The sequence below is a fragment of the Parasteatoda tepidariorum genome, chromosome X1 (assembly GCF_043381705.1).
Source record: "Parasteatoda tepidariorum isolate YZ-2023 chromosome X1, CAS_Ptep_4.0, whole genome shotgun sequence".
NCBI lineage: Eukaryota > Metazoa > Arthropoda > Arachnida > Araneae > Theridiidae > Parasteatoda > Parasteatoda tepidariorum.
This window is the reverse complement of record NC_092214.1, coordinates 79,207,736-79,279,824: the sequence shown is the minus strand read 5'-3', so window position 1 is coordinate 79,279,824 and position 72,089 is coordinate 79,207,736. Positions and strand designations below refer to the sequence as shown.

The 72,089-nt window shown below is 30.1% G+C and overlaps 3 protein-coding genes across 4 annotated transcripts; 2 read left to right on the top strand and 1 right to left on the bottom strand.

Annotated features, from left to right (window-relative positions):
• Positions 1-22,307: 22,307 nt before the first annotated feature.
• On the top strand, positions 22,308-31,012 carry LOC107455578 (uro-adherence factor A). The gene is made up of 4 exons (XM_043050584.2): positions 22,308-22,352; positions 24,464-24,683; positions 28,320-29,475; positions 30,641-31,012. The coding sequence occupies exons 1-3, from the start codon at positions 22,308-22,310 to the stop codon at positions 29,447-29,449; spliced, it is 1,395 nt and encodes a 464-aa protein (XP_042906518.2). The 3' UTR covers positions 29,450-29,475; positions 30,641-31,012.
• Positions 31,013-38,660: 7,648 nt separating this feature from the next.
• LOC107455588 (collagen alpha-2(IV) chain) lies at positions 38,661-48,561 on the bottom strand. The gene is made up of 3 exons (XM_016073216.3): positions 48,506-48,561; positions 44,566-44,653; positions 38,661-41,398 (listed from the first exon to the last, which is right to left on the bottom strand). The coding sequence occupies exons 2-3, from the start codon at positions 44,648-44,650 to the stop codon at positions 38,751-38,753; spliced, it is 2,733 nt and encodes a 910-aa protein (XP_015928702.1). The 5' UTR covers positions 44,651-44,653; positions 48,506-48,561; the 3' UTR covers positions 38,661-38,750.
• Positions 48,562-61,711: 13,150 nt separating this feature from the next.
• Positions 61,712-68,932, top strand: LOC107455545 (uncharacterized). Of its 2 annotated transcripts, XM_071187729.1 has the most exons (4): positions 61,712-61,848; positions 65,182-65,250; positions 67,449-68,150; positions 68,187-68,932. In XM_071187729.1, the coding sequence occupies exons 2-4, from the start codon at positions 65,187-65,189 to the stop codon at positions 68,726-68,728; spliced, it is 1,308 nt and encodes a 435-aa protein (XP_071043830.1). In that variant the 5' UTR covers positions 61,712-61,848; positions 65,182-65,186; the 3' UTR covers positions 68,729-68,932. The 2 variants fall into 2 exon arrangements, with proteins under 2 accessions (XP_071043830.1, XP_042906514.1); XM_043050580.2 differs by having other exon boundaries at positions 67,449-68,932.
• Positions 68,933-72,089: the final 3,157 nt, after the last annotated feature.

Sequence of the window (72,089 nt, the reverse complement as noted above, 5' to 3'; positions counted from 1 at the left end):
TTTTATTTCGTTCCTCAATCGTTATTACATTTAACTTAAAATTGTTGAATAAAATAAAGACCCCCAAAGTCATATTTTGACTGTATTTATTGTCTTTTATATTCAGTTTAGCGAATCCTGCTTCCTTTTAGCAACGGATTATCTTTTTAAATCACGTTAACCCTTTGACGCAGATGGGGTACCGGTGTCCCTTTTATAGATTTTTTCTGTCGCTTTAATTAGAAGCAGATATCTATTTTGGTATTTTTTAATTATAAAAAAAGTCTAGTAGTTACTAAAAACTCTTTTAGATTATCGGTATTATTTATACTGAAGTATAAAATCCAAAAAAGTAGAAAAGTAAAAGTAGATTTTTTTATTTTTTTTATTCGTGAAGCAAGAATTTTTCAATAATTGATTTCGCAAATTAAAGACATTTCAATATATCTTAACTCATATCATATCAACTCTTAGATTTAAATAACTGCAAATAAGTGCAAATTTTAAAAATTATTGTTTGGAAGTGAGCCGTGTTTGGAAGATTTTACTTTCAACATTCAGATTTTACTTTAATTCAGAAGGAGACACCGGTCCTTCAGGTTATATTTCCTAACCATAATTATTGAAACATACTGAATATAATATTTCTCACTTATTTTATCCTAATTAATACAAAATAATGATAAAAGTATGAAAGATATGTTTCTTAAAAATTCTGCGCCAAAGAATTAAATCACATATTAGGTAAATGTAATTAGAAATGCACAGATAAATTAGAATTACAAAAACAATTTAAAGGGAAACACCTCAGTAATTGTCGAAAATATGAATAATGCATAAAATTATATATACTATGGGTACTTTTAAAATAAATAATTGAATGAGAAAAAAATGCATTTATTGACAAAAAATTATTTTCCTTTTGATGTCATCATCAAAATAAAAATCATCTTAATATCATTCACTCTCGAACATTTTCCTTCTTTTTTTCTTCAAACATTCTACTATGTGACAATTTTTTTTAAAAATTTATTTTGAAGTGAAGATTTTTTTACTAAATTACATATATAGTATTAAAAGATATTTCTGTGACAACTTACCACAGGGAAAATTCATATAGATGGAACAGCATTGTAAATATTTTTATTTTTTATTTCAACATATAATTTCAAATATATTAATTTCTAATTTAAAGTAAAGGGATATGCATAACTCCCTCATCCCTCTGTCCCATTTTATGTAATTTATTAAAGAAAAATTTAAAAACTGAACTGAACTATGTCAACTTGTCCCGTTCATATCGGTATTGTATAAAAAATAAATAAAGAAAGAAAAATTCAAAAAATACCCACTCTTGAGGAAAAGATGTTAATCGTGAAAATTTCAAACATTAACACTAATGATGATAAAAGCTATGTATTTTCTTACTGATCCATCTACCTTTTAATATTTTATAGCCTGTGTTTAACAGCCAACTAAATTCTGAGTTTACAACAATGAATGTTCAATTCCGTAGCTTTGTAATTTTGTATGCAACCCAGAAGACAAAGCTTCTGGATAAAACATTGGGGCAAATTAGCCTTTATGAAAGACTCTTTGATAGAACTTAGTCACCGCGGCTCTAATTCATCTACTTAATAAAATCAGGAGAGTAGTGGGTGTAAGATATAAAAGATAAGCATTAGAGAAACAATTTAATAACGGCTACTTTTTTGCTGCGGTCACGTAGCTACTTTTTTTTTTTAATTTTAGTGGTTTGAAAGAATTAGTTTGGCTCATCTGTACTAAAATTTATTCATCACCTTATGATTGAGAGGTTATTCTCATTACCATTCTCTCACAGTTTAACAAGCATTTTTTTTTATAACCATTGTCCAAAATTAAAGCACACATCATAATAGTTAGGAAAGTTTAAAATAGATTTTAAATATGTTTGCCTTATATGCAGACTAAAATTATTTGCTTTAATATTTTCATAAAATATTTTATTTTATAACCGTCGTTGAACAGCCGACCCAATTTTAGGTTTACGACTACTGATGTTCAACTTTGTACCCTTGTAATGTTGAACCCATTCCAGAAGACAAGAGAACTCCTGGTTCAAGTATTGGGAGACATTTACTTTCGAGGAGGACATTTTGATGGAACTAATCAAATTTGCGTTACATTGAGAAGAAAACCACGAAAAGCTCCCACGATTATCCGAACGGCAAAAGAACTCTAACCCATGATCCGTCAGCCACTGAGGATATTTTAGTGGTCTGCGGTTAACCGGGTGCGGATTTCGTATCGACCAGCTATCTCTGGGATTCGAACCCGGTTCACCTTATTGGAAGGTGAACCGGGTTAGAAAATGACAGCTCTATTCTCTGAGCCCCCATGGCTCATAAACTATTTTGACTGCAAACTGCATGTCCAGTTAAGGAAGTGTCAACTAGTTTCAAGAAATTCCACTCCGGTATAGTTAATTCACCTCTAACGTGATGACGTTCATGGCTAAATCATCTTTTCCTAACTGTGGGTTGACCAAGAGAAAAAGGAGTTCATATTAGACGAAAATAACGAGGCTCTTATTCAAACTTTTTAAGTAAACACAAATTAATACTTTACTTTATTTTATATATATTTTATATTAAGACTAATTGCATTTGTGTCTGCTTTACCTAAATGGAATGAAATAAATAATCCCGATAATCAAATAGTGTATTGCACAGTAAACTATTACGAAAAAAAAAAAAAAAAAAAAACTGGACCATTTACTAAACAATTTTGTTTGATTGAGTATTTTTACCCTATTTTCAACCAGTGAGTTTATCTATGAAAACGAAAAACAAAAAGTAGAACAAAAGAGGGAAAAAAAACTTTAAGCTCCGTTCGAAAGTTTTAATAAATAAAGCTCTCTTTGTTGCATAAAACCATTCAATTTACTAAAATCTTATAATTTTCGAGAAGCTTTCTGTGATACCTAGTTTCTTTTCTTGCCTTTTTTCAAAAAAATAAAGAAAATCAAATTATATTTCTATTTCATATTTCTAAAATCATCAGGTTTAATACTTTTTTCATATTTTTGAAAATTACCATAAAAATGACCTTTTTACAAAATATTCAAGCTAAGATTTTAAGAAATTCGGGAGTCCCAAGTCCAGATCAAGTCCTTGGCCTTGGTTTTTACCTCCTTTTATTTGTTAAAAAATTTATTGAAAAAATTATCGTAAAGTTTATTCGGTTTAGTATTTTCAAAAAGAACTACGACTGCTGATTCAGTTCTATGAAAGATAATCCAGAATATTTGATTCTCATAGAAGGAGGCATCTGCAAAATGGGTTATTCTGCTCTCTGATTTGACCTCACTTTTTTTGCTCCTCCCACCCCTAACCCTTTTCCCGATTTTTCTTTAAACAGCTGGGAAGGGAGAAACACGTTCCATCCAAAGAGGTAAGTTCTCTAGCCAAAACTATTTATTAGTACCTAATATAGGGTTGAAAGAAAAACTTTTTTTTTAACTATTAGACCTAAATCTACAAACTTAAGAAAACAATTTTTTTCATTATGATTAAAAAAACAAAAAAACAATTGAAATAATGCAATTTTAGAAGTTTTAAAAATTACTTTAAAGGAGGTAAGATGAACTAGATAGAAATTTTTTTAAGCAGCAATGCATGAATATTTTGAATATTATATTTCTTAAAAGTACGTCAATATTACTCACTAAATGTCTAATTTTGTGTCAAATGTATAAATTTAAACTACCTAGATTTACAGATTAAAAAAGATTTTTTTTAATAAAAATTGAAAAAAATAATTAAAATATAATTCTTTTTTTAAGTTTTAAAAATTACTTTAAAGAAAATAAGGTAACCTAGAGAAAAATTGTTTCTAAATAACAATCTATGAATATTTTTAATATTATAATTTTTAAAAGTACATTAATATTATTCACTTTTTGTTGAATTTTATCACCATTTCTTTAGCCCCCTTTAGGCAAAGCATAAAAATTTCATAAAATTTTGCCTTATTTTCATTGAAATATGCTTAAATTACATTAAGGCACTGAAAAAAAATTTCCTGCATGAAAAGTAATATTTTATTTAAGAAATGAAATGGTGCGTATATGCACCATTGTCCAAATAAGTAGATAAATAAATCATGTAGTTGAACACTAGCTTTTTTTATGAATATTACTTTATTTTTATTTTGTTTACATTGAATTACAGATAGTTTCATGAAAATATGTAAAATGTAATATAATGCATGAGCAATTTCAACATTTTTGAATGAATAGAATTTTGTGCAAGTGTACCAAAAAAAAGTGCATACTAAGGGCAATACGCATACATTTCAAAATATTCATATAAGTTATTACGTAGCTATTTTAAATAAAATATGACTTTTATCCGATAATAGGGATTTGTATTTTTAAGAAAAATAATATTGAAAACATTAAAATGCATTTCTTACTCAAAATGACACATTTACTAGGTAAATACTCTATTTTTGTCGCACTAGAGCTGCACAACGGTTAAATTAATCCTTTTTTTTTAAAAAAAAAATATTGCATTTCTGAGTTCTGCATTTCTTCTCAGCTGCATATTTCTAAGCAAAAAATGCATTTTCTTCCGTTATTTAAAGAACTGATCATGGAATGTTAAAGTTTTTTTAAAAATTGTTTTTCAAAGTATTAGGAAAGTAGTATTTAATATTTGAACAACAATATGTTATTTAAAACATGAATAATGATATTTGCATCAATACATAAATTCATTTTTTAGAGACGCAAGAGTTCAATAGAGGGTTAAAATCGACAAAAACTGCGGCATATCAAAAACTTGCCTAACCTGCAAAAAACTGAGATTAACAGCCTTTAATCATAATTTGCTTATTATCGAACTTTTATACTACTATAATTTTTAATTTCTGATACTGTAGCTAAAGACTTACATTTGCTTCTTATTAGAATTAACTTTATCAGACTTGATTTTTTTTTAAAATACGTAACTTTATTAAATGATTAAATAATTATCAACGTTTAAATAATTTCTTATGCAATTAATAGGTAATGAATACAGTTTTATTACATAATTGCTACATTTTTGTTCAAAATTAATTAAATAATGCTCAAAATGTTTGTAATTTTCAAAGTTTCGTTCTAAAATGAGACGTTTCACATTGTCAGCATTATTTGAGTTGTCATTCATTACTCACAAATGAAGTAATTTTTTTAAGAATCACTCTGATTTTAGAAATGAGGAGAACGAAAGAATGAAAGAAACACTTTAGTTTCTAAGCTTATTAATATTTTAATAAATTAATGTTAAAACATATTTCATCTAATTTTTAGTTCCAATAAGTGTAGTTTTCTATAATTTTAATAAATTTGAATAATATTTAATTTTAGTATTGTCTTTTTCTATTTTGATTAAATTTAAAGTTGATCTCGTTTTTTTAATGGAAAAAAATCGCATAGCAACAAACGAAATTTAGAAAAATTTCCCCAAATATATAAATAGCGCAATTGCATTTATTAATTTGTTTCAAAATCGAATCGAACTCTTTAAGAGCGAAAAAAAGTTGCCAAAGATAATTCGCTTGTTACATAAATTATTCAAAATGAAAGCTTTAATGTACAAAAATTAACTGGGAAATTATTAAAAATGGCCTACATTTTACAATTTTTATTTTATACCGATTGGAATAACATTTCTAATTTTTTCCTAGTGATTGAACCTTGGCATTTTTCAGACGTACAACCCGCATAGCACGAAACACATTATCGTCAACACCAAGTGCTAAAATAATTTGCTATTACTGGGCAAACTTTGTATCTTCGCATGTTGATGATGGTGGTTTAATTATTTCTTCCTCATCGCTATCATTTCTTGTGCTTTACAAACACTTGATTAGGAATATATCATCCACAGAGGTGTGAGCGAAGTAGGTATAGAATCTATTCACCGTTGACATCGCAAACGTCTTTGTTAGTTATTGCAATAGAGCAATTAAGGTCTGAACATGAGGAACTTTAAGATTATTATTTGTTAGTGTTTATCTGAACGCAATTTTCATTCAAATTGAACTGAAGTAAATGGCAATTCCATAAAAAGTTGAATATTTTTCCTGACAGCTTATTTAAAATAATTTTCAAGGTATTTGAGAAGATATTCCTCGTCTAATTTGAGTCCGTATTCGAATAATGGGGTTTTATTTAGGTTTCTTAAGATTATACCAACCATTTATAAGAAATTTTCTCGATATATCGTTAAATCAAGGCTTGTTATGAAATGATTCGGCTGTTGTTAACTCGTGGAACTGTTTAATATTTATGTCGCATTCGGAATAATAGAGTTTTATTTAGGTTTCTTAACATCATACCAAACATTTATTAGAAATTTCCTCGTTATACTCGAGATCTCGCTAAATCAATGCTCGTTAGTAAGTAGTTAGACTGTTGTTAGTTCGTGGAAAGATTTATTGCCTGTAGCTCGTTACTATGTAGCTGATTTATATAGACGTTAAACTACATCCTAAGAGGGCACATTTTAATATTTTAAAAATAAAAAAATGCAAAATAAAATAACATAATTTTAAGTAATTTTAAATCTATTTTGAAAGCTGCTGTTTTAGAATACGAGTTAATTGAAAGTATCTTTAAAATTAAAGCTTAATTGAATCACTGTTTAAGTTGTATGGTTTGCTTAGTTAAGGCAGAACCAACGAGGCAAATTTTGAGCTTTTTACTTAACACTAGAAGGAATGAAACTTAGTATAGACCTATATTGCCCAAAAGCAGTCAAATTGACTGGATTGAGAAAGAATAACTAATGTGTAAAAATAATTTTCAAATTTTTTTTATTTACAGTTATAATAACAAATTATAGGTAAATATTAACTATAAAAAAATTATATGTTATACAAAAAGTCACAAAATTCTAGGAAATTATGTCATTATATACATCATTGTTTTCTAAAAGAAATTAAAAAGCAGTCAAAATGACTTCATTGGGCAATCTAGAGTTAAATGAACCTTGCACTTGACTAAAATCATATCTGAATGCAATCTTGGCCTTTGATCATATGGTAGTCGTTGATCATAATCTTTTGCAATTGTGACGTAAATTAACATTTTCCGTAATTACTATTATAGTTATCGAATTACTGTCTGTCTAATCCATTACAGTTATAGATTTATTTTTGTAATTCACACTTAATATTACTTTTTGTACATTATGGAGCATTTTCGATGATTACAAGCAATAATATGATTTGATGAACAAGCATAGCTGATATTAGTATCAATTTTGCCGAAAACTCATACTAATATCAGCTTTGATTGCATTGAGTTGTTTAAATTTGTTTGGTTTTTCGTTTGGTATTTTGTTTGGTTTAAATTGTATTTATTTAAAAGAAAAAAGTTTAAAACATGATAATATAAGCCCTTACTTCATTAAAAAAATTAATTTAGACATTTATTATTTTGTTAAACTTTTGTTAGTATACTGTAAAATATTTCAGAAAAAAATTTTTACTAGGCAAAAATGTTTTCTGAACTCTCAGAGAACTTCATTTAATATCATGTTTCCGATCAATTGATAAACATTTCCTTTATTTTGAAAAGTAGGTGCATGCACCGTAGTTGTCTCATATATTTCAAAACCTTTCGGGATTGTTTAACAGTCTAATCTGTTGCCTTATAATAACTTTCTTAAGTAAAATTAAAGTTTTCCAAAAATTATAAAATTTCAAGCAACTCGTTCTATAAGCAAGTCCTTAGCAAGGCTGCTTTTTTTTTAATTCTAGCTGTAGTACAAGAGCCAGATTTGGCTACACTGCACCAATCGTCACATAAAATCGGGTATTTTATGTGACAAAATCAAATGGTAGCTAAATATGATGCAAAAATATTAGGAGTATAAAAGAAAAAAAGAAATAAGTTCCTCATCAGAGTCTTGGTTCTCGCATCTTGACAAGGTAAACCCTATGTGGTGACGCGTGCTTTCGTAAGTAACTGAAATACATGACTTTAATACAAAAAAAGCAATTTATTTAAAATATGTTAAATATATATAATTTGTATCACAACATTTGCATGAGGACAAGATTTAAATAAATAACAAAAGTCATATTATTTGTTTAAATCATGTCTGTTAAAAATTATTTATTCAAATGTCTTTTCATTGATCAATTATATAGCCCTAAATATATAGGATGATATTCATGATAACATTTTTTTAACCCTTTAGTGAATTATTGAATTTACGTGGACTTTTGTTTTGTGACATTTTGTGAAATTTCAAATGAAATACTAGACGCGAAAGATCACAAAGAAAATATATTATTAAAGAAATACGCGCACTTTTCAATAAGGATTTTATCACATGTAAGATTATGGAACCCGTAAGAAATTTAAAAAATATATTTATTTTCTGACAATCCATGTACCAAAGAATAACAATTAGTCACTTTATACCCGTTTCCTTATTACGCGTAAGATACGTAAACTTGAAGTGTTTATTCACAAAAATACAAAGGCTTTTTTTTTCTAACTTGAAAGATCTTTTAAAAAGAGTTTATGGAAATTATCAAACGTAATTTTTGACGTAATTAAGATATATTTTGCTTTTGATAAAAAGAAAAACAAATGGTAAAATTTCAGAATACCGAAATTTGAGAAATTATGAAAAAGGGCAATATTTATTTTAAAACTGTTTGTTTTAAGGACTCATTTTCCTAATTGAAAAGATGTTGCATATTTGGTCAAGCTATATTACGACAAGCAAAATAAAATGATTGCACTAAATCATAGATTCTCAACCTTTTTAACGTTGCCACCCCCTTAAGGAGCAAAAAACATTTCAACGCCCCCCTTAGTGAAAATCCAGTTGTTTAGAGCATAGGGACGGAGGGAGGTGTGCTGAATTATAAGAAGCAAAATCTTTAAGCAATTTTTTTACGCTTTAAATTTGTTTAGTTTCTTTAAAAATATAATGCGCTCATTAACTCGATAATTTTCTCGTGGCAGGTAATCGCATTCTATTTGTTATGATAAAAATAAATACGTTTGATGAAAAAAATACAACAACGAAACCTATGCTTAAAAAAATATTCTCAATTAGATAATGAAAAAAACACCCAAAATGATTTTTAACACTAAAAAGTAGTATCAGCGAGACATTCAAATAACTATGTTAGTGGGATGATTGTACTTAATGGTTCGGAACCAATTTCTTAACGGTCGGCTCAATACTTTTAGTGAGATGAAGACGCTAACCCCCTCGTTGCACAATTTTGAGTCGATTTCTCCTTTTTGTGATAAGATCTGCAACAACATTGATTCCACGTTCGACAAGCTAGGGGGAAGGGAAGGCAATTTAAAAATGTTTAATGATAGTCTGCAGTCCAGTATAGAGACGACTGATGTTACCTTTAAGCAAATATTCTGCGAGACGATCATCATTTCAAAGTTTATTTAGTCGACCAATTCCTCTTAAATCTGAACCTCTGCTGTTTCAATATTCACAAAAGGGTTCAGAACCCATAAACCCATTGAGGCACTTCTAGGGAACAAAACATCTTTAAAATGGTCAGAAAAGTTCATGTGCAAAGAGTCATGGTGTTGACAATATTCTTGTGCATCATCAGAGTCAATTTCGCCTGCTTGACAGAACTCATTCCAACCAAAATTCCGCGTCCACGAAATTAGTTTTCTTAGAAAGGCAGAAATAACTGATTTTGTAGTGATCAAATTGAGCTCGTTGCCTCGAAGATGTAAATTATCACCCTTAAATTTGGCAGATAAATCTGCCGAAGTCTTTCTTAAATTCTAGCAATCTGTCTCTCAGAGTTACATCTCTGTTTTCGAGGAACTCAAGCATAGAGTCGAAAAGATTCCAATACCTATTGAGACAGAATCTTTTGGAAATCTTGGTGCATTGTAGCAAGTGATTGAATTCTTTATTATTTTTCTTACACATCTGTCTGAATAATCAATCGTAGAGAGCATTTGTTCACAGCAGATATGGCATATTGCAATGGTTGATGCAAACAGTTGCTGAGATTTTTCCCTACTAAATGCTGTCTAGACATCTGGTATTCTAAAAGGGCGATGTCGACCCACCATTACAGGAGCTTATCAGTAGTAATAAACATAATAGGAATGTTTTTCTCTTTAAAATAATCTTTGAAAGTATTAAAAATAGATTTACTTTTGATATCTACAATCAAGCTTCTTGCAAAAAGCATCTCTTGAATAATTTTTCCTACCTTTACAAACCGGACCTATGCCTACAGTAAAGCCTACATTACCTGGCAAGGTTGATTTATCAACTTGAAGGGAAAATTCGTTGGATATCAAAAGTTTGCGTAAAGAAATTTCAACGTCTTCAGCCAACTCAACATTTCGTCTCCGCACTGTATCGTTGCTTATGGGATATTTTTTTATTACAATGGATGCGACTGGATGGTGTAAAACTGTTTCTAAAGCTTCCTTGACAAACTGCAGTATCAACTCTGTTCCGATGGTATGAATTTTCTCAGATCTAGCAATCAATTTTGATATATTATAAGAAGCTATTAAACCATCGTCGCATTTTTGTGATGAGGTTGCTAGTAACCTTGAGACCGAAAGTGCCTTCAGAAGCGTGAAAGAAGATGTTCGTGAAAAATGTCAAATCTTTATTTTATTTGTCAGGATAAGTTTTTTACAAATGCTTCTGATAACGGTAAGATTTCATTACCTCATTAGATAAAACTTTATTACAAAATAAACACATGGGTAGTTGAGAGTTCAACAGTGATTGAACAAATCCCAACTTCAAGTACGTGGCACTGTATTGATGACACTTCTTTTTATTAACCGACATTGTTGGTGGCAGGGGAAAAAACTGTAAGGAAGCTAAGAAAAACCATTATAAGAAACACGGGTCAAATCAAAAATTCATACTGAAAGCGCAATGACATCAATTTTCAACAAATGGCTTGAATAAGTCAAAGGCAAAAGATACAGACTCATGAGCTGAGTTATGTTGGTTCGGATCGGAGAATAGGTGCCGTATAAGTTCCTTTTATTGCTGGTACAAATGGTGTATCGGATAATCTTTATTTATTATATTAATTAATTTTTTTTAATATTAATTTTAGATTAATTTTATTTATTAAATAAATCTTAATTTAATAATTTTATTTGTAAGTTTTAAATTTAAATTTGAATGACAAAACATGCTCATCGCCCCCTACCGCCCAAAACATACCCAACGCCCCCCTACTACCGAAAACAAGTTCACCGCCCCTCAGCATACTTCCAACGCCCCCGTTGAGAACCAATACACTAAATAATTACACATCCAAACCAATTTTTATTATCAGTGTCTTTTCGTTAAACTTAACCTCCTAACTCGAGCTTTAAATAATGGCAGAAATGCAATTTTTACTTACGTAGCCTAGAAAAAAGTTAACTTACAAGTGTGATAAAAAAATTTCTAAATAAATTTTAATTTTTTAAATTTGTTTTTTATTTTTTAATTATCTTTAATTATTGCATAAAAATTATCAATTTTAATTTTTGGCATTTTTGTTGCTTATTGTAGAGCATTTTTATAGTGCGTTTCTTCATATTTTGACCATGAAGCAAAACCCACTAGATTTAATTAAGAATATTTATATGCCATAAAACTGTCTAAAAGGATACTTGAATTAAATTTCTTATTTCTTTAAAATTTTTCTTTGTAATTAAGAACTCCGACCATCGAGGATAATTCCAATTCTAGACGATCGCTATAAAAAAAATATACAACAGAAAAAAAAAATTAAAATATTACTTTTTAAGGGATAAATATTGTCTTTTTAAGGGATGTTGTTGTACGAAATATCGGATGCAGGGCCTCAGAAGGTAAAGGGAGGTATCAACAACGTGTGTCCCATGAGCCACTAGTGCATTATCTCATTCAATTTAAAACGATAGTTCAACATGAAAATGAAAAAGGCCGTGTGAAGGCAGAACAAATTCATAACTTTCAATGAGATTATTCAATCAGTTTATAAAAAGATTGTTAAAATATATCGAAATTACAAAATATTAACGGACTAATTAAATCATAGAACACAAAATCGAAAACTTGTACATTTTTTAAGACTGGCACTAAACTAATACGGCCACGGAAGATGCCGAAAGTGTTGCTCATTAACCGTTACCCGATTGACACCCCGAGTTACGAAGGCGAATTACCCACGCCTATTTATAGGGTGGCCACATTCACACGACAGATCACAAACAGAGAGAGGAGACATCCATGCCGCGAGCAGACCATTGACTTCGCAGTCGAGCAAACCATGACAGCTCGGAAACCCAGTGATGTTTCGAATCCCAGTGATGGCTAGTTGATATGAAATCCGCATCCGGGTCACACCGACCACCGTACTAACGAAAAATATCCTCAGTGGTAGACAGGAGACCCATTGCCGTCAGGCTAACCGGGGGAGGTTTTAGTGGCTTTCCTCTCCAATTGGTCTTCCTCCAAGGCAAATATTTCCCAATACTTGATCCAGGAGCTCCCTTGTCTTCTGAATTGGGTTTAAAATTACGAGGCTACGGAGTGGAACATTGGTAGTCGTCAACCCAAAATTGGGTTTGCTGTTCAACGATGGTTATTAAATGAACCTTTATAAAGACTATTTTCAATAATCTTTATCTACCCTGGCCTGCCGAAAGCTAATTGTCTTAAAAAATCTGGCTGATTAAGCTATGAATGATATATTTTCTAATTATCCTAAAGGAATATGTGTTCAGTGCAATAAACTCAAAATGTTTAGGCCTAGTTGGAAAATATTTGGGATAGATAGGGGAGAGTGGGGTCAATTGTAACAGGGTACGATTGTAACAGAGCAAAAATTTCGAGTGTCGGGTTCTAGATTTGATTCCTAGGTGGCGCACAAGGTGTATTTAATAAATCTACATGTACACACCTGCTGACAACCATTTTTATGTACTTTTGAAAGAGTTACATCACAAAAGATATTTTCACGCTACATAAGTTCTTTTTTTGGTATTAGAATATTATATTGTAACAAAGTAATTTTATTTAAACAAATGAAAATTATTAACCGAATATGTAAGTGAACACCTTAATTAACATTTCGATAAAAAAAAATTAGTTTTGTTATTTAACTAGCATTGTTTTTAACAAATGAAGCTGAAATGGCGTCTTGGGGACAATTGTAACAATAAGTAAAGGGACGATTGTAACAGCTGAAAATAAATAATCTTATGTTTACAAACCATTACTTAACTCTTTAAGAACCACCAATAGTTTCCTATATCATTTATATTATGTTGCATGTGCATTATTTTATTTGTCACCTTTCACAGCATAAATTAAAATTTTTAACCCCTTAAAGTTAAAAGTTTAACCCTTTAGGTCTCTGCTCATTATTATTTTTACTCCTAAAATATCACTACTATTTTGATCAATAAAAAAATATATCACAACTATGATAATATGTATAATTGACTATGTTTTAGTTGAATTTATGAACTGTTACAATTGACCCCGTAAGTGGGGACAATTGTAACAACTGCACGACTGTCAAAAATTGTTAATAACTAATATAATAACATTTAAAATAAGGTATATATTTATTTTCTAGTAGAGGATAGTCTACTTTATTCGTCTGTCAATTAATACTAATAATATATTGGATTTTTTGTTAGTTAAAAATAGTTAAGTAAAAAATGTTACAATTGACCCCACTCTCCCCTACTAATACACTTTTTATTATTCGACGCTAATCGACTTTCTATATTATTATCAAGCATAACAAAATGATGATGGCTGTTTGCAAAGTGTCACGCGTTATCTATGTCGACAATTAGCCTATGGCATAGATAACACATGTAAACTTTTCGTTGAATTTTATGAGTTCATTTTGAGAAAATTTCTTTGCGCGATCTAAAATGTTTTTATTTCTTTTTCAGTCAAGATGTCTGAGAAAAAACGGAAAGATTCAAGCAAATGTGCGTGTTTCAAATGCAATATGAGCTTTGTTTCCATCAAAACTCTCTATTACCATATATCCTCAAAGCATGCTGAACGTTATTATGTGTGTCCACTCTGTCAACATACTTTCATCCACAGTTGGAGCGTTAATCGCCATATAACAAAAGTGCATAAGAAAACGAAAGAAGAAAGTTCTAAGTTAAAAATAAACATCACTTCCTCGTCAAAAGAAACTAAAAAAATGCAAATAAAATGGCAGTTTTCAGACTATAAAATACTAAAATGTTTGTACTGTGACAAAGATTTTTCAACTGTTGGTAATCTTCGTCGTCATACAGCTCGACATTTAGGCTTAATGCGTTTTTTATGTACTTTGTGTAATTACAGAACTTTTCATCGCTCTGAATGTGAACAGCATATTAAGAGAACTCATCCTAATAAGGATTTTAAAAAATATGTTACAAACATACCAGAAGACAATTTTTGTCATATTTAAAAAATAAAATGTATTTTATTGCTCATTGTTATGTTTTTTTTTGTTGGTAAATATGCATGCTGATTCTGAATTCATTAATATTATTAGATGGGGATGTAGAATTATAAGCATAATTCATCGTAAGAATTTGAGAATTGCATGGCAACCCATGTCTGGAAATGTTAGTACAACTATGGCAACAACTGGCTGTTCATTTTAATTTGAAACGGTACTTTTATTTTTCAGCTTAATTTTATATTCTGAAGTAATTATTATCCATAAGTGCTAATAATGCTATAAGTATTTCTATTATGACTAGTAAATAAAATCTATATTTCATTTTCTAGTATTTGCTGTCGAATTAGACGCAGGAATGCTGACTAGTCGCAATTTATTAATTTATGGGTCAACTTGGTGAGTTGACAAGATAATCTCCACATCGCCAAATTATTACGATAAAATAGTTATTTCTTGGACTATTTGAATCCAATTTTTGACAATAATTACTAGAAAAAAAATTAAGATAAATTAGATAAATAAAAGTACCTTTTTAAATGCGCATGAACAGGCTGTGAGAGGGAAGTGACTCTAGCGGCTTACAGTGACAATTTCAGTCATGGGTTGCTATGTAATTCTGTATTCTTACAATGTTCCCTATCTCCTATCTAAGGTAATCGTTGTTCAGAATCATCATGTGTTTGTTATTGGTTAAATATATTAACCATTGCGTTTATAATCCCTTCTCTTTAGTACTTTTTTTAACTCACTAACATCGAGTAGAAAAAGAACTTTTCAAATTCTACAGACCTTAATATACAATTCGAATAAGCTTAGCTTACAGTTGCAGTTTGATAAGGCCATCAATGAAGCTTACAGTTTGATAAGACAGTTTCAATTTTTATCAAAAATTTAAAACATAAAATTTGTCTTTGTTTTTTTCAAATTAATAAAAACATGCTTTTCTTTCTTCAAAATTAGTATTTGAAACTTGTATATTTAAATTGCATGTATTAATAACGAAAATAACTTTAAAGGTATAATTAAACTATTGTTAAGCTATTATTTTCACTGCACAGTTTCATTTTTTAAAAAAGTAATTTGAAATTTTTGTGTGGCAAATTTTTACCATATAATAAGCCAAATACTGTTTGAGCTCTACAAAATTAATATATATGCACAAATCACATAAAATATGTTTTCTTTAAGTTAGAAAAAAATCATGTTTGAACATTTCTTCTACTTTTATATGGACACTTTTCAATAAGTGGGAACAAAAACGTAAACTAAAGCTAATTTTGAATTCTACTGAAACCTGTGTTCTATTTACTAAATATTCACCACTTATACCATATACCTATTTACATTAAAAAAATTACACGCAAAATAATAGCTTTTTCTAAAAAAATTTTATCGAAATCAAATAATATGAAACAACAAATTTATGGAAAAACTATTGGCGTTTCAATCGTTTCGTGATTTGGACTGTTTGCTATTTTTTTGTTTAAGAAAATGGTATTTTTTTGCTAAAATATTTCATAAAAACAAAAGAAAATACTTAAAATTATTTTAAGGATAAATAAATTAGTTTAAAAAGTACTTACTTAATCTATTTTCTGGCGTTGCTTCGATAGTTACGTTAGGACATGCATCAAAACACTCGAATAATTTTCTGAAAATCAACTACACAGTAAAATACAGCATATGTAGTGCTCTTGTAAAGTACTCTGGTATAGTTCGTTCACCAGAAGTTGAGACTTGGCTCCACCTCCTGGGACGCAGAGTTCATTTCAGCGTGGGAGTTAGAAGAGAAACATCTCCGTTGTTGAAATTGCGACAACCCTTAATTTGCGCCAAACACAAAAAGTGAATTCTTTTTCAGTCATTACTTTGCTTTATCATCTGCTATTATATATTTTGTTACACTAGCTAATTAAATATAGTTTAAATTTAAAAACTGTTGTTCTCCCAGCGAAATGGCTCATAAAGAACAAACTATTCACTCAAAAGAAAGAAATATCATAAGAAATGGTGCAAAATATAATCAAATTTATGAAATATTTATTGTTAAAAAAATGCACATAAAGTTTGCGAAATAAATATTTTTGCCAAACGATCGCCAAATAGCAACATTGTTCAAGTTTGCTCACAACCTTCTCCCAAAAATAGCGAAATAGTATCGTCGCATACCACGTGATGAAGGCGGAGCCAAGTGCCAACTCCTGGTGAACGAGCTATACTTAACTTTTCCTAAAGTTTAAGGAAACGCTTTCTCATATGGTTAAATCCTCTGTTTTAACATCTTTCTCTTTTTTTTAAAAAATATCTAAGTGCTCTTTTTTTTGGATCGACAATTTATGCTTAACAAGAAATATAATCCTGGTGGCAAGCGTATAAGCTTGGCAAGCTTTTCAGTTGTAGTTTTGTTTCAAGATTTCGAATGTCTTTCTCAAGAGTTAGTTTATATTTTCTGGACTCTATAATGTGGCCAAGATAGGGCGACCGAGAAATTTTTGGAATTTAATGCCAATCCAAGTTTTTTCCACGGATGTAGTGGGGCCAGAACTCACCGGTACGACGTTCTGAGACTTTAAATCGTTTTCTTAAGAATGCTTGTCGAAAATGAAGTGAAAACAGAATATACATTAAGGATCGTAAAAAGTATTTAAGCGAGGAAAAACACTTAAAAACTTATTGAATTTTAACGAATCATTATTCGGGATTTAGAACAAACATTTCAGTTTTATTATTAGGAATTTTAAATGCGCTTTTAATAAACGCTGTTCAACTCTTTCTCTTCCTATATAGTGATTCATAGACTTTCGATTGCATTTGGAAATCCTCCCAGTTTATATTTTACTTTGAGACCCAAAATATGTTACTTAATTGTGTACAGGAATTCTAAAAGTACATGTTAAGGGTAGTCATTACCGAGCATCGTGAGCATCTGGTTTTGTGGAAATTTGTAAATTTATAATCCAGTTATAGATTTAATTGCTTTCTAGAGTTATCCTCAGTATTTGATAGAAAGCTAACAAGATTTAAACTTAAATTTATCTTTCGTCTGCTTCCATCGATTCCCGGTAAGATGCATTTTGGGAAAGAGTTTTTATCACTACAATACTGTCTTTTTCCAATTTGGCAAACGCTTTCTCTAGCTGTTGTTAGGAGATTGGAAAATCAAGAGAAAACACTGCATTATCAACGAGTTATGCCCTAGAAAATGTTTTCAATTTATTTAAGGCGTTATTCATTACTCATTGACAAAAAAGCGTTATTCATTATCTTAAAAATCTTTAAGTCGATTAAATCAGTAAGGCTTGAGTTTGAATCGGTATTGAACCTAAACCCAGATAGAAAAATAAGGTTTATTTTCAGCCGGAAAAAACCTTTCAATATAAACCTAAAAAGGTTTGTTTTGCGGTTTGCGTGTAAACCTTCCAACCTTAAAACGAGATATGTGACAATCTGCTCTATTCTACGCAGATTACCCTAATCCAAAACCTTGGAAAGCAATCTTCTATATAAGAACCTTAAATCGAGGTTGACATAGGGTTTTGAAGCGTGAAAAAATCCTTTAATAAAGCTAGTCTCAAGGTGAAAATAATGTTAAATCTAATTAATTAGATGGTTTCCCAAAGCCTTTTATGCTCAGCTAAAATCCACCTTGTCATGAAATTTTAATGGACAATGCAATTTGATCCTATTGCTAGTGTGACGTCAGCTTAAACGTCATTATGGACCTAAGTGACAATTCTTTTTAAAAGAGCAAAATAATTTTTAATCCTTTTAGGATTTTTGCTTTATTTGAAAAAAGGTTTTTAGTACAAACATTTTCGAGACAATAAAAAGAAAATTGCTTACTGGAAAAGCTTTTTGAATGATGTGTACTCTCTTCATTGGGATTAGCCATTTCAATTCTAGCAATGAGTGAAATGTGAACAAAAACGTTGAAGAGATAATGCCACCGAAGAACATGAATGAATGGCAGCAATTTTGTCCAAAAAAGACGAAACAAAATGGCACAGGTTTAATATGGGGTAAGACCCTTTTTTATTGCAATGCAAGTCTCACTAAAGAAGTTTATGAGGTTATTTAAAGGATATCTCAGTTTATTAATCTGAGAGAGGGTGTGGGTTTGCTGATGCTCGACCTTGAGCACCCCAGATATGATTCATTGTATTTAAGTCTAAAGAACTGGCTCCATCCTCCGGATATCTTTGGTTTTAAGGTAGTCATTGACAAACCTAGTCTTGGTGTTTTAAGAGTTGAATGTTGCGTGAGCACTTTTTGCAGATAATATGGGCTAATTTCGAAAACTTTATAAAGACAACAAAAAAGCATTCAGCTTATTTTTTAACCTTATATTTTACAAAAGTTTTTTTGAGAAATTTTTTTTTTTTTTTACAAAATAAAGTACATGGATTATTAACACTAGATTGCCCAAGATTGTCATTTACACTAGATTGTCATTTTGACTGCTTTTCAACTGTTTTTTCATTTGCAAAAAATGTACAAATAATAATTCATAAATTATTTCTTTTTCAAATGAAGTAAATTTTTTTATTGTTAATATTTATTAATCACTTGTTATGTAACTGTAAATAATATAAAAATATTAAAAATTAATTAAACAAATTTCTTTACACATTAGTTATTCTTTCACAATGCATTCATTTTGACTGCTTTTGGGCGATGTAGGTATATACTAAGTTCCAGTCTTTTAGTGTTAAAAATATGCAGATAGTTAAAGAGTTATTAAAAGTGGGCTAAATACTTTTAGATTTTTTTCTATAATTTTAAGAAAACAAAGCAAAAAAACCTTCAGAAAATTGTTCGATTACTTTCAGAAAAGAATTTTCCTCATTGTAACACACAACAGATCAATGTATCATCAACAATTCAATGCAAGAGCAAATAATGAAACTAAAAATAAAATGAGAGCAGAACTTTTAATATTTTACATTTTGTTTGTTCGATAAAAAAAAATTTTATTAAAAAAAGAAGCTAATTGTTTGGAAAGAAAATTGTACGGTGCTTAAAATACAGGATGTTTCAAAAATTTTCTTAAAAAAAGATTGTTGGGAAATGCACTGTGCATTTGGATTGCTGATTTTGTGCGTCGAAGAACGTTTTGGTGGATAACGGGAGTGACAGCAGATGGCGATTGCTTTTTGGCGATTGCGATAAAAGCCAACAATTATTTCTAATAATTAATACAATTTAATTATAATTTCATTTAATAAATTCTTAGAGACCTAATTAAAAATAAATGAATATTAGTTCCATTTCTAATTTGAACAATTTGCTAGTTTTAAAATTAATTTTTAAGAATGCAGTCATGTCTCGATATTGACATAATTGCTGAAAGTAATAAGTAAACCTAATCACGAGATGAGAAAACGAGTTTGCTTTGCATTGTCTTGGTGATTTAGATTGTTCCCTATCAGCAATTAATCTAACAAACTCTATGAAGATCTGTGGTCAGGTGGACCTTAGGAATTTTACTTCACACAGTTTGTGTCATATGTTGAAATAAATTTTTAAAAACTCATTTTCTATTAATTTTAATTATTTTCTTAAATTTAAATATTCCTCATAAAGGGTTTTTGTTTTCATAAATAGTTCAAACTGTGGCAATTATTGGGTAGGTACTTTATTTACGTCTAACTAGAGCCGCGGTGTCGTAGTTGTTTCATCCTCGGGTCCAGGTTTTCATTTTCCCTCCCCATCGACTCATAATAGCCTCTTATGATTCTACTGCTTAGCTCGTAAACTAGCTTGGCGCGATTATCGCCTCTTTTACACCAAATGTTTATTACCGATGAAGCTTATAGAGTAAAATATATAGCGAGGAATAGCGTGACGCTCTTCCTCATATTTGGGAGGTGCGCTTGTAACCTTTTCAGTAATTTCTTGGGGGGGGGGGAAAGATTACAAGATCATGTACTTTGTTTGAGACTGAAAGGGGAACTAACAGTATTATGCTTTCAACAATCAAGAAGTTAGAGACATGCTTCTTTAAATTTTATTTTTAAAAATAATACTCTTTAAAAATAAAAGCTCGTTTTTTAATAGGAATTTCTTGTTTTTAATAACATAAGCATTCTTATTTATGGAATTTTTAATTTTAATAACATTATTTTTAAGTTTCAGAATATTCTTATTTTCAAAAATCTAAATTTTTTAAAACTATTATTTATTTTATTATTGGTTGAAGGAAATTATTATATTTTTTTTAAATATTGCTTTTTTATTTAAAGAAGATCAAATTTTTATTATTTTTTATAAAAAAATTCTCATTTTGTTGAATATTATTTATTTTTAAAAAATATTCTTTGTTTTAAAAATATTTAATTGTTTTTTAAAAACGTTATTTCTATTTAAAAACATTATTTTCTATATTTAAATTTTTCTTAAAAGAATTTTTTTATTTTAAAATATAATTTATTTTTTAAAACTATTACTTGCTTGGAAATTATAATTACATGGTACATTTATCAGTAAAAAATTTTATTTTTCAAATCTTATTTTACTCTTCCTGTTAGCGATTTTTCAAGTAAATTTTATTCAAGCATTTATTATAGATTACCTCTTTTAATATTAATTAATATTTTATATTAATATTTTTGAAATATTAATATATATATATCTTAATATTTTTAAAAACTAATATCTTTTTTTATATCGAAACATAGCTAAATTAAGTTACTAAATTTAAAAAAAATTGTGGTTAAATATTTAAACTTTTAATCAAATTAGACTTCGAGTTTTCTACACATGGGATGTCAAAAACTGTGCCGTGAATACCTCTTGATCTAAGGGTTATAAAAACATGGTTAAAATTGAAAATATTTTTCAAATTAAGTTAGTATCGTATAAAAGTTATGATTGCGTGACTTGTTTCAGTAAGTTTTCAGAAAAGTAACTTTTTCAAACCTAGTTTTAATGCTTAAACCTAAAATTAGAAAAATGATCTTTACTTTTATACAATAGTCTGTAAAAAAAGTTTTTTTTTTTTAAAAAAAAGAGAGGGGAAAAGAAACTAGAGCCGCGGTGCTTTTGGTGAAGGTTTGGGAAACATCCCTGAGGATGATTTGAAGACATGTCATCAAAATATGTGAAGCCACTTCTTCAATTTAGACATATATCTGAAGGGGAAGGAAGTTTTATCCAGATCTTTGTACCCATGGTACTGCCCAGCTACCGACCACAAGACTTTCGATACTACAGATTTTACGAACACGTTCTCGGAAGTTCCTAGTGGAGTCGAGGATCAAATCCCGGCCCCTCCAGATACCGTAGTCCGATTCTATAACTTATGGGCTACCATGGCCCTTCCAATCATTGAGAAAGTTTAAAAGATGTCTCAAATCGGTTTGTATGCATGTTAAATCCATTCTTGAGTTCTAAGTTCAGAATCACAAGTTTTTGATTTTACAATCGAACGTTTACATGCTTTTCGCTTCTTAACTAATGCTCTTTCAGTAACTTCGATGTACGAACTTACAACCTTTTGTGTTATGGTCTAGTATTCAATAATAATTTGGTGAACTTCGTCTAACGTTAGAGTTCTACGATTGTGTGTTTAAAATGATTCAGTGACTTTGGCGCAAGAACTTATGGCATTTTCTAAAATATTTATAGTATCTGGGTTACACCGGCCACCTTGTTAAATTGTTCTATAACCCACTACTGCAGTCTTCGGTGCTCACTTGATCCGTTTTCATGAAGTCGCTATTTCATGACTATACGTTTACACTAGTCGATACGAGTTTCGCATCCGGCTTTCACCGACCACAGTGCTGGCGTAAAATATCCTCAGTGCTGGACGAATCCTGGATCAGACTCCCTTTGCAGTTCGGCTAACCATGAAAGGTTTTCGTGAATTTCCTCCTTATGTAACGCAAATGCGGGTAAGTTCCATCAAAAAGTCCTCCATGAAGGCAAATTTCTCCCAATACTTAATCCAGGAGTTTTGTTATCTTCTGGATTGGATTCAAAATTACAAGGGCACGAACATTAGTGGTCGTAAACCCAAAAAATTGGGTTGGCTGCTCAACGATTTTTATAAAATAAAGTATACATTTACACTGTCTATGGAGTATTGTTTTTAGTGCTTTCTTATCTATATAAACTCGCGACTTTGCATTGATTTCATGCATGGATTAAGAAATATGTGCATCACGCTGTTGTAGTTGTTGTAGTTCAGTTACGATAGATCCATAGACATTATACTTCCACCAAACACTATGAAGCATGTAGGTAGGGGGAACCCCAACCTATCCTTAAGTTGGAGATTTTTTCTTTAACTTAAAAAGATCCACTCCTGGTATTGAAAATATCAATCTGCTTATGTATTTGTAATAATAAATAAAAGAAAGTAAACTCCATATTCATTTCCTCCAAACACTATGAAGCATGTAGGTAGGGGGAACCCCAAATTATCCTTAAGCTGGAGATTTTTTTCTTTAACTTAAAAAGGTCCACTCTTGGTACTGAAAATATCAATCTGCTTATGTATTTGCAATAATAAATAAAAGAAACTCCGTATTCATTATGTATATCTTTATTGATTCATATGTTAATATATATGCCTGTGAGCTCAAATAGCCTCGTCTAAATTTTATAAACACTAATAACACGATGCAAAACAACAAAAATTACAGAAAGGTATCGCCAAGAAATTATGAAAAAATATTTGCAGGGTTACGATGAGAATCGGTTTTTCTGCATTCCCTTTTCAGCAAAAAGCAATAGTCGTTGTTCATGGATGTCTAATTTCAAAATAATATTGGCAGTATTCAAAATACAGAGAGGTCGTAAGTTTGATTAGCGGTGGAATCTAGGATGCATTTTCTTTTTCCTTCTGTAACTTGTTGATCCTGTTCTTAGCTTTGACAAACACTTTCAGACATGCTTGCGTATTTATGTATAAATGTGATATTAGGGGCATTAATGTGTTATTTCTTTATGTATTCATTCACACACACATTAAATTGAATGCTTAACGGAAGGAAAGGCTTACAAATCCCGGCTAATTTGATCAACAAATAGTATAAATTAGTGAAAGACAGATCAAAGACACAACTAGGGTTACAGTGGGATTCGAACCCACTAACTAGGAAGCTCCATAGAGTCAGAAAAATGTTAATAAATTTATTAATGTTGTTGTTGTTGTAGTTCATTTACGTCGCACTAGAGCTGCATAATGGGCTATTGGCGACGGTGTGGGAAACATCCCTGAGGATGATCCGAAGACATGCCATCACAATTTTAATCCTCTGCTTCGGTAGCCCGACGACCTACACGCGAAGTCGAGCACTTTACGGTAGAACAGTTTATTGAGAACCAATGCTGTACACTCTCGTTCCCTACGCAAACTGAACCACGTTGTCACCCACCCTCATACCGACCGCAGTCAGTGATGCTTGACCTCAATGATCTGCTGGGAACCATGTCTAAACGATCAGCCCGCTGCTGGACATAAATTTATCTATGTATTTTGTTGGTACATATATATATATATATATGCAGAATCAATTGCATAAGTACGGCATATAGTTTTTGTCCAGTAGAAAAACAGCACGAGGATAAATTCAAGGTAATGGCGGGATTTGAACCCTCTACCACCTCGCACCAAAGTATTTGTTGGACGATAACTGTCGGCTAGGGAATGGCCCCTAGTACTAAACTGCTATCTTTTCAAAGAAAAACTTGTCCCGCAGTGGATTGATCGTTAAGACACGGTTCCCAGCAGATCACCGAAGTCAAGCATCACTGGCTACGTTCAGTGTGCGGGTGGATGACCACTTGGATCAGCCTGCGTAGGAACCGAGGGTGTGCGGTATTGGTCCTCGTTAAACTGTTATACCGTAAAGTGCTCGACTTCACGTGCAGGTCGTCGGGCTACCGAAGTGGGGGTGCCATCCCCTCTGCAGAGGATCAAAATTGCGATGGCATGTCTTCGGATCATCCTCAGGGATGTTTTCCAGACCGTTGCCAAGAGCCCATTGTGCAGCTCTAGTGCGACGTAAATGAACAACAACAGCAACAACAAATCAAAGAAAAACTTTGGAGCCTCCATGGACGAGCGGCATCACTCGCCAAATGCTGTGCAAAGCGTGGAGGTAGTGGATTCGAATCCCACTCTGGAAGTATCTTCGTGCTGTCCTTCTTATTATGCTATCTGTCCTTCTATTTGACAAAGGTTTATAAGCCTAAATTGAGAGCACAAGCCTGCAAATGTAAGTAATTCCAATAAACCTAATAGATAAAAAAAAATTGTCGCCTCTTCTGTCCTTCTAACTAGTTTAACATATGGGAACATTAAGCAATACTGCACGTAGTTTTGTCAACGTAGACTTAGTTCAGTTTCGTTTAAATTTGCTTCAAAAAATTGAAATGATTTAAAGCTTTATGAAACTAACTTTTAAGATGAAAGTAAAATTAAGTATATTTGTAGCGTTTGCTTTTATAATTGCTTTGATTATTCATGAGGACCATGCGGGTGTTGTTTTAAAAAAATTTAAACCAAGTCGGACTTTATCAACGGAAACAAAACCTAAAGTAGATTCAACTAAAAAAGCTTCAAACCATCAAATAATGGATAAAGATCAGAAGAAAACCACGACAGAAGCAAATAGGGAGGTATCATCTATTAAAAATTCTACTAGTTTTAACAATGAAACAGTTGTGACATTGGAAACTATTAGTAAAGATAAACTCTTGAATTCATCTGTTATTTATGAGATAACAGAAAACACAGTTTTAAATTCGAACACGTCTAAATCATCAAGGAGCTTGTCAGTCGAAAATGGTGTCAACAGAAATAACTCAAACTGTTCAAAATCTTTGCTTTCTTCAAGCGAAAAAGACCAGAATTGTTCAACTACACATTTCGCTTCAATTTCAAATATTTCTGCAGAGATAAATAAAACCAAAGAAAATTCAAATTCTGATACTCTTGTTTCCAGTAAGTATTTTAATAACATTTTAAATATTATTTGCCAATAATTTGAATTTAAATCAATAGCAGAGATTGCCAAAAACTCTGTACCAAAATTAACTAAAATCTGCTTTTTTTTTTTTTTAAGTATCACATTTGAATTTTTACTTGCTTCAACAATATTTCAATTTGAACTATTATCTCTTTAATTTTATTAAGTCCAGAAATCCACGGCTATGCATAACTTATTCCAACTGATAAAAATATTTAAAAATAAAAGTTTCGTCTGACTCTAGAACTAGTTGGCACTATAACTTTCTATCTCAGTAACAATTTGGAAATATGTGATTTTATTGGTACCGTTGTGAAAGGTTTTTAAAAACTTCTAACTTCCTGTGTAAAAAATAATACATTTCTAGAATACAATATTATTAGCACAACATTAAAATCATGAATCTATAAATAGCCGAAGTGGCAGATTCATGTTTTCTGCCAGCTATACGTAAACTTTATGTACAGTGCGCAAACTAAAAAAAAACGGACCACCCTTATAACTGCTGATCTAATGATCGGATCGTTCAAGAACTCAATTTCAATGGTTCAAGGGGGTGACCTGAAATATATTAATTAGTGCAGGCGATGTTTCAAATTACAAAATCAGACACAAAAACGTACTTTCTCTGAATAAACATATCTTTTTTTTTTCAGATTTCTGACTCCCAAAATATAGGGGCAGCCGCAATCTGGGAAAAACTGGTCAGGATCCAAAGTTTGGACCCTTTAATGTTAATTTTACTTATTTTGCCATATCTCAAATTTGTAAGCGAATTGAAAATTTTTTGCATGCAATTATGAAATTCGTTCATAATTCCATGCAAAATATAACTTTCAGTAAAATTATTTTTCATTATTATATTTGCCTAACAGTCTAAAACATTTTAAATTATAAGGTATACAATTTTTCGCATATTTTTTTTATAAAGAATACAATTTCAAATGGCAAAATACGAAATATGAGCGAAATCGGTCGAATAGTTTCTGAGAAATCAAATTTTGAAAAAGTCTTACTTTTAAAATTCAATTTTTGAGGAACTATTCGATCGAATTTGTTCAAATTTTGCACTTCGCCTTGTAAAAATACATTCCTTAAAATTATGTAAAAAATTGTATGAAATTCAAAATTTTTTGACTATTAATAAAATAAGTAATAAAATGAAGTTATGAAAAATAGTAAATACTCACAAAAATCTGCTTTTGCATGGAATTATCTTTAGCTTAATGAAATTTATAATTGTATGAAAAAAAAAAGTTTTTTAATTGACTTAAAAAATTTTCCGAGATATGGTGAAATACAACTAAGACTAAAATATAAGAGTCTAAACAATTTTCGTTTTAGGTGAGGCAAAAATGAAATTGATTCCTCCTTTTCTCAGTCCACTTGAAAAATGTGATTTTGAAAAAATTTCTTTAGTTCTGTGGTGGTAAATTTTGCTTGTAGGAATTAATAAAGAATTAAAACTTTGCTTCCTCCAAAGAAAAGCAACAATTAAAATATTCAAGCTAAGTGAAAAATATTCGAAATTTTGATTGCAAATTTTGTTTCTCTTGAACGAAATCGAGTTAGTAAAATGAAACTAAAAGAAAATTTTTTCAATTGTTTGGGCGCTTCAGGATGAGGAAAATAAAAATACAATTATCTTAAATAGCTATAGTTCCAAACATAAAAAAACTGCCAAAGATAACGTAATTTTTTTATTTTATTAAAGGTCAGAGAAATTTTAAATTGTAATGTATACAAATTAATACCATTTTAAATATGTAATTTAAATGAGTGAGTACGAAATTTGAGGGAAAGGAGTTGAATAGTTTCTAAGTCATACAATTTCAAATCTAAGCATCTTTATTGTGCAGTGAGCAAAAAAATAAACGGACCACCCTGAATAACTCTTGATCTAATAATCGGATCTTCTCATACTAGGACTTAATATTTCGAGGAAGTGACCTCAAATGTGCTAATCAATAAGTGCACACGATAGTTTAAGTTACCAAATCAGCCATATCATAGAGAGAAAGTACTTCTCTTAATAAACATACCTTTTTTTTCGAGGGATTCAGATTTGACCCCTGAAATATAGAGAGTAGCCTCAATTTTGGAAATATGGTCCTATTGTTTGCGTCAGGAGAGTGGACCAAAGTTTGACCCTCTAATGTTAATTTTACTTTAAGGTTTTAATTTAATTGAAAAAAATGTGTACAAAATTATAAAATTCGTTCATCCAAAGATAATTCCTTGCAAAATATTACTTATAATAATTATAAATTTTTATTATTTTATTATATAATAGTCGAAAAGTTTCAGATTGTAAGGTATTAAATTTTCAATACCCTTTCAAAGAATGTAATTATATAGGGCAAAATACAAAATTTGAGTGAAATCGGTCAAATAGTTCCTGAAAAATCGAATTTTAAAAATATGACTTTTTCGAAATTCAATTTCTCAAACTATTAGACTGATATCGCATTAAGTGGTTCAACATTAAAAGTAAAATTAACATTAAGGGATTCAAACTTGGGACCCCTCCTAACCAAACTATATGGATCATATTTCCCACACTGCGGCTACCCCCTATATTTTAGGGATCAGAAATTCAAATCTGCAGAATTTTTTTATTTATTCAGAGGTGGACACTTTATTTACGTCGCACTAGAGCTGCACAATAGGTTATTGGCTATGGCAACTATATATTTTTTTCTTCCTATCCAATATGTATTTCTTCAGATATTTGACCATTCTAAGATTTTTAAGATACCTTGTCCAGGTTTCAAGTATTTTGAAGCTAGAATTCTGTTGCTTAACAGCTTGGAATCTCCTGATAAGTTACAAATTTTTAAGACATTGTGCTTCAATTTAATAAATTTAAACTTTCGTTTTCAGATGAGAAATTTTCAAGTGATTCTGCTGTGTCACAGAAAGAAAAAGGTCAACTTGAAACAGTTTCCGATAATCATCCGGCAGAATTGCCTAGAAAAGAAATTAAAATAAATATAGCATTGAAACAGCCGTCAAAGAATAACATTCAATCTCTTAATGCCTCTCAACCAACTGTTTCTGGTCATCTAAGCAACGCTAACTTACGAGACTTAGAAATTATCTCCAAAGATAGCTCTGCTATTCAATTAGTTACTGAATCGGAAACATTACAAAAAGAGGGTGATAATTCAGACTCTGAAAATATATTAATAAACGAAACTCTTAAGGTTCATAAATCTATTTCGGATGGGTTGGAGTTTTCGGCACATTCTGAAGTCACTAAAAATGATAGTTCTATCATGAAAATAAGTAATGAATCTGAACTATTACAAGAGAAGGATGATAGTTCTGACTCAGAAAATACGTTAGCAAACAAAACTCTTCTTAATCAAACTGGCCATGAATCTACTGCTTCTGTTGGTTTAGGTTTTTTGGCACATTCTGAAGTTTCAAGAAATGATAGTTCTGTTACGCAATTAGTTAATGAACCCAAAACATTGCAAAAAGATGATAATTCTGTTACGCAAATAGTTAATGAATCTGAAACATTGCAAAAAGATGATAGTTCTATATCTGAAAATGTATCAACAAACGAAACTCAAACTGGTCTTGAATCTATTGTTTCAGCTGGTTTAGATTTTTTGGCACAATCTGAAGTTGCAAAAAATGCCGCTGTAGCTATGGAAATTTTCAATCTTTCTGATTCTTCTCTAACAGATCACATAATTGATGACAGTGTGATCGATTTAGTGCTGTCAGCACAGAATAAGTTAGACGCAGAAACAGCATCCAGTGAGATAGAAGATATTAAAAATGATTTGATCCCCAACAATGAAATAAATGAATCTCATGTCAACACTGATGAAACAGAAAGTGATATAAATTTGCTTCCAATCGACAAAAAAAAGTGTCCCACTCCAGGAATCTGTGTTTTTTGGTTCATGGCTCGAAACGCCTGTACTAATGATGGCGAATGCTTGGGTTCGAAAATTTGTTGTAGAGTTAGGTGTTCCAAAAAGTGTATAGATGTTTAGAATACCTCTGTTTTGACTAAAAATGTGTAAGTTTAAAATTTTTAAATGTTATTTTTTGTGCATACGCTTTTTAAATGGAATTTAAATAAAGTTTATAGATTTCATTAATGTAATTTTTTCATAACTGATAGATCTTAAAAGATATGTTGCGCTTTCCATCTTATTTCTAATCACTAAAGAGTGTATAAAAAGATTCAATGCACTAAAATTCTATTGAAGTTAATTTGTTTAGTGCAACGTTTGAGAATCCTAAGTTTAACTCAATGCTTTAAAAATTGTTGTCTGACAGACTTGTCGAGATAGGAGTTTCAAAGATCTGAACAAAAATGTGCCTCAAGTGCTTTAGGATTATTTTCAACTGAAATATAAATTATGATCCATTTTATGAGCACTTTTCAGTTCAATACAAATTAGCTATTAGAGCACTAGTGTATTGCTGGTATGCGTTAGGGCCATCATTTCATGCGCACGATCTTTATAAGATATATCTTAACATACTTGCTGATAAAGTGCAGAGAACTAAATTAAAGATATTTCACCCTGAATAACTTTTGTTCTAATGACGGGATTTTTGCAGTGAAATAAACCTTTAATGGTTCAAAGGTTAAATTAAATATGATAATTTGTGCTGGTGATAATTTAAGATACGTAATCTGACACAAGAACTTACATTCTATTTCTAGTAATTGGATTTTCACGTGAAAAGTTCTAATCTTTATGGGAGATGTAAACTTTAGATATGCTAATTAGTAACTATTAAGTTTCAAATTCAGACACACAAAAATGTTTTCTCTCTGAATAAAGATACTGTTAATTTTTTCTGGCGGGTTCGGATTTTAGACCTTCAAAATATTGGCGTAACCACTAAATATGGTTTCAAGGGTTTAGTCAGGACGGTGATTGAAAGTTTGGACTTTTAATCTTTGTTTTTTCCCTCTTATTTTGCCATTTGGCATTTTTATTATGAGAATCGTGTGAGAAGTCTGCTCATAATTATGAAATTAGTTTACCCAAGGATTATTCAATGTAAGAAGCAATTTTAATAATTTTTTGTTTGCTTTTCTTACTGTAAATTGCTACTTATTTATCAAATTAATGAGAAATACTTTTAACAATAATAAATAATACCAAACTGTTATACTGTAAAGGATTGCTTTGAGGAAAATAATGAAGAGTTTGCTTTTATTTCAGCAATATTTAAATTTCATTGAATATTTGCGGGATAAAATTCCGTCATCAAGATTCAGTCAATCCTCTTTTTGAGCATGGTTTGAGATGCTACGAAAATGTGAAGAGAACCCAAAGACAGTGGCTAGACAAGATATTGAGGTCATAATAAAATTCCACTCTGTACATATGCGATAAATCCGATGATTTTGCATAAACAGCACTAAATTTAGCAAATGTGAGAATTTGGCTGATATGTGATAAATAGTAATTTTTTCAAATGTGATATTTTTACCACATTAAATTAGACTTTAAAAAATTTGTTTATTGACTTTTCTTTCAAATTTTGTATTCTATATTTGTTTATAACTTTTGAATAAACTCTTGTTGAAGAAACTTTTTTCAAACTGTCAAAGCGCAGTTTCCATTTTTTTTTCTTTTTTTGCTGAAACAGTTTTTTTTAAAGTAGACGTTGTTTCACTATAAGACATGGAAGGAGCTTCGTGCAACAACGTGCTCANATCGCCGCGGCAAGAGATACTTCAAAGGAGTGAACCAGCCCTTCTATTCTCTTTAGCCCTGCAACGTGCTAGCTACCAAATAAAACTGTCACGAAAAATTTCACCATAAGCAGGCACTCTTTCCATCTAGGTTGGCTCCACTCACTACAATGCCAAAGGTCCCCTAACGTGTTTAGTTAGTTTGTAACTAATTTCAAAGTGATGTGAACTAACAGTAAGTAATCAATCTTTAAACCAGGGCACAGCTCAAAATGCATATTTACGAAAATCGATCCAGATTAATGGGAAAACTCTTTTCTTCGTCTTAAACAAAAATTCGTGTTAAGCATTTTCGCCTTAAAAATGTTAAGATAAATACGTTTTCGCCTTAAAGATATGAAATATTATTTATTTTTCATTTTTTTTATCTATAACTCTACTTTCAATCTGTTTCGTATTCCTCATTTCTATCTGGTGAATCTTGAGTATGAGTGCCTATTCTTCAGCCCTCGAAGTATGTCTACGTTTTTCACTGTCTAATTTTTGAAGTAAATTAAGTTTTTAATTTTTCAAGTAATTATGAAAGTATTTATAAATTCCGTGAAAAGACGTTTGTTAGTCTCAAATTTTTTTTTATTTTTTAGATCTAAGTTTCATTTTAAAATTTTATGAAACGATTTTTATTCCGTTGTTTCATTCGAGCTTAGTTTCCCTTAGGAAAATTCGCCATAGGTTTGCCATAAAAAATGCCATAGGATATTCCTATGGGGTTTTGCCTATGGTAAAACTTTGCCATATACGTATGGCAAAATTTTGCCTTACATTCATGGCAAAATTTTGCCATAGGCAAAACCCCATAGGAATATCCTATGGCATTTTTTATATGGCATATTTCTGCCATACATGTATGGCAAAATTTTGCCATACGTATATGGCAAAACCCCATAGGAATATCCTATGGCATTTTTTTATATGGCATATTTTTGCCATACATGTATGGCAAAATTTTGCCATACGTGTATCGCAAAATTTTACCATAGGCAAAACCCCATAGGAATATCCTATGGCATTTTTTTATATGGCAAATTTTTGCCATAAAACTAAGATGTGCCACATCTTATGAAGAAGCATTTTTCCAGGGGCTATGGTACACCTTTGCCATACAGCTATAGCAACATTTCTCGTTGATATTTTACCATACATCAAAAAATAATTACAAGAATCTTTCGCAATGGATGTTAAAAATGCAAAACTTAAAAATTGTAGAATAAATATATACACAGAAAGCTTTTTTTTAAAATTTCCTTGATAAGCTTCCCCTGTTTCACTTGCAGAATCCTTTCTGAATGCTGTTCTTATTCAAATAAATTTTAAACAGTAAATACGAACCGTTAGAAAATGGGTCCGGTGGTCGGAACGAGTGGGGAAAATATTGGTTATGTTGATTAGGAACAATATATATTGAGTACAATCAACCAATATTTGTTAAAGCTGTAAAAAACAAGAAAATAGAAAGTGGATCTGGAGGTCGGAGTGAGTATAAAAAACGTTAATTTAATTGATTGGTATCATAATTAGTTGGATAAGCGTCAGATATTAGAGGAACCTAAAAGAAAGCGAAGTAAAATAATGGTTCGATGGTCGGAGCGAGTACGAAAATTTTTTAAATTTTGATATGTGATACTAAGCAAACTCAGAAAATTTATGTTGTTGTGTTAAGCACAGTTAGAAAAGAGAACGCAATATAGAAACATTGGTAAATACAAATCATGTTTAAGACATGATTAAAATTGGAAAAATTAATAATTGCTATTGACAAATTGACACTTGGTCAGGGATAGTAAATAAAAATTAATTGGATATAGGAAATCGCTATGACGAAAAAGTTGTACACTTAAGGAAAGATTAAATTGTTAAAAGCATTTTTGGTAACAGCTGCAGATGATATGGCCAGGGACTGTCCCATTGATGATATTGAAGCAAAATAATTGTCAACCAGTAATCCAGCAAATCTAGTTAAGTGATGACCCTAAGCTATGTATAAATATGAAACAGAACATTGTACCAGTATATGTGGATACTTTAGAAATATTAGTTGTAAGATAGTAAAACGCAGAGACATGATAAAGAACAATTTAATAGCAAGCAAAAATTAAACACAAAATAAAAATATAAAGCTCTAACATGTGTAAGATAATGTAAAAATGCATTGCAAGAAGCTAAGTGGAATTAAAATAAAAAACTAATGAGAATGTAAATACTGACTTTGATATTGATATATGAGATACCGATAATAAAAGTTCCAGACAGCCGGAAATTAAAAACTTAATAAATTCAGATAGATAATCGCATAGGCGTTTGCAATAAAATGTTTTTGACCAAGAATGAGATCGAAAAAATATTAAAATAAATAGCCTAAGTTAGCGAAAGATTCCACATGTAGTGGATGACACGTTAATATGGTGGTCTGATACTCTAAGCCTAAATCAATGGAACATCGGATTTCAAACACTCAAAAGTGGAAAAATTGGCCACCCGGAGGCCGGAAAAGACTCACCAGGAATGCCTTGTGGGATTACATGGTGAATTTAATTAACTTCGGGGTGAAAAAATGGATATTTCTTTCTTTTCGAAGATGTTTTTGAGGACTCCATAGGAGATGTTGTTTCGTTGGTGGGGATCTATATCAGCTTTTCCTTATGGTATACTGCCATACAAATCTTTATGGTTACCATTAGCCTATGGTATACTGCCATACAAATTTCTATGTTTGCCATAGGCCAATGGTACGTGCCATTAAAATCCTTATGGTTACCATTGGCCTATGGTATACAGCCATACAAATCTTTATGGTAACCATTGGCCTATGGTATACTGCCATACTAATTTTTATGGTTGCCATAGGAGAATAGTGACGTGCCATATAAATGCCATACAGGCCTCTATGGTTACCATTGGCCTATGGTACATTGCCATACAAATTTCTATGGTAGCCATAGGCTTATGGGGTTGTGCCATACAAATTTCTTTGGTAACCATAGGAGTATGGTATCTTGCCATACGAATTTCTATGGTAGCCATAGGCTTATGGGGCTGTGCCATACAAATCTCTATGGTAGCCATAGGCGTATGGTATCTTGCCATACAAATTTCTATGGTAGCAATAGGTTGCCATAGATTACCATAGGCTTCTCTATGGCAAATTTTCCTAAGGGTTGTAGCAGCATATCTTACTTAGACTTTATTTCTGAAATTTTTTTCTCAAAATTTACTAAAACAGTGAAGCGGGAGGTGGTGAACGAAAAAGTCTGTTATGTTATTGATTTTTTTCATATATGTTTCGTCTTCTCATACTTTATACAGGTGCTGGACAAAATAATGGAAACACATCTATGTTAATACATTTCTTTCTGTTTCTCAAGAAATACTTGAAGAATCCATTTGTAACTTCACTAGCGTTTACATCATGCGATTTCTCATGCATATTAATGAAGTTTAAAGCTCTTAGAAATTTGAGGGACCAACAATAAATTACAAGCAGAAAATAGTGCTTTTAGATATTCTAAGTCTCTAAGCTAAAACATGTAGCAATGAATTTGTAACTAGCAAAAATTATTTCGGTTATTACATGCAATTATGGAGCAAAATTTCGTTATCTTAGCTTAAATATTTATGGAGATAAGCACATTTTTATACGGAAAAAAAACTATTTTTTTTCTTACGTTTTTTGCTGATATTCAATTAAACAATATTTACGGATCAATTTAAAAAAATTACAATGAAATATATAAGTAATTAGAATAGATTTTTCATATTGCGCATTCGCCAAAAAAATTTACCATTTTTTATCATAATTTTGTAGTGAATCGTATTTGGCACCTAATGAAAAAAGTCCGATTTGAATATCTAAAAAATTTAAAGAGTTCCAATAAATTTTCTAAATAGTTTTTGCACTTTTTAGAAGAAAGCTAAAAATGATACAAATTCTTCTACAAATATTATTTTGTATCACAAGACAAAATAAAATAATAAATTATAATACCTTACAATAAGCGCTCATACGCCTAAATATGATTGTATCAGGAAAAAAAGCAAGCGAAAAAGCATATACTTTTCTGTGGGATGATCCCCAACAGTGCCGGTTCATTGTTAATAAATCTTGCTTAATAGTGCAAAATAAAATTTGTAAAAAATCCCTTGTTATTTGAGCTTTCTTTTAAAAAGCGCGAAAACTACTTAGAAAATTGCTTTGAACTTTTTAAATTATTCAAATCGGACTTTTTTTATTAGTTGCCAAATACGATTCACTACATAATTAAGAAAAAAATTAGTTTTCATCACGCATGCGCAGTACAAAAGAATTACTTTAATTACTCCTATCTTGGACAGTTTTATAAAGATGTCCATATCTACACAAATATATAAGCTAGGCTTGCATAACTTTGTGAAATCATTGCATATAATAACCAAAATAATTGTTACAAGTTACAAATTTATAACTCCTTTCTTTCATAGGGTGCTCAAAAACACTTTTTACCGTTTGTAATTTATTGTCGATTCCTCAAACCTCTAAAAGCTTTAAACTTCTTTGGTATGCATGTATACAGAAATCGTGTGATCTAAACATTTCTAAAGTTATAAAATGATTCTTTAAGTATTTCTTGAGAAATATGAAAGTATAGTAGTGTTTCCATTATTTTGTCCACCCCCTGTACACGGTTGTCACATTGGTCGAACTTAATTTTCCTTCTTAGGAACATAACCTTCGGAATAATGGAGAAATATAATTATTTTATTTTTAAAAAGGAGAAACGTTGTTAACACAAATTGTAAAATATTTTATCTCCGAAAGCTATCGTCTTCAATAAACAGTCAATACTATAAGACCTTTTTTGTGGACATCAGACTGGAATGGTAAAAAAAGGGACGACAGCAAAGGAATGTCAAACTTACAGGGGATGCCTAAGTAGACGTGTTAATTTTTACGTGTGAGTAAGATGAATGAGATGTTTATAAGTATAAAACCAGTGTTTTGATATAAGAAAATGTTAGAACAGCAAATTGAAATTTATGGAAAAGTTTCAATGGATTGTTAATGGTTGCAGATGATATTATGTAATGCGCAATAATTTTTTTAAACTTTTGCACACTGGTTGAAATTTTTTAATTATCAATGAAGAGTTGAGTCGAACGATATACAAAGTTACCCTCTGAAAAGGCTCAAATTTTGTTTTTTCCAGATTCGCGCTGGTTGCAATCCGCTGTGATTTAATCATTTAACTTAATACCACCTTTAAAAAAGGCGCTTTTTAAAGGGCTTCCAGCTATTACTATACTTTCTGAAGCCCTGAAAAACTCCCTCATAGGTTACGAGTTTTCCAAAATCTTCCGATCCATCCAAAGGAGCATTAGAGGAGATCTTAAAATAAGATCTTTATTAGGAGAGAAGCTTTAATTTAACACTTTGTGCTTTTATTTTGTACTCAAAGAAAGAGCAGGCATATAATAGTATAGAGTTAAAACTTATAAAGCAACTTAGTCCACAGATCGTGGGTCATGTTTTACTTAAAACATGTCGAACGCAAATAGTTTTGGGGGACTGTCCTTCACCGTCGCTACGTGCTCTCACCTAGATTAATGCGTAGGGTTCAAAAATTGCTTAAAATTAAATATTAAATATAGAATTTTTAAAGTTGCAATGTAGTGAAAGAATATAGGTTTTTTCTCCACTTATTAGAGGAAAACCACAAGTCCTCCCTTGTATCATACAGTAACGGTTATTTATTAAATTACATAATACAACTTTGCACATTCCTTCTGATTATAATTAATAAAAAAATTATTAATGTAAACAAGGTATAAATTTTTTTTATTTGTAAAGAAAATTACATGGGTTATATTATTCTTTCTGATACGTTGTAAGGTAAATTGGTGAGGCTACTCAGTCTACGTGTTTGAAAAACACTGTTTTTGCAAAGGTAATTTTAAATTTTGGAATTAGTATGATCTATTTGTACGTTGGATACAAAATGTGTTTTCCTTTATTTCTGTCATGCTTCGGGCCTAGTTTGATGCTTACATGTAAAAACAAAAGAAATTAAAATTTCCCAAATTTAAATTTAAATTATAATAATATTGATATTGGCAAGCGAGAGAACTTTTGGGAAGATAACTTCGGTCTTTTGTCCCGCAGTGGACAGATCGTTAAGACACTGTTCCCAGCAGATCACCGAAGTCAAGCATCACTGGCAGCAGTCAGTGTGCGGTTGGGTGACCACTTGGATCAGTCTGCGTAGGGACCGAGAGTGTGCGGTATTGGTCTTCGTTAAACTGTTCTACCGTAAAGTGCTCGACTTCGCGTGTAGGTCGTCGGGCTACCGAAGCAGAGGATTAAATTGTGATGGCATGTCTTCGGATCATCCTCAGGGATGTTTCCCAGACCGTCGCCAATAGCCCATTGTGCAGCTCTAGTGCGACGTAAATGAACTACGACAACGACTTCGGTCTTTCGTTATTTTCTATTTTTATTGTTCCTCTGTGTTATTGTTTGCATTCCCTGCCATTGGAAATAAAATTTAAAAAAATTAAAATCATGAAAATAAAATAAAATTCTTTTTAAAATTTCCCAGGGGTATTGCTCCTTAATTTTAAACTGCATTTTTTTAAATTAATAACAGGGCACGTTTTGAAAGGGGGTGGGGGACAATAATATTAATTGCAGCTAATTTTTATTTCTATTGATAATTATGTCATATGCATTAAATGTTCATTAAATAAGTAAGCAATTTTCTATTTAAGAAAGTTAAAAGCATAATAACTTTTCTTTTTGAATTTAAGGACATCATATTTTCTTCAAAAATAACTTCTTCAAAAATTAATCCTAATTTTCATGTGTAACAAAATGGCTTCCTGTTCCAAAAATATTCTATAAAGTAAGAAATTAATTTAAATGTAAAAAAATTTATTTTGATAAGTTAAAAGTACTTACTCTATTTTCTGTAAAACTAATAACGCTGTTTTGATAACTGCATGCATCAATATATTAAATAACGTTTACAAAAAAATCTTTCACACAGTAAAATATAATTTATTTAGTGCTGCCATTTGTTAAGGATATTATGAAATGATCAAACAATTAAAAATTTGTTCACTCATTTTAAAACATCTAAACTCTATTTATTGACTTATTTTGTGTTACATCGGCACAGTTAGCGTCATGACAGTCCAAAATTGGATCTTTGGATTAGAAAAAAAAATTTCAAAATTTTTTGACATAAATTGTTGAAAAAATAAATTTAAAAACAATCGATGTAAATTCTTCTCACTAAAATGAATTATAAAGTTGTTATATTTTCTTGCCTCACTACATATCACCTAAATATTCTTATAAATAAATGAGCTGTAAAGTAAGAAACTATAATGTGACATGAGTAATCTTCTAATGAGGAGGAACTAGACAGTTAATATTTTCTTGTCGGTTCATCGATTAAATAAACAAGATTCTATTTGTTTCTTATTGCTTATTATTAAATAACAGACAATTATTTTTTAAAGTAAAAATGAGGTTTAAAGTTTATTTCAAAAATAATAAATATAGGACAAATACACATTTCTCTGATTCAAAACCTTTTTTGCTATCTAATTAACAAAGCATGCGCAGGAATAAATACTCCAGGAATTTCCGATTCTGTCATATTTCCCGAAATGTTTTTAGGTTTGTCAAATGATGGAAAATCAGGTTGATTAGGTAAACCAGGTATGCCAGGTATAGTCGGGTTATATCTCTCTGTGTTAGAAGAACTTTTAAGGGGCCTTAAGTCTCTCTTTCGAGGAATTGATGGTACACTAGGAATTGCTGGCCACGTTGGAAATTCGTCTGCACTTGGCATAGTTGGATTTTGTAACATCCCGCCTCCCGTTACATAACCGTTCATATCACTGGGAAAGGTGAACAATTCTCCGAATCCTGGAAACATAGTTGGAAATGTTATGCCAGTAGAAGGTTTAGGCGAGGGCTTATTTTCCTCTACACCAAGCAATCGACGGCCCCTTGACACTGAAGGCATGCTTGGTATGTTAGGCAGTTCTTTATTACCACCGTTAGGCATCGTTGGCATCCCTTCCATGTTCGGCATTGTTGGAATTCCTTCCATATTTGACCTTGTTGGCATACCTTCCATGTTTGGCATTGTAGGCATTCCTCCCATATCTGGCATTGTTGGCATTCCTTCCATATTTGGCCCTGTAGGCATACCTTCCATGTTTGGCATGGTTGGCATTCCTTCCATATTTGTGAACATATCATTCATTCCAGAAATGTTTGGATATGACGGATTCGATGGAATAGTTGGAATGTTAGGAATATTTGGCATCCCTCCTGTAGGAAGGCCTTCCATGCCACTAGGCAGGGTTGGAACTCCACCCATTCCTGGAAAAATGGGAGGATATGTAATACCTGCGGATGGCTTGGACGTGGATTGATTTTCTTCTATACTAAGTATTCGACGGCCCCTTGAAACTGAAGGCATGCTTGGAATTCCATTATTACCACCGCTGGGCATTGTTGGGATACCATTTACATTAGACATGTTACCCATACTTGGAAAAGTGGGCACTCCATTCATATTTGACATGTTACCAGCGCTGGGCATGGAGGGCATCCCTTCCATGTTTGGCATTGTTGGCATACCTTCCATGTTTGGCATTGTTGGCATTCCTTCCATATTTGGCATTGTTGGCATTCCTCCTATATTTGTGAACATATCATTCATTCCAGAAATATTAGGATATGATGGATTCGATGAAATAGTTGGCATGTTAGGAATATTTGGCATCCCTCCTGTAGGAAGGCCTTCCATGCCACTTGGCATGGTTGGAATTCCACCCATTCCTGGAAAAATGGGAGGATATGTAATACCAGCGGATGGTTTGGACGTAGATTGATTTTCTTCGACACTAAGTAATCGACGGCTCCTTGAAACTGAAGGCATGCTTGGCATTCCATTATTGCCACCGCTGGGCATTGTTGGGAAACCATTTACATTAGACATATTACCCATACTTGGAAAAGTGGGCACTCCATTCATATTTGACATGTTACCAGCGCTTGGCATTGTGGGCATCCCTTCCATGTTTGGCATTGTTGGCATTCCACCCATATTTGGTATTGTTGGCATCCCTTCCATGTTTTTCATTGTTGGCACTCCTTCCATGTTTTGCATTGTTGGAATACCGTTTACGTTAGACATATTACCCATACTGGGAAAAGTGGGCATGCCATTCATATTTGACATGTTACCAGCACTGGGCATAGTGGGCATCCCTTCCATGTTTGGCATTGTTGGCATACCTTCCACGTTTGGCATTGTTGGCACTCCTTCCATATTTGGCATTGTTGGCATTCCTCCCATATTTGTGAACATTCCAGAAATATTTGGATATGATGGATTCGATGAAATAGTTGGCATGTTAGGAATGTTTGGCATCCCTCCAGTAGGAAGGCCTTCATTGCCATTTGACATGGTTGGAATTCCACCCATTCCTGGAAAAATGGGAGGATATGTAATACCAGAGGATGGTTTGGACGTAGATTGATTTTCTTCGACACTAAGTAATCGACGGCCCCTTGAAACTGAAGGCATGCTTGGAATTCCATTATTGTCACCGCTGGGCATTGTCGGGAAACCATTTACATTAGACATATTACCCATACTTGGAAAAGTGGGCACTCCATTCATATTTGACATGTTACCAGCGCTTGGCATTGTGGGCATCCCTTCCATGTTTGGCATTGTTGGCATTCCACCCATATTTGGTATTGTTGGCATCCCTTCCATGTTTTGCATTGTTGGCATTCCTTCCATGTTTGGCATTGTTGGAATACCGTTTACGTTGGACATATTACCCATACTGGGAAAAGTGGGCATTCCATTTATATTTGACATGTTACTAGCACTGGGCATAGTGGGCATCCCTTCCATGCTTGGCATTGTTGGCATTCCTCCCATATTTGTGAACATATCATTCATTCCAGAAATATTTGGATATGACGGATTTGAGGAAATAGTTGGCATGTTAGGAATATTTGGCATCCCTCCAGTAGGAAGACCTTCCATGCCAGTAGGCAAGGTAATCCCACCCATTCCTGGAAAAAAGGGAGGATATGTCCTTCCAGCGGATGGTTTGGAAGTAGATTGATTTTCTTCTGCGCTGAGTAATCGACGACTCTTTGAAAAGGATCCCACGTCTCGAAATTCTTGCTTTCCAGACTCAATATTTGTTCCTAAAAATAAAATTAATTATGAAAGATATTTTTCGAAATTGTGTAAATATATAACAATAATGCTGAATGTTGTTCATTTAAATTGTTAATAATGGTGTGTTAAATAATGTTGTTTCTTTAAGTGGAAATAAAAACCCGAAAAAATATATATTAACATGGGAAGGCTTCTTGATAACTAAAATTCAAGCACAACCGTAAAGAATTTTCTTCATGTCCTCTTGGGAAACCAGAGTAGCTCAAATAAAATCGTGATTCTCTTCCAATGAGAGGACCCAGGCTTGATTCCCAGTGATAGCTTGTCTAAACGAATTTCTCTACAGACTCGTTCCGACCTCAGTGTTAATGAAAATAGTAAAATATCCTCAATGGTAAAAGGATAATGGGTTAAAATATCCTTTCCGTCGGGCTCGCAGTAAAAGGTTTTCGTAGTTTTCCTCTCCTTAAAGCAAATGTGGACTCTAAATTACTTTGCTATGGAGTTATACATTGTTAATCGGAAATCTGAATTTTTTTTTTTTTTTTTTTTTTTTTTTTTTTTTTTTTTTTTTTTTTTTTGCATAATGGTCGTGCTCTCTCGTGCAATTGAAAAAACATCGTGCTTCATGATAAATTTCAAGAAAGAAGGTTTGAAAACTATTTTTCTTCTCTTGCTATCAACCCTAAGAAATTTTTTTCAGAAAACTGACAAAAAATAAATTTTTTAAAAAATAAACACTTTTTGTAACACGCAGCTTAATATACGATAAAGCCAAATAATAACAAAAATATCGATTTTAAATTTCTTGCTGCTTACGTTAATTTTTCTATTGAACGGCTGATAAAAAAATCTTACAAGAGAAAAAATTCTTTTAAACTACTGCACTGTATATTAAAGATATTTCTGATAATATATATACATATATAGAATATCTACTTTAATAATATATATGTTCTATTTTATATGAATAATTTACTTAAATAATTAATTAGCATTTAATTCTAAAAATAAATATTATTTAATGTAAAAAAATGCTCAAAGGTTCGATACCTTTTATACAGTGTTATTTGATAATATAGGATATCTGTATGAAATACCTGCAAATAATATATGTCTATATATTTTATAAAATATCTGTTACTGCATTTGAGGCTAGTGTATTTTGTTTCATGACCAAAATCTGAAGAAATACATTATAAAAAGATCCACTAATTTGCTGAAAATTGTTTGAATTAAAATTTGCTATTTTGTAATGTAATAGTTAAAAATAACTAAAAAAGTTAAATTTAGCTAGTTTAAAAGTTAAGTTAAGTTTAATTAATTGATCTCTTTAATTATTAATCTAATTTAATTAATTGATCTCTTTAATTAATTATTAATTTAATTAATCTCTTAATGCGTTTCTGAGTTCTGCATTTCTTCCATGCTACTTATTTCTAAGTAAAATTTGTATTTTCTTCCATTATTTAAAGCTCAGGACATTATAATCATTATAAAAATATTCTACGTTATGCAAAAAGTGATAAAAATCTAAATTTAAATTTTTTATGTGTTAATTTAAAAAAAAGTTAATTAATTTTCATTAATTTTTTATGTTAATTTATTTTCATTAAATTGGTGTTATTAATTTATTGTTCATTATGATTATTATTTTATTCATTTATTGTTATTATTTCATTAGTATTATTTTAATTATTTATTGTAATTTATTGTTATTTCAATTATTTTTTTTGTTTCTTAACACATTTAATAGTTTACTTTCACCTACGCTATATATTTCTAAGCATAAGTCACATTTTCTGCAATCATTTAAAGCTCGGGACTAAGAAGGTTAAATATATAGTAAGAATGAAAAGAAAAAGAAAAAAATTTCAACTGAAACAATTAAGGCAGTGACATACAGTAGGGGCTTAAAAATCAAGGAACGTAAGTAATTTTGACTTGTTGTAAATTAAGTTAAGTGATAATATATTAGAGCAAAAATCACAGAAGAACTTTTTTGCATTGCTATAGGCTTCATGTGATAATTCTTAACAATTGCGACACTGGAGACTGAGGCCATCATTAAGAGTTGAGACACTGGAGACTGGAGCCATCCTTAACAGTTGAGACACTGGAGACTAAAGCCATCCTTAACAGTTGAGACACTGGAGACTGAGTCCATCTATTATAGTCGAGACTGATACTTTCAGTGGTTCTGACTTAGCGCAATTCGTAGCAAAATAAACAGCTTTGGTCGCTTTCAATGTCGTCTTCATCTGATGGCCTGGAATCTGTTCTAATGCTTAATTTATTATTATTATTATAAATTTTGAGGGTATAATGACTGACACAATGGTTTTTGTATTGGTGTATTTCTTTAATTTTTTTTTTATCATCTGCTTTTTTTAAGCTGCTCTATTTTATTCAAAAATCAATAACTATGTTATTCTACATTATTTCTTGATATAATTATAACATTAAAACAGTTTCTTATAAATTAAACAAATCATTTTCGACACGTTTATAACATGTCATAAACAATTTAAGCCGGATAATAATATCATGCATTATCAGAATAAGTAAGACGGACTGTTTCATTTGAGAGTGTAGTTTAATAGAAAGGAGGAATTCAGGTTTTTTGAACCTGTTTTAATATTTTAAATAATACTCAACTAAACTAAATTTTCAGTCAATTATAAATTACACAGTTAACCGGTAGAATAAAAATTCCGAATAGAATTTTTCGAAAAAATTGACGTCAATAAATAAATATCCTAAGCTGTCTTTCATTCCTCTCCAGATATTATGACATCTGTAAAAAAAGCGAAATTACAGAGTCTTTGACGAATAATCTTAAGTTGAAAATTCCATATTGCAACTTCATTGTTTTTAATGTTATTGCGTATAAAATAAAAATTTCTAAGCAACCAAATAATATTTCTTAAAAATTTAAAAATTATACTAAAAGATCATGGCTTTTATTTCTTAAAACTTACTTTTGTAATCTTTAGTGAAAAAAAAAATTGTACCAATGAGGAACGCAGACTTACCATTATGATCTTTACGGTTTGCATCATTCTTATAAAGGAAGTAGAAGACTTACCATTGTAATCTCTGATACTAACAGTGATGTAGAAATATGAGTACAAAGACTTACTTTTGCAATATCTAACATGCACGAATTGTAAATTAAGGATCACAAACTTACCATAGTAATTTGTATTGCAAACAACACTTGTAAAAATATTGAAAATCGCCGCAATCACAAAAGTATATTTTGATTTATACATCATATTCTGAAAAAAAAAAGAATTATTTATTGAAATGATCAATCTCTAATTTATTGTTTCAGTCTATAGTATAATGTCAAAATAACAAACACTGATAATAGCACTTGTAAAAGATAGTTAGAATCACAAAACCACACCCTGATACATTCATTATATTTTAAAGAGAATAAATGAAATTGAAATGGTAAACGACTATAATAGATTGATAATGAAGAACTTCATTAGCTTAAAAAATGTACCAATTTTTAAAAATAACTCATTATTTCCATTATTAATTATATTTTTCCGCTTCATTTTTTTGGCGTCAGATGATTTAAGTGTTTTAGTTAATATTTTTAGATAACAAATTATAATTTTGCCGTAATTATATTTATTAATTATGTTTATTTTCTTATTCAATGTCTTAAACTTCTCAAGATTTTTATATTAAAAACAATCACAAAAAACTATAACAAGTGCTTCTTTTAGAAAAAAAATTAAGTTAAGAGAATATTTTAAGAAAAGAAGTTTGTTTTAGCCATTTTTCGATTAAAGGTATAACGAAATTTTCAAGTATAATGAAATTTTCAAGTGTAATAGGGAATGTAATGAATAGACAGCTATTTCATCTAACATTTTCAATGTTCTTTTATATAGATATGCAAAATTTTCGGTATCTACTTAAATTTTAATTTTTTTTTAAAAAGCAAGCATAGATTGCCTTCAAGTAGGCAATGACTAATTTATCTAGCTTTGTATTTTAATTTTATTCTTAAATTACGTTTAAATGGAAACACAACATTGGAGATGAGTGGGACACTTTAAAATGTTTTATTTGAACTCTTGCATCCATATTGTTAAGTGCTTTTTAGGGCAATTTACATTAAAAATGACAATATTACAAGTATAAACAGGTTAGTTTACAGAATCTAGAAACAAAATGAAATTTATGTTAATATAAGTGAGAGTTTTTTGTTTGCCATCAAAGTAGTAAAATTAAAATGAGACATGCTTCAAAAAATATTAATTTCTAAGTAATTGCCTAAAATTAGTTTTAAAACCTATTAGAACTAAATTTTGAAACTGGAGGACAATTTCATTTCCTTTTACGTCCATTCCAGTAAATTGAAATAGGCAAATGGCTTCAAAAAATGTGCGTAATTAATTAGTCTAAGAAGTATTTGACCTATGCAAAATAATAATAAAAATACACATTACAACAAAAAAAATAATAAAATTTACACTTTAATTGATATTTTAGGGACATTACTTAATCGTATATTCAAATGCTTTAAGAAGCTCGACATGCTTCGTAATCAACGCGCTCAAATAATTTTTTACAAATTTATCGTTAAAAATAAAAGAATACATTTATCAAAATCAGACAAGCTATTAATGAGAAAGATGATTGTGAAAACAAAACCTGTTTGATTTCTGAAGTAAGCTTAGAAGAGGAGAAAACTATTAGAAAATCCTTTCATTTTTATTGGGCAATAAACTGGTTTAAATGTTTATAATTCCACTTTACTCAACAGTGATTCATCATATTTTTTATTCATTTAATGTTAATTTGTCACTCAAAGTCTATGAACATTTCTGACAAGGATTTTGATATTAATTGTGATTTGACAGATTTCGATATCTCTTTTTCCCTCAATTACGTATTGATTTGTGACCCCCAATGCTCATTCATTATTGAATTTATTTTTTACAAGGATTCTAAACATATTGATTAAGACTAATCCTTACAGAACATTCTTTATATATTTTTATTAAGAATTTACAGTAAAGAAACTTCACAATGACTCACCTTTTAGTGTTGACAAGTATTGTTGAATCAAGCGTTTAATATCTCTTTTAGATAAATATTGAAACAGATTAGGAAGGAAAACAGCTTTACAGTGAAATTAAACAGTATCCTGGAGGTTTCTTCTCGATAAATATTGTAACGAATGTTATATATTAGGAATGAAAACAGCTTTACAGTGAAATTAAACAGTATCCAGGAGGTTTCTTTTCGATAAATATTGTAACAAATGTGATATATTAGGAATGAAAACAGCTTTACAGTGAAATTAAACAGTATCCAGGAGGTTTCTTTTAGATAAATATTGCAACGAATGTTATATATTAGGAATGAAAACAGCTTTACAGTGAAATTAAACAGTATCCAGGAGGTTTCTTTTAGATAAATATTGTAACGAATGTTATACATTAGGAATGAAAACTGCTTTACAGTGAAATTAAACAGTATCCAGGAGGTTTCTTTACAGATTTTCATTGAAAACAAATCCTTACTTCTTACACATTAGCATTAAAAACATAAAATATTCTTTAAACAATATAATACTATGTACTTATTAGTAGGGTAGTTAAGAGAAACTAATAAAAAATAAATTAGGAAATATTTTAGTAAGTGTTTGATTATTAATTTTTAAGCAACACTTCGATTGATTGAGATATTAATAAAGAATTAATTAGGAAATACTTAGATAAATGTTTGTTCATTAATTTTAACTCAATACATAGGAAATATTAATAAAAATTAATTAAGTGCTTGTCTATTAATTTAACACAATTCAAAGGATAAGTTAAGATTATTTAGAAAATAATTAAGTAAGTGTCTGTTTATTAATTTTTAATTTCCTGATCTAAAGAATTAGTTCTTTTTTCAAATGCGAATTATTCTATTTATTGTAAACAGGTTATTCAACTTGATGTTTTTTGAAACGAATTGTTTTTTAATATTACTCGTAAATCAGATTAGTTTTGTAAATTACATATAAACACAAATTATCTAGAGTGCCATTTTTGTGAAAGCTATTAGAGATAACATATTCGTACAATCCAGTCAAGTGAAGAACAAAATTAATTTTAAGGCAAATCTTATAAAAATGAGGTCTAAGATAAAGGACACCATAGCAAGGGAGATCATTGCAAATTCTCTTTCACCCTCATTATGCTATAGAAAATTTAAGAAAAACAAAAAGTGAGTTCAGGAAAACCTAGAGTAAGCCATGAAGTTTGAATTGGTAAAAAGAAAATATGAAAAAGCAGTCAAATTATTTACTGGAAGAGTTATTTACTCCACTGCTTAATCCTAAGTTATCATCGCTTCATTCTTTAAAAATTTCTTTTCAGTTCATGGCTTACTCTAAATTTGCTTCAACTCACTTTTTCTATACTTTAAATTAATTATGGAGGTGAAAGAGACGAAAGCCCTCTTAATCTAATAATTACTTCAGTCCCATATTTTTAAAAAAAATTTTGTAAAAAAAGTTAAAAATTTATATACGATGATCAAAGCACAGCAGCGAAAAATAGCTTATGTATTTAATTTTATGTGCTATTTTTTAATACTGCCATTTATGAGTGAATATGCAAAATTGAATGTTATAATTTGGTTTTAAAGAATGAAGGGTCAAAAATACTATCGCATCACTAGTAAGAAAGGTAAAATACAAGAATGAACGACAACATGATTGAGGAATAAAAATGAGAAATGCAGTTGCAATCATAAGAGTATTATTTTGGCATTTTCCATCCCTCCGTCATCAATTCACAAGATAGCAATTATACATTTTTTCATGCTTAAACTTTAATTGGCAATATGTTTTACGGATTCCTTTTTAATATAAATTTTAAAATGTTAAAAGTTAAGGGTGGTCATTACAGAGCACCCCGTAAACTAAAAATTGCTGTGCTCAATTTACATATATGCTTTTGGCATATAGATTTCAAAAATACTCCATCATTAAACTAAATATTGCTTGAATTCTCTAATATTTTACCAAAACTAGTTTTGTCATAGAAAATAAAAACAAAATGAAAGAAATTCAAATTTAAAAAATAAACCCAATATGAATTAAAATGACTTACTGAAGATGATTTAAGATGAAACTTGAATACTCCATCAAACAACTTACCTGATTTTATACTCTAAAAAATGGGACGTTTGTTATCATAAAATTTTATTTCTTAATTACTTCCGTAAACATGCCTTATCATCTTTATTTAATTTCCATTCTCTTGGAATTCTGTAATATAACACTCAAATAATTTATTTTCATTTAAAAACATCAAGCAAATAATAGGGTGGTATGGTACATGGGACTAATGTTCACAAACGGAATATTTTTATTACTTATCACTCAAAATTGTTCTGCAGATTTTAGTAGATTAACAAAACTGTGTTACATATGTAGCTGAATGATAACACGCTTAATTATTAAGTAGCAAATTAAAAAAGCAAAGTTTTTTATGGTTTAAAAGTAAATTATTAAATTCCTTTTAACTGCTACTTAATCGTTTTCATAAATGAATATGCTTATTACATATTTTAATAGTCACTTTTGATTTGCCTTTTTATTGCCATGATTGGTTATTTAAACCAATCATGAGTTTAGATGAACAAATTACTCCATGGGGCTTATGGGGATACATAGTTGTGGTCTATAGTTGTGACCTATTTATACGATACACATCTATACACAATTATGTGTCCCAGTATGACATGCATGATATCGATATGACATGACATGCATGATGGCAGTGACATATCAATATTAACAGGGCTCTCATCAATCTTAAGAAAATGTCACAGTAGAAGTAAATTAATGTTAGCAGGCATTTCTTTTTTTAAGACACTTACATGTATAGTTTCAAAAAGAAAAAATAATAACATCGAGTAGGGGATCACAAATGTATTGAAGATTCGAGGTTTGTCTCATTTTCGTTACCGATGTTGCAATTTTTAATTAAGACTCTTGCATGCATACCTTGACGCAATATTTATTTAAAGTTACTTGAATCAGAAGTTATCGGAAACTGTAGATTACTACAATATTTATCCCTATAATGTAGATATGATATATACTGGTGTCCTTTTCATATATTTTATTTCTGACTCTCCAATTACAAGCGAAAATATATTTTGGCATTTTTTAATTACAATAACAGTCTAATAGCTACTAAAAAATCTGTTAGATATTCGGAATTAGATTTGTACTAAAATATAAAATCCAAAAAAAAGTAGTTAAATTTTTTTTTCCATTTATATTCAAAAATTTATCACTAATTGATTTTGTAAATTAAAGAAGTTTCAATAATGAATAAATGTTTCTTTTGGATCTAAATAAATGCAAATAAGTGCAAAAATTATTGATTGGATGTTAGGAGGATTTCACCTTGACCGTATAAAAAGACACCGGTATTTCATGCTGTATTTCATAACCATAAATTATTAAAAATCATAAACAAAATATTTTTAATTTATTTTTACCTAAATTAATACAAAATAATGAGAAAATGGGAAAAATATGTTTAGTTAAAATTCTGCGTCAAAGGGTTACAGTTGCAGTGTAATAGCAAATGGATTAAACAGATCTAATTTAATTTTGCCAGCAATTGAAAATTTCCCCCCATGATTATCAGGTTTAATATATTAGTTTAAATTGTTTGCATGTTGTTGTTAAAATTATTGCAAATTTGCGAAAATAAAAATCTAATGGCGAAGTGTAGCATTTGCTACCCCACTTTAAATATTCTAGAAAAATCTCCCGTTAAAGTGAGAGAAGTTCGAATTTATGCAATTATCAAACAACAATTATTAAAATAAACATTGTTAAGATTATTACGCAAGGCTGCATGTTAAGATTAATTTTTTTTTCCATTTTAATTTTAATTGCTTTTTATTAGTAACAAAAGATTTAATAATTGATTAATTTCATGACTTGTATACATTGTCACTATACCGTGGGACTAGTATGAATGAAAATAACTTTTTTTTAAAAGTATTCATTCAAATCAGCTTATGTGTAATTCAAAAATGAATACAAACTTTCAAAATTTGTTTGAAAAAGAATACTAATATACGTTCAAATAATGATTAATAAGCTACTTTGTCAAATTTACAAAAAAATTTCACATTAGCTCCCCTTTCCACTATATAGTTAGGTCATTGTAAGTCAAATATTCCCTTACTTTCCCATTAATTACTCACGAACCTTGATCCTACCATGGGCTAAATGGTAATTTTAACATTAGCTGCCCTTTCCACTATATAGTTAGGTCATTGTAAATCAAATAATCCCTTATTATCCCATTAATTACTCTCGAGGCTTGATCCTACCATGGGCTAAATGGTAATTTTCACATCAGCTATCCTTTCCACTATATAGTTAGGCCATTGTAAGTCAAATAATCCCTTATTTTCCTATTAATTACTTGTGAGGCTTGACCCTACCAAGGGCTAAATGGTAAAAGATAAATAAGATAAGAAGTGTAGTTTTAGCATGGAAGCAAAATTCAACCGTTAGACAAAAATATAAAGAAACAAATACAAAGTGCGACTATTTATTTCCAGGGCTGATCTTGTAAATATTATTTGAATTAACTTTTGTTACTTTAGAATATTCTGATTTTCAAAATTATAGTTCTTATTATCGCACATTCAGCAAAAAAGAGGGGGGAAAAATACAAAACTAAAAATTAAATTTAACTGAATAAATGGTTCTTATGCCATGTACTAAGTTGTATGATAAAATTACTGAATTTTACCACAATTACCAAATTTTATTTCACGTAACAAAACCATATTTTATTGTTAGTTTTACTAAAATTAACAATTAAGTATTAATAATTTAACCTAGTTTTACTAAATTTTACAAAGCAGTTGTGTAAAAAATATCACATTTTTTGGTATTTCCATATAGGCAGAAACATAGTAAATTTTATAAAATTCCGGTAGTTTTGATTGTTTTTTTTTTACTGTGTACGTAGTTCTGTAACTATTCAAATATATGAGGATAGTGTTGTACCTAGAATCAATTTCACATTTTCTACAAAATGCAATGATTCAAATAATTTTGAAATCTTTGCAGAAAATGCAAGATTATTCCGAGATATCTTAACATGACTTTCATGTTTTTGTGGAGAATATCAGTTATTAAAAAACAAAAAAAAAGATTTAATATGCATTGAAAGTTTTGGCTTATTTGATGCACCATCTTTGAAAATTTCCACGGTTTGAGAAATACTAAATTGAAACTAGTTTTTTCGATAAAAATGACCTGAAAAATGTCGCGATTCTAGATACTTTATCACGTTCTTTATCATGCTGGTAATCCACACTAGGATCATAAATATTAGAACTTTTCTCGAAGATTTACGAATGATAAGAAAATAGGACGTTGTAACATTAAATTATGATTCAATCAACTTACATTATTATAAAACTAATTTTTAAAGGGCTCTTTTCTATTATAAAATACTAAATAAGTTTACAATTACTAATTGTAAGATGCAGAAATCGATTAAATCCACTTTTTGAAACAGCTTTGAATATAAATATCAAAACACTTGATTCAGTCATATGTTTTTATATTTATAATGAATTTCCTAAATAATAAGGACCCCTAAGCGAAAAAAAAATTGTATTAAAAGTCTTATTATGAAAGGCGGCGTTTATAAAAATAATGAAAATTATTTCATCACAAATCCACTGTTCTATTGAGATTTTGCGCAGTGATTGGTACAATAATGAGTGAGAATTCTTAAAATTCAAATCAAATGCACAGAACAAGATTATGTAATATATTTATGTTTTCTGAGACTTATTTTTGCAGAAATTCTGAAACATTCTTCCAAATTCTACCACACCCAACTGTATACTCAATTGTTCTCTATAGTTAATTTTAGATTAAAAATTTGCTTATTGCATAAACATTTTAATTTCTTCCTCGTAAAAAGTTTTTATGAATTAAGCAGTTTACTGCATAAATTGATTAAATTCATTAATGACAATTTGACAGTGACTAACGTTAACATTGATAAAATTTTTTGACATGTCTTTTAATTAATAAATAAAGGAAGAAAAATAATATCATCTCTTTCTTGAGTGCATATGATGCAAACAATGATTAGGTATCCAACTGAAACAAAACCGTGCCTGATTTTAGCTGTTATTATTAATAATTTTTCTGCAAAACTAATGTTGTGAAAAACATAACATTTTTGAAATCATGGTAGGTAACTTTATTTTAGTCAGTAGTATTTTGTATTGTCAGTAGTATTGATAAGTTTAGAGAATATATAATTTTATTAATGTCACAGTAAAGGTTGTATAATGTCACACAGTAATGGTTGTAAAAGCGTATCTGTATATTTTGAAACAAATTTTTTTGTTGTTGCCAAACTTGAACTTTTTAAAAGAAAACCTAGTGAAGACCAACGTAAAAAAAAAAAAAAATGTGAGTAATTGAATCATGACAATGATATAGTCGGACTTCTATTTAACGATCTTCCATTTTGTGAATTTCCCTATTCTGCGATTTTTTTTTTTTTTTTTGAGGAACCAAGAACATTTTGGAAATTTCTTCGTAAAATAACTTCCAAATAGCGAAGAGAATTTTCTATTAACGAACTTTTCTTTGAGATCCACTTACCCTATTTCCCAAAATATTTTTCAGAACATTTCAAACTTGTTAACGCCTTTTATGGGAAAATCACCTTGAATTGATTTTCGCAGCCACTTAGCTTTTAGAGAAGGCAGTAAAATCCTTTTTTATCTGTATTTCATAAAGGAATCCATGCCGAAAATCAATTTGCGAGAAAGCATAACAGAAATTTCTAAAGCACGGAGCTGCGATGTTACAGATCGTACTATTCGTAACAGTTTTGCTCAAGTTGTATTCTTAGTCAGCGCGGAGAAATTAAAAAGTGTGGAGGATGCTTTAGAAAAACAAAAAAATGAGTTCAGCTAAGAGAGAACCATGAAATTAACGATGAGTAATGATTTTCTTTTTATTGATTTTGAGGCTGCAACCACAGAGACATTAACTGAATCGGATATTTCGGACAGAGGGAAGAATAAAAAGAATACAGCAATAAATTGTAATGAAGAAGATGAAGACAGACATGTTGAAGAAATCACCTTCATATATGATGAAATTTTTTTGAAATAATTTGATAGTAATTTACAAGATAAAGGTGTATCACTCGCTATTTTAATTATGTCTAGTGCTTATGAATTCAGAACCTGTTCATGTATTTCAAATGGTGATTTTCTATTTAACGAATTTTGTGTATAAGGAACTTCTTTATCGAGATTTAGCGACTTCGTTAAATAGATGTCCGACAGTATTTATTGTTATAGTTGAATATTTAAAATTGAAAAATATATCGATTTAGGGGATTAACTTTGTAATTTCTTCTTATTTGACACTTTAAATTCTTTGTATTTAAAACTTACTCGAATATTAAAAAATAAATGGAAAATGAGATTATTCCCGAAATAACATAATTTCGTCATCGCTTAGAAAGCATGCCCACGAATCCCAATAATACATTATGTTTGTTATTATTTTATAGACTTTATCAAAGTATTATATGGAAGTAATATACACTTTTTGCGAAACGTGGTTATAAATTAGAAAACAAAAGTGTAAATAAAGACTATTTTTTGATGATATCCCCCTCCTACGAAAACCATAGACCGAATTTACTTTAAAAAATGGTATCTCAAAATGGAACAAAAATGTGTCAATAAAATAGCTGAAAAGCAAATATAGTCGAAACCTCTATGTAATTAAAAATGAGTAAAATTACAACAACTCATTTTTAAGCAACTCAAAATAGGAGGAGGGAATGCGTGAGAGATATGTTCGTTTGCTGGGTTCGAACCTCGTAGTAGGATGCCACCATAGTTGTTCATCATAGTTCAGGCTTCATATAGTGTCGCCCAAATAACAAATCATCCAATTTTAATGTTACGAAAGGTTGCAATTTTAAAAATGTCGCCCTAGTACCTACATCTCAAAAACTTTCAAAGAAATGGGATGCGTTCCAAATTTTCCCTAACCGTGTACAACTATGGCGATCCTACTACGAATCTGGAGGTTCGAATTCTGCTGGAAGCCAGCCTCTTACACATATATTGCTCCCTCCACACCACTTATGAAACAAGGTCAAAAATGAGTATATGATGTTTCAGTTTTAAATATGTGGAGTTTTCAAATTCTGTTTCGGTGCTATTTTGACTCATTTTTCTTCATTTTAGAGAAACCCTTTTTTTACATTGGTTTAACAGTAAAAAAAAGCTGAATAAAATATTTTTTTGTGATTGTTGTCAGTCTTAAAAAAATAGAAAGAAATAGAACATATTATGATAGATAAAATTAAGGTGGAAATTATGCGAGAAAACTTTTCTAACAGTTTTAGAAGTTATCGGACCTTCAATAACTTCATTAGGCACAATGTGCAAGAAACCTGGTGGAGAGGTGCACATGCCTTTTCATTTTAAGAAATTATTGATTCAATTCTTTCAGTTAGACACTATACTATGCATTTTATTATACATATATTTTTTTAATCAAAAAACTTAATAAAGGGTACACAAAAAAGATATTCAAAATGTCTCTAGAATTTTCTATATTCTACAAAAAAGTATAATTCAAATCACATAAAATTTACTGCAACAACTGATTTAAAAATAAAAGAATATTAAACACCGATAATCTAACAGATTTTCTCCTAAAATATATGTTTCAAACAAATCAGGAAATATATTTCGATTTCACACCATACTATTAGATCTTTATACAATTTGCACTCTACGAAGCAAATTTAAATTAGTACTATACTAAAAAAAATTTGTAAAAAGTAGCTCTTAAATTTTTCTTTCACTGAAATGTTTTCATCCGAACTGTAACATTACACAATTTATAATGCATTTTATTTTTCCAAATCATATTATTTATTTATTTTATTACTATTTATTTTAATAAATTGCAATGTAAGCTTTTTATGTTTCGATAAATAAAAAGTAGCTTTATTACGGATTTAAAAAATGAAGCTACAAATAAAAATTCGGAAATTTCGAAAAATTATTTTATACGACGCGATTTTATCCTCTCTGTCTAACTTAAGATCTAAAATGTTAATGTTGTTTAAACAAATTTTTAAGAAAAGAATAATCTAGTCATTTTTTTAGGAATATGCATTTTTTGTGCATAAGATAAATGTTTTATGATTCTTAATCATAAACTTGGGAGATTTTGATGCGATTTTTAGGATATTTTCTTAGTATGTTGAAACAATTTACATTACATTATAATTTTTTTTTAAATCTAAAATACAAATGAAAAAACCAATTTGACACATAATTTTACACTTTTTACCAAACATAACACATGATGCTTTATCTTAAGGCATAAATTACATAGAATTAGTTGTTACACATATGATAACTTTAAATCATTGCATTTTAACATTTCAAATCAAAAATGCTCAAATCTTGATAAATTTTGTCCCATTTTAAGATCTCTTGAGTACAGACACATCTCAACTAATGTGCAAAACTCATGATTTTTATTGATTTTGGTACAAAAATATTGGATTGCAATCCTTTACGAAAAAATCGAGGTATAAATGAGGTATGAACGAGGTATATTTTAAAGGTATAAAGGAGGTTGTTATTTAAATACGTTTTTTAGGTTGAAAAGGGTGCAAATAAATACCACAAATATACCTCCAGAGGTATATATGTTTCAACCTCAGGTATCTAATTTTATGCTTGTAGACGTATATATGTATTTATCAACCTGTGGTGTGTCGTTTTCACTTCAGGTTGTTATAAATCAACCTCAGGTGTATTTTGTTCTACCTCAGGTGATTATTTTCAGCCTCAGGTATCTAATTTTATGCTTGTAGAGGTATATATTTTTCTACCTAAAGTGTGCCATTTTACACTTCTGGTTGTTATAAATCAACCTGAAGTGTATTTTCAACACTTGGAAAGGTTATTTTTTATTAACGTCATGTGTTCCATGTTCTACCTTAGGTTATTATTTCGTAACCTCAAGTATATATTTTTTGTATTTTTAGAAGTATTAATTTATCATTCAAGAGATGCGACATTTTACACTTCAGGCTTATGTAGCTCAACCTAAAGCTGTTTTTTTTAGTACTTACGAAGGTGAGGTGTTATACGGACCATCTAGTTTAGCTATAAAAAAAGTTTCATGTGCATAATTCCTCTGTAATTTTAATAGATTGAATTGAATCATCTTAAAATAACACTTATACAAATTCTACAATTAGTAAAAATTATTTATGGGAACTCATATTTTTAGAAGATAGTTGTCTAAGGTGCTTGAATTTCTAAAGCTATAAGACTACAAATTTAAATAATTAGTCAGCTGAAATTCAAATTACTTTTATTTAAAACTAATATTTCATTTTTTTACAAACCAACAAAATTATTTTAAATACTGCTTCCGTCTACCTGTTGAAACTTGTAATTATTGGAACCTAGAAGACGAAAAAATGAATTAGTAAGAAAGTCATATTTACAATAATAGTGGCAGGTTTTAAAATATTAGAAATTTTTTTTATGATTTAAATTAACTGGATGAAATTAATTTTCTTTTTCAGATAAATAGTACTACTCTTCTGACATTTCTGTTCAATCCTCGTAGCTAAAAAGCATGACAGGTACCACAGCCACAAAATAAAATACGCAGAGAGTACTACCATTAACAACATTTACAGAAATTCAAATATATAATTCCAATCCTTTTATTCAATTTTAACGCTTTTTATTTTTCTATACATCTGGTATCATTATGGTACTTGTAAGTTTGATAATTAGATTTTCGTTCTTTTTTTCTTAGAAATCTTTAAACTCAATAAACCTAGTCTATATTTTTAAACTTTCTGTCATTTGACGCTGATTCTGAAAAGGACTTCAGTTATTCTCCATCACATCAGAGTTCCTTAAAAAATAGTTATTTTAATATTTTTAATCTACATAATCAAAAATCAACAATCGTTTAATAAATTAAAATTTTAAAGTTATGTGCCAATTTTTATTCTTTTTTTACACTCAATCGAATAGAACAAATTACAAGCTGATAAGGAGCATTTATTTTAAAGTTGTGAGTAATTTTATGTGAGGAAAATGTCTGAGAGAGAATGATTTGAAATAATACTTTTAAAATAAGTTGAGTACAATATCTCCTATATAACTTATAATACCGAGCAAAATAAAACTAATAGTTAGCTGTAACAAACATCTGTTTTATTATAAAAAATCATCCCATAGGATGAAATTTAAAAAAAATGTATATTACTTTCAACAATAAATGTTTATTATTTGCAATTGATTTTATTCCATTCAACCTTAAAATTGCATAAGAAACTATACTGACTTATTTCTAAAAAATTTAAGATTTCCGAAAGTCGCTAATTTTTGAAGTAGTGAACTATAAACAGCTGCATAAAAATGCTCATAACCTTGAAACAAATTGTCATATTAACTTGAAATCGGATTTAATTTAATTCTGCTCAGTATTCTAATAAGTAATAACAATCTACTTAGTAAATAACTAACGTGGGTAAATTGCGAAAAAATAACATGAAATGAAAATAGCAGTTTTATGATCAAACATGAAGAAGTGAGCTAGTACAGTTACTAGTTTTCAATTATCAAATATCTAACAAACTATTATTATCAACAATTACATAAATTCTGTAGTTTATTAGGTGAGATTTCTTTCTCTTTTTGGTATAAATTCAGAGCTATTTCCTAGGGGAAGGCTGTGCAGTAGCTTGCTAGTCACTTCTTCTTCGCTGCTGCACATGTGCTATTTACAGCCTCTAGGTCATCTCAGCAATATCAGGGAACTGTGGATAAGCAAGCTCTGTAAAAAAAAAAAAGAAAAAGAAAAAAAAATTTACTTTTACTGCTCCTTTACTAGTTTTTTCCTATTTTTAATAAAAAGATTTTGCTCCAGATGTTTTGCTGTTCTTAATTTTGCTTAATGTTTTAAAATACGTGCTGTATCCAGATTTTATACAAAGTTATGAAACATGTATTGCAATTTAAATTACTATTTTCTCTAAAAGGAGACTATTAAAAATGTTTTGTTAAGATTTTTAAAAAATACAAATATTTTATTTGAAAATAATTTAGATTATTTCATTTGCAATTTTAAATAAAATGGTGATATTAAAAAGGTTTACAACACAAAAATAAATTATTTTGGTTTGTAGGTTGCTCCGTAATCACCACCATTAATATATATATATANGACGTGGATTGTCAAGACAAGAGTGCTTCGATGAACTTAATTCTTTATTCAGCGATAAAGCACCATCCTACAGCACTGTAAAAAATTGGTATAACGAATTTAATCGTGGTCGATGTGGTACATATATTATTGGGTTGTTCGGAAAGTAATTTCGTTTTTTGGGGGGGAAATGAGAGACAATTTTCGTGTAATGAATAAATATTTTATTAAATTATTTATTGGTCATTCTGGTCCAACACCTTTCGCCATCTTTCTGGTAGTAGCATGATTCCACGCTCATAAAAGTTTTGGTCTTTGCTGGCAAAAAACTGATCTAGGTGATTTTTGACCTCTTCATTTGAAGTAAAGGTTTCGCAGTCCAAAAAATTTTGTAGTGACCGGAACAAATAATAATCGGAAGGTGCCAGATTTGGAGAATATGGTGGGTGTGGGAATGATATGGTGGCTTGAATGGGATATCCCATTCAAGCTGTAAAAGCTTTTAGCGAGTGACCAAACTTGTATGAGGTCTCGCATTATCTTGGTGGAACACTATACCTTTTCTTTTGATTAATTCTGGCCTTTTCTGTTCAAGAGCATCGTTCAGTTTGTCCAGCTAACGACAGTAGACTTCCGAATTAAGTGTTGTGTTATCCGGTAAAAAAAAAAAACTATTCCTTTAAAATCCCACCAACCAGACAGCATCACCTTTTTTTGATGGATATTGGCTTTCGAAATGCTTTGAGCCGGTTCATCTTTTCTGTTTCACGATTTCTTGAGTTTGACATTGTTATAGACAACCCATTTTTCGTCCCCAGTAATGATGCGCTCCAAAAATGGATCATTTTCATGACGTTTGAGAAGCGAATCACAGACGTCAACGCGACGACACAAATTTCTCTCCGTGAGAACATGGGGAACCCATATATCGAGCTTCGAGGTTAAACCCAGGCCTTTCAAGTTATCATAAACAGTTGAATTTAATAAATTTAACCTCTCACTGATCTCACGTGTTGTTATTCGCCGATTTGCATCAACTAATGCCTTTATCGTGTCTTTATCAGCTTTAGCGGGCCTTCCAGAAAGTGGTGCATCTTCGATTCTTCGACATCAAAATTGCCGGATCGAAATTTTGCAAATCAATTCTGGTACTGGCGTACTGTCAACACATCTTATTCATACACATCGGTAAATTTCTTTCTGGCATGAACAACGTTTTTACCTTTTCTATAGTAAAAAAGTGAAATATGACGAAAATTCTGTTTATTGCTTTCCATATTTAAAAGGGCACCACCCAAGAACTACAGCGTAGAATTAATTGAACTTTTTCACACACAAGCCTTGCTATATCAGCTCTCAAAAAATATAATGATAATGCTGCTTAAGTGTGAAGATGAGTACGAAAAAATACAATTAAATATTCTGTCGGAAAAACGAAATTACTTTCCGAACAACCCGATATATATATGTATTACAAAAAGAAATTGCATGCTAATCAGATTTAAAATGCAGTGTTATTATACATATTATCACTCATAAACAACAATATAAACTTTGAAACTGATATCCAAGCAAACGATAAGCATACAGCTATAGTAGAATTTCAAAGCAAAATTGCTATTTTAATTTTAAAAAATTTTCAATGATTTATTTATAAGAGAAATTATGAACATTTTACTCAATTAATCAGCTTGCATACTGCTACATTAAAACATATACATTTAAGAAAAATAAAAAGAATAGTTATATTTGAATAAATTACAAACAATAAAATATACTTTGCGTAACCTGCTGTAACGATTCACTAGTAGAGTTACCCTAAACAGCGATGAGAAATATTTCGATTGTTCTCGCTTATTGCTAAGCCTACACCAATAGCCTCTAAGAATATCCTCCAACTTAAATTATTTAAGATCAGGACGCGTTTTTAAAGCAAAAATTAAAAAATTTAAGTTCGAAAATTGAAGCATATTTGATTAAAAGTGGTAAAACTAAATTAATAAATGTCAAACACACTTACTGAATTGCGAATAAACTTTCAATTGTCAACACACACGCCATTTGCTGGCTCGTACGGAACTCTGGGAAGTGAGCTAGTTAATATGAAGTGTACTTTAAACAACTTAACATAAGTTTAGGTATAAATAAAATGACTTCATACACCTCAATAAATACCTCACTCTCTTTAGTAGAAAAAAGGGTTTTTTTTAATACCTCGTAAATACCTCACTCTCGTTAGTTGAAATAAGGTTGATTTTTTTATTCCTCATAAATACCTCTTTTGTTACAAGTGTAAGAAAAGTGACAAGTGTAAGAAACTGGTATACCTTAGAAACTACCTCATCAGTGTGGTTGATATGAAGTGATTTTAAAACAACCTCAAAATAAGCTTAGGTATAAATAAAATGACTTCATATACCTTAATAAATACCTCACTCTCTTTAGTTGAAATAAGGTAAAAAATTTTATACCTAAAAAATACCTCTTTTGTTACAAGTATAAGAAAATCAACCTGGTATACCTTAAAAATCACCTTATCAGTCTGGTTGATTTAAAGTGAATTTTAAACAACCTCAAAACAAGCTGAATTGTATATAAAACAACCTCGTACACCTTAATTTCAACCTTTACGAGGTATAATTTTTACTGCTGATTTCTCAGCAACCTTAAATATACCGCAAAAAAACCTCGATACCTCAAAAATACCTCAAATCAACCTTAAATTTTTATAAGAGATGGTACTTTGCATAGCTGCAGAAGCTTATAAGTTGTTTCAAATTTTTACTATACTATATATCCGATTGTCTATATTATAAATATCCGATTTTAAAAATTCATTTTAAAAAATTCTCAAGTTTTAAAGGTAAGTGAACTCTTTTCAGTTCACATCCCTGATATTATATTAATCATCATAAATATTACATTAATTCCATAATATGTGTTAATAGCTGAAAAGCAGATGATAGTCTTCAAATATGTTTCTCAAATCTATGCTGGTAGCCGCCATTCTTTAACGGCTTCCTATTACCGAAATTAGATTTAGACCAAATTACAATTTAGTATAAATATGAGACCTTTCGCATTGGAATATCATCTCAAGGTATCAGCTCAGATTGGAATAACATCTGCTCAGATCGGAATATCCTGTACCAGGTAACTCTTTTCTGATTCAATTGCTTAGAACTCATTTGAGTGAGAATTATTTTATAAGCTTTCAAAAGAACAATTGATTTGTTTAGAACTATTTGCTTAAATATTTAGTACGTCCATAAACATTTTCTTTTTTTCCTCGTAGGTTCTTTCATGATTAAATTCAGTTTACATGTGTTAAAAAGAATTTATTTTACAAAACTGTTCATGTTAAACTTCTAGATTAATACGCAAAAAAATTTTAGATTATATTTTTGTATCAATAATAAGAGTTTAAAAAAAATACATAACTTAACAAATGTAATATCCCAATAATAAACTTAAACGTTTAGCAAACTTTATCATTTAATTTAACATAAAGTACTTTTTTTTAAAAAAATTTCTAATTATCTGCGATTTTTATTCTTTTAAAATTATCATTTACAGTTTACCATTTTTTATGCCCTTTAATCAAGCGTTGTGTCCCAATATTATTCTGGAAAGATATGGCACGTGATTAATTTAAAATAAATGCTAAGTAAACGTAATTTTTTTGAGGGTAGGTTTTTATGAAAACATACTTTACATTGATAGATTTTCCTTTGCATACTTTATCTTGTGTTTAAAATACGCTAAGAACTTCATGCGGTCCTTATTTCGCATTTTTTTGAAAAGAAGTATTTCCGGATTATCAGTTAGGAAACATTTGTAACTGAAACTTCTTTTAATGGTAGTCAAAAACTTTAAATCAAATTTATTAAACAGGAAAAAATATCACAGCATAAATTTGGCATATATATATAAACACATTCATCAAATATTTTATTGAAACACGAAGTGCACTTACAAAGACATAGAATAGTATATAAAAAAACAACTGATATAGTTTATTGCAGAAAAAGCATAAAAGTTGCCATGCAATTATACAAAAAAAAATTTCAAATATTGTTTAACAACGAAAAATTTTGTCATAAGCATTGTAAAGATAACAATGTTAGCTTTACTAGTTGAAACATTATTTCACTTACCGTTAACTTAACTCTAAACTGATAGGTACTCTTAACTACGGATACTCTTAACTACGATGTAATAAATTTTATATTATGATATATCGTCTGTTAGGCTTTCGGATATAGCGATATAACATATCTTCGAAAATTATCAACCAGAAATCTTTAAATCAATATCTATCCCATAAAAACTGGAAAAATAATAATTTTAGCATGAAAAATGTGTGGTCGATGTGACAAATAGTAAACGAGCTGTACGCTTTATGATGTTTAGAAATGCAAAAACTCTATTTGACCTTTTACATGCAATGTTCAAACCTGCTCTACATGCAATTAATTTTTTATTTATAATTCTTGGTTTGTTTTATTAATTTTTTCTTTCCTTTTTTATGTTTGGTCATGAAAATTTTCTGAGTTAGAAAATTACCTACAATTAATTAAGAAAAAGAATACAAAATATTTAAATCTATAATAACAGAACTTCCTTTGAAAGAAACGGGCAAAGCAGCTTTCATAAGAAAGAATAATTGAAGCAATAAAGAAAACAATGGAAATAAAAATACGGCTACCGAAACTGACTTCTTCAGGGGGTGGTACCAAAGGGCTGGTTCACTCCTTTGACGAAACTCTCGCCTCGCCAAACCTCCGATTTTCTCCAGTGACGTCACTGTGGACCGAAGCTCGCACTTTTACTTCAAGAACGAAGCCTTCGGTCTAACTTGCTCTAACTAATATTGGAGCATTCCTTTTTGTGACATATTCCAAGACATTTGTTGTTTTATAAAATGATTTTCCTCACTTTATTGCAGTGAATTTGCAAAAATTTAAAACTATTAATGAAATGCCAGTTTGCGCGATTGCAACTTGCAAAAATTCTGATAGAAACACAAAAGGAAAAAACATAATTTTCCACGTGTTCCCTAAAGTAAATGAGCAACTATGTAAAGAATGGATTCAACGAATTGCAAACGAAATGACACAGTTAATATAAAACAGCAATACGTTTATTCCATCAATAAGAACTTTTATAAAAATTCACCATCTAAATAGAAACCGCCTCGTTACTTCAAAAAGAAAAGCAGGCGAAAAAATTAAAAATGGATGAAGTCAAAGAAAATTAAAGCGTAAATAAAAAGTATAAATAAAATATATAGTATTTTGTTAAAATTTTCCTAATTTCATAACATATTTTTTAATGTAGTTATTCTAAATATTTATGTTTTTTTTAAATTATATTCTCTTAAAATTAAATATCTATAAATAATAATATCTTAAATTTAAATATCTATAAGCAATTGCAAAATTTCAAATATCATTATGAACCTAAATTATTATTTTGTTTCAGTAATTAGCGCTTAAGGTTGATGTTTCTTAATGATTAAGTATGAACAAATTGCTATTAACGGAATATTTTAAAATCAGGATTCTAAATTTAACCCAAGTTATAGTTATCAAAGATTATGTAGATAAAAAAGTGTCGATAGATGTTTTTCTTAATAATTAAAGTTAAAACTGAACTTTTTAAAATAAAGTATTTATAGTGTCATTTTCGCCAACTGGTAAAATATTTTTATAAGTTTAAAATGGTATTTTTTTAATAAAATGGCCAAGAAAGTTTTTTTGAACTATGTTTATGAACGGAAAGAATGTGCTAATTATGTAATAACCAGAAAAAGTCTAACTTATTTTTAGAGAGATGCAAAGTTATCATAATAAGCGACACCATGAGGAGAGAAATCTGGGGCTCCGGAAGCCATAAAATCAAAACCGTTTCTATTGAGAGAGAGATGCCAAAAAATGCTCTCTCAGTACCCTGAAAGTTTTACAAAAGTCGGGGGAAAAAATACAAAAATGAGAATTTTGACAAACTTCATGGCTCAGTATTGCCCTCCCTTTCATTCTCATCTACGAATCTAATAGCAGCCACATAAGATAGCTACGCAATGCTAGTTCACTGCCTTAAACACTATGCCATAATGAGATGCGTATACAGACATTATTACAATCCACGCTTTCAGTTTTAGAGAAATTATTTAAACCTACTTGTTCAAGTCTATAATTTATTTTAAAAAATATATTTTGTGCCAGGTTTAATGAAATTTCCATCCCTTGTAGTTCAGATTTCTAAGCGAAATAAACAAAAAGTGAGTATTTCTCTTTTACATAATAGTTCCCCCTAAGTGTTATATGAAAATAAAAGGTAAGTTTTATTTTAATTTAGTCGCTTCCAAACATTTACAATAAAGTTCCGAATTAGTAAGTAAAGCATTTTAATATGTATGTGTTTAAATAAATTAGCAAAAATATTTTTGCGAATTGGGTTGATAGATGCTAATTTTTTTTTCAGAAAAAATGAAGGAATCTTTATTTATATTAGTGTTGGGAATCAGCACAGTTCTGGCTGCGATATCAAAGGGTAAGGTTTTTTTCTCCTAATTGAAAAATAATTACATTTTTGTGAAACAAAATCAGTATTATTTGCAAAGTATATAAAGTTTGCCTTACAAAATTCACAGCATTTACGCAATTTCTTTATTTTTACACTACAAATGCTCCAAGAAAAGCACAAAATAACTACTAATTTTGAATACAAGAATTAAGTATGAATAATTTTGCAATTTTTAGAGGTTTTCTCGTTCAAAAGTTTCTTCAATTCGAGAGAATAGTCTTTTTTCACATAAATATGCATTAAGGAAAAAAAACACACACACATTTGCACCGTTTTGTTAAAACACTTTTTCACTACTTTCTTTTATGATGATTAATCCCAACAAAAAAACAACAAACGGCTTTTACATACGATTATCATTTCTTATTTTCTCAGCACCCTCGTCATGAGAGCAATGCATGCGTAAAATAAGATTTCGAAATGGAACTTTGATGCACAATGTTCCATGATCACCACCCTGAAAATATATGTTATCGGAATCCTTGTCAAAAATGAAGTACTATTATTCAAGAGATGAAAAAAAAAAATGTTAGCAAAATCTGACTAATCACTAGTGAAGAAAGCGGAGCGAAAACTAGCATGATTTCTTAATGAAACTAGAATGTGTTCCTAATAACTGGCTTTCAACTCCTATCTGTTTCTTCCTGCAATTAAGGAAGTTTTTAACCCTTCTTCGTAATAATTCCTTTGATTTTGATAGCGTTTTTGTTTTTTTATCGTTCAAACATTAATTTGAAAAGACGCACGAGCACGCTTTCTTAACGCATTTTTGGCAAGGATTCGAAAAATACATATGTAGGGTGATCATTACGAAACACACTGTCTAAGGTGCAAAAGATGTAACTCTTTCGTCCTATTTCAGCAATTAAATTTCATAGGATATTTTGTCAGACACAACAATGCAATTTGGTTTCGTCATCCCTGGATCGATATTTTTTTTTGTTACTATATCATACATATTTATGAATTTGAACCTTAAATATATATATAAAAATTACTCTAAAGTTCTTAAATTGTTCGTTTAGGTATATATTTTAATTAAGTTCTGCAGTTAACTTCTACTGTCTGCATTATTACTAATAAGAAATAAAGAAAAGGTCCCTCAAAAAATTCTTATACTTTTACCTAAATTTAGTGTAAAAAGTGACTGGAAATAAATAATAAAATGAGATTATTATTCATTTTTCATTAACTACAGCACGATTTATTATTGTTTTGTGCCAATTAATCATTAACGTTTTTTTTTTAATCTGAAAACTTCTAAAGTGCTATTAAATCTCCCCTTTTATCTCCATTTTATTTATTATCTCTACATTTATACTGCTTCAATCCCCCCCACCCAAAAAAAAAAAATTATTGGAGAAAAAATTGGGATCAACTTACCTTCAAAGTGGTTTTACTGAATGAAACTAAGTTGTGTTTACGTTGCATAGAGGATAACAACAAGGCAAAGAAGAAAAATTCTCACTGTTAGCCTTACGAAAAAAGATTCTAACCCAATCGGATGGAAGTTATCATCCAAGTTAGTAAGAAATATACTTCTTAGAGTGAATGCTGTTTAAAGTGACTAAAAATTTAATTCTCCCATCTAACGCAGCTTCAACATTAATGTCAATCAGTTCATACTCTCAGCAAAATATTCTGAAATATTGATTTGTGCGACTATCATTACGTCTGATGGAATTAAATAAGAGAAATAAATCAAATGTGATAGATAAAGAAAAATACTAAGAATAAAGAACAATTTAAATTAAAAACAATGTAAATAAAAAACAATTGCAGGGGAAAAACCCGGCAATTTTAGTTATTCCTTAAAATTAGTTTTTAATTTATATAAAAAGTGCGAATCTATGAATTAATACTAATTCTTTAAAAAATGTCATCTATTTCTAGTGTGCCCAAAATATCATTTGAATGCTTTTAATCATGTTTTTTTTTTCTCAACAATTTTTTAATGCTTTAAAATGTAATAAATATCGTTCTCGGTGGGAAAAGTTATTTCCTAGAAAAATGAAGGAATTAGAAACAAATGTCTGAAATTAAGTTAGATCTTATGATCTAGTTTTCCTTATCATTTTCTTCCTTAATAAAATTTAAGCATGCATATTGCACATGTTTACAAATTGTTTCGACAAAAATTATATAAATTTGCTTTCCATATATAGATGACAATCGAGAAAAGCGGCAAGGTATACCAGGCTTTCCAGAAATACCTGGAATGCCACAAATTCCGGGAATGCCAGAAATACCAGGAATGCCTCAAATCCCGGGAATGCCAGAATTACCAGGAATGCCTCAAATACCAGGTATGCCGGAATTTCCGGGAATGCCTCAAATACCAGGAATGCCTCAAATACCAGGAATGCCTCAAATACCAGGAATGCCTCAAATACCAGGTTTGCCAGGAACTCCATCACAAAACAAGTCCGAAGGAGATAAACCACAAAAACGACAAATCCCTGGTTTTCCAGAAATTCCAGGAATGCCGCAGATTCCAGGAATGCCAGAGCTACCAGGAATGCCTCAAATTCCGGGAATGCCAGAATTACCAGGAATGCCAGAATTACCAGGAATGCCTCAAATTCCAGGAATGCCAGAACTCCCGGGAATGCCTCAAATACCAGGAATGCCTCAAATACCAGGAATGCCTCAAATACCAGGTTTGCCAGGAACTCCATCACAAAACAAGTCCGAAGGAGATAAACCACAAAAACGACAAATTCCTGGTTTTCCAGAAATTCCAGGAATGCCTCAAATCCCAGGAATGCCAGAGCTACCAGGAATGCCTCAAATCCCTGGAATGCCAGAATTACCAGGAATGCCTCAAATTCCAGGAATGCCAGAGCTCCCGGGAATGCCTCAAATCCCTGGAATGCCTCAAATACCAGGAATGCCTCAAATACCAGGAATGCCTCAAATACCAGGTTTGCCAGGAACTCCATCACAAAACAAGTCCGAAGGAGATAAACCACAAAAACGACAAATTCCAGGATTTCCAGAAATTCCAGGAATGCCTCAAATCCCTGGAATGCCAGAACTACCGGGAATGCCCCAAATCCCAGGAATGCCAGAACTACCTGGAATGCCACAAATTCCAGGAATGCCAGAACTACCTGGGATGCCACAAATTCCAGGAATGCCACAAATCCCCGGATTTCCTGGAACTCCCTTTATATTCCATAAAAAATCAAGAAAAATGGAAAAACGACAAATTCCAGGATTTCCAGAAATTCCAGGTATGCCACAAATTCCCGGAATGCCAGAATTACCTGGAATGCCTCAAATTCCAGGAATGCCAGAATTACCCGGAATGCCTCAAATTCCAGGAATGCCAGAATTACCAGGAATGCCTCAAATTCCAGGAATGCCGGAATTACCGGGAATGCCTCAAGTTCCAGGAATGCCACAAATACCTGGTTTCCCCGGCTCTCCCAGTAAAGCGTGATATGTTTGCAAAACTGAGTGACTTTCCAAGCATTAGCAGCATGTTTTTTGTTCTTCTTTTAACTAAAAAATATTTCTCAGACAAATAAACATCTACAATTATAAACATATTTTAAATTAGATTCAACTTATAATTTAAAATTTCTTGATTTATTTCCAGTCTAGAAAATAAACATCTGTGTAAAAATAAAACTCATGGCTGTCAGTCATTGTGTCATAAATTTAATAAACATAAGCATTCTACAAAACTGTGCTTTTGTACAAATTTAATGAGCGTCATTTTTCCTTCGTTTAGTTGAATTTTTCTTCTGAAATTCGATCGATTCTTAACACATTTCCGGGAAAAACTTTTTCTCTTTTTTTCAAAATCTAAGTTTTCATGAAAAGCGACTTTTTTGAGCAAAAAAAAGTTTTTTTCTTCTTCTTCAACACGTTGCATCAATATTTTTTTCTTAACCCTATGATTCCGACAATATCGTTGTATTTGTGGCTTTCAATACGGGACTTTTCAGAAAGGCGTTTTTTAACTTGAACTCGCCCATAGTTAAGAGACAGGAAGAGGCAACTAAAGTCGTTCCCTTTAACTCTCAAAATCATTAGTTTGGGGAGAAGGAGCAACTTCAGACTTTTCAGGGAATTTTCAGAGAGGCGTTTTTTAATTTGAACTCGCCCATAGTTAAGAGCAACAGGTGTTATCAAATTGCTGATTATCTCAAAACTGCATGTTTCCCAAGAAGGGAAGTTAAGCACTTTTGGCGAATAATAAACGAATTTTATTTTTTCCCTTCTTTTCAATGATATCGCAGAAGTGAAAATTCTCGTAAACTGTAATATTTCGGTTAAGCTTTAACATTAAAAAAATATTTCCATTGCCATAGTTTTGAAATCTTGTATTAGTAAATATTTTCATGACTTACAATTATTATTGATTTATCTTTTTTTAATTTTTTGTTCCGCATTACATTCTTTTTTTCAATCCCTCATTGCATCATTACTTCTCTTTAGTGAAGGAACTAATAACTTAAAAAGAACTAATGAAAGAATGAGTCTTTTTTGAAATATTGTTTTAGATCAAATATTACAAAATAGGAGTCAATATTTAAAAAAAAAAGGCTTTAAAGTGAAAATTTACCTTTGTTGCCGAGAATGATTCTTGTGATTGATTGTTGAATAATTTTTTTCTTGATAATTATTTGTTTCTTTTAATCCTTTTAAGGTTTCGAAGAAATATTGTGTGATTCAAATTTAAACATGTTTCACTCCTTTCAAATTTAAATTTTGGATCAAAAATACTCAAAATTTATGTTTACATTATACTTTTTGTGCCTTGAGTCAAGTATCTCAATGAGCAAATAAGATTATTTAGCATTATAAAAACAGCCTTTTTTCTAACATTGGTCATTATTTTGTGCTGCAATTTCTGTGCTACAAAGATTCAAATTCTATCCAAAGAATACATTTACGATTAAATAACTAGAAAAAAATTTCCAAAATAAAAGTTCATATGTTGGCTCGATTAAGAACAACGGGGACAAACTTTACAAAAACAAAACAACCAAAAAAGCGCAATGGAAAGCAAAACCAAAATGCCCTTCACAATGGGCTAAATAAAGACTTGTGCACACGTAATATATATATATATATATATATATATATATAATGTAAATTAGTAAAGCATCAATTAGCGTAATTATTTCAAACGGTACCATATGTTATAATCAGGTCGTGTAAATTTTACCCGGTGGCATTTTAGGTGATGAGCATAAGAAAACAGTCACTAAGATAGATTCTAGAAATTGTTGGAGGTAATTAATTGCTATATGAAATTTTCAATGGAAAAAAAACTTAAATCTTTCTACATAACAAATTTCCGTTGTTTTTGTATAGAATGTGTAATAATCATAGTAATATGTTCGCTAACACATAATGCGCTAGCTCATATTTTCACTAAAAATGCAGAAATATTTCTCTTTCTTTGATGCACAAAAGGGGGGGGGGGAGTTTAACTAGTTTAGTCATAAGTGTCAAGAGCTGTATTATGTTGTATATTATTACCCTTTCATGAACACAGCAGTACCCTTCTTGTAGAGGTTTTACAATATTGATTTACTTGTTGACAGCCTGTTTAAAAATAATGATTTCGGTGGAATACAATAATACGATACAGTAAATGCTTTCCTGTTATGGGGAATTTGTTACATTCTTCCATACGTGGACTTCGTCAAGCTTTTTCTTTCGCGCAATATTCTCTTGAAATACTTTCTACAAGAACTCAAGAATTGCAGATGATTTATTTTTAAATCTATTTACTAAATCAGTTTCAAATTCAGTAATACCTAGTTGTAAAAAATGTTTATTTTTACAAAAACAGGTAAAGTAAGATGGAACAAATAATTAACGAGTTTTGTTTTCAAAATATTTATTAAAAATTCTAAAATTGTTGAATTTATTCTTATGTTGGTTTTTCTTTGTCCTAAGGTATAAAATTTCATTAATTATAAAAAATATATATATATTTGTTTTTAAATATTACATTTACACCTAATAATATAAATAGTGAGGATAAATAATTAAGTAGAAACAGTTTATTTATCATAGTTTTCTGTTTTGATTTATTTCGTAATCGTTATAAATATTATGCTTTGACTGTGACAAAAAAGGTCCTATATTTATCTATCCATTTGTAACACCACTAATAGCTTACTTTATTGTCAGTTTTGGCGATTAGTGTAATTTGTTGTTAAAACCTATATTTCTAAAAAAAATATTTTAATCTATGTATTTAACTGTTGTTTTTACAATAAGAATTTAACTGTTTTCACAATTAGATATTTTTTCCAAATAAATTTAAAATAATAAGTAAATAAGTAATTAAAAAACAAAATGTATTAAATATATGTGTGACCTATGTTCTGATTTATTTTAAAAACTAATTTTAGAGATTATAAAATCTGCTAAGTTTATATTATGCTTATAATAAATTTTTGATGTAAATGTTCTGATTTGTTTTAAAAACTAATTTCAGAAATTATAAAATCTGCTAAGTTTATATTATACTTATAAAAAATTTTAAACTTTTTTCTTTTGATAGTACCGATGCAAATGAATATGCATTCAGTTTTTTAACAAAATAGAAATAATTCTAGAATAACATGGAAGTTAATGTTTCACTCTACGTGCAAAAATAGTAGTACTGTTGTAGCATAAATAGTACTATTATTGTTCTCGCAACAAAATATTTGTAGATCATGTCAAGAGATGCAATCATGTTTTTGTATACACTGAGTAGTAAAACTATTTATAATCGCGATAGTAGTTGATCATGAATTTGAATTCTCATTATGATTCCTGTGTATTCGGAC

Coding starts and splice junctions, on each gene's coding strand:
- LOC107455545 (XM_043050580.2), top strand. CDS start 65,187: ATGAAGGAATCTTTATTTATATTAGTGTTGGGAATCAGCACAGTTCTG. Junction 65,251..67,448: donor TCTGGCTGCGATATCAAAGG/GTAAGGTTTTTT, acceptor TTCCATATATAG/ATGACAATCGAGAAAAGCGG.
- LOC107455578 (XM_043050584.2), top strand. CDS start 22,308: ATGAAAGGTTTTCGTGAATTTCCTCCTTATGTAACGCAAATGCGG. Junction 22,353..24,463: donor CTTATGTAACGCAAATGCGG/GTAAGTTCCATC, acceptor GTGCAGCTCTAG/TGCGACGTAAATGAACAACA. Junction 24,684..28,319: donor GAGAGCACAAGCCTGCAAAT/GTAAGTAATTCC, acceptor TTTCGTTTTCAG/ATGAGAAATTTTCAAGTGAT.
- LOC107455588 (XM_016073216.3), bottom strand. CDS start 44,650: ATGATGTATAAATCAAAATATACTTTTGTGATTGCGGCGATTTTCAAT. Junction 41,399..44,565: donor TTGCAATACAAATTACTATG/GTAAGTTTGTGA, acceptor TTTTATTTTTAG/GAACAAATATTGAGTCTGGA.